At 41.6% G+C, this 72,089-nt stretch overlaps 2 protein-coding genes across 2 annotated transcripts; both read right to left on the bottom strand.

Annotated features, from left to right (window-relative positions):
• Window positions 1–12,173: 12,173 nt before the first annotated feature.
• LOC308279087 (nuclear RNA export factor 2-like) lies at window positions 12,174–21,889 on the bottom strand (the record flags this gene model as incomplete). Its single annotated transcript, XM_080719040.1, has 24 exons — window positions 12,174–12,218; window positions 12,347–12,407; window positions 13,362–13,544; window positions 14,055–14,127; window positions 14,675–14,717; window positions 14,813–14,928; window positions 15,044–15,102; window positions 15,224–15,331; window positions 15,472–15,527; window positions 15,615–15,730; window positions 15,904–15,915; window positions 16,412–16,572; window positions 17,909–18,018; window positions 18,197–18,304; window positions 18,432–18,520; window positions 18,685–18,754; window positions 18,861–18,941; window positions 19,281–19,385; window positions 19,496–19,579; window positions 19,872–20,022; window positions 20,239–20,294; window positions 20,336–20,422; window positions 21,443–21,565; window positions 21,845–21,889. 24 exons carry the CDS (start codon window positions 21,887–21,889, stop codon window positions 12,174–12,176), a joined length of 2,142 nt encoding a protein of 713 aa, XP_080575166.1.
• A 12,937-nt stretch (window positions 21,890–34,826) lies between these two features.
• LOC308279089 (melanoma antigen preferentially expressed in tumors-like) lies at window positions 34,827–37,754 on the bottom strand (the record flags this gene model as incomplete). Its single annotated transcript, XM_080719042.1, has 3 exons — window positions 34,827–35,340; window positions 36,400–37,002; window positions 37,465–37,754. 3 exons carry the CDS (start codon window positions 37,752–37,754, stop codon window positions 34,827–34,829), a joined length of 1,407 nt encoding a protein of 468 aa, XP_080575168.1.
• Window positions 37,755–72,089: the final 34,335 nt, after the last annotated feature.

Raw genomic sequence — 72,089 nt, forward strand, 5'->3', positions numbered from 1 at the left:
TCCCCTCGAGACCGAGTTTCTCAGAAAGATGGGCAAAGGCTTCGGTTGCAGTTCTGCAGCCACTTATCTGCAGCGATTTTTTCCCTTTTTATGAAATAAACTCCTTTAAGTTCCTGTTCACGGCGCAAAAAGTGGAGATTCCTCTCCAGGAAAAGATCTGACATGAACAAATGCTTCTTGTGCAATTGATACTTTATTACAAGAACCCAGGAAAATTTATATCCTTCACCAGTGAGATTAATAGTTAAAAAAAAGAAGTGTAATCACCACAAAACAATAGTGAAGGAAATGTAAACAAAGTAAAAAAAAAAAAACTAGTCCGGGCATTCAAGATTAGCTCCGATTAGCTCTGGATCCTGTGACCAAATCCAGCCCCCTGCCCTTGCAGACAGGCGCTCCAAAGGGCAAATTCCAGAAGACACAGGCATGCCCAGGGCTTGGAGAAGACAGCCTCTCATGGAATCTCCTTTAACTCTTTTTGGAACTTTCCGTTCCTAGGGCTTAGTCCATATGGCAGGCATGGGGAGATATGACAATCCAAGGGGATGCGATGGAGGTCTCCCGGGTTTTGTCTGCATTGCCATCTAAAGTCTGAAAGCTTAAACAAGCTCACAACACAGTTTAGCAGATAAACACCAAAAAGTAACATGAAGTTTTTAGATTTAGTTGTCAGATGTACTTTTCTAGCTGCTGAGCACTTTTCCTCAAATGACAGGATTATTAGAAGCCCATTCCTCTTGTAATAATCCGTTTTCCTATCACAAACCCTCTTCAACTTCCTTTTCTTTTCTGATTACCCTGATTCTCTCTTTCCCATTTGGGACAATCTTAGGATAAATTCTTCTTCATACAAAAATGCTTTCTTATTCTCACCATATTTCCTTTATTTCACACTTACACATTTATTATATCTGTCCTTTGTTCTGACATATTCATTTCTTAACCACGTGGCACCTCCCTGTCTTGGGCAGCGCACATACTGGGTGTAAAGGTCAAGAATCTTCCTGGCCTTCGGCTCTATTGTATTGGGCAGTATTGGCTGTTCATCAACTAGGCTGCTTTGATGTCACACACAAAGTTTATCTTCTCTGTATCTAGGCCGGATCACAAGGAGAGGGGGGGTAAACAGAGGCACCGGTTGCCTCCCTTGCAAGTTTTTAGGGCTAATGACTTCAGCTGACTCTTAAGGCTTTTACTATAGGTTAATGATTAGAATGAAGGTCAGAGATAGAGAGGAATTCTGCGTTTGTGATTGCTGTAGCTGGAATGCTTCCACAGCATCTGAATTCTGACTAGATTTACATCTTTGAGCAAAACTGAGGGCGTTTAGAGGCTTAGACAAATTACTAGAAAATTTATTTCCACGGACTCAGTTTCTCTCACAGATCTGATCTTACATCACCGGAGCAATTCGTGTGGAAAGTTAAAAGAATCATTACCAAAAGAATAGTAGTTATGAAAGAATATCTAAGAGTGGGGGAGTACTTTGGCCAGAGACAACATTTCCACTCGGGGCTCTGCTTCCTTTAAGCTTAGACAATTTCTTGTGTGGAAATATCTTCACGCAGATGCCGAGGAAAAGGAAGTAATGGCAGCACCCCAGAGGTACAAGGTCCTCATCCTTCCATAAAACTCAGTATTACCTTTGGTCTGAGTTTGGAGGCAAAGGTAGAGACTTCAATTAAATATTTAGATATCATTTTTGATCTTATAGCTGTGAATGCTATAAAATTTGGAAAAAAAACTAAAAGAAATAAAAAATTACCTATAAATTTCCCATAAAGAACTATAACTGCTTAGTTGTTCTTATTTATTTTTGAGGTACTAAGAATTGAACGTGGGAACATTCTCTTACCTACATCCCTAGTCCTATTTTATTTTTATATTGAAAAAGAGTCTCACTAAGTTACTAAAGAACTTAAGTTACTGCAGTTGGCCTCAAATCTGAGTTTCAGCCTTCCAAGTACTGAGATTATAGGTGCATGCCACCACACAGGACCTGAGCTATCACTATCAATATTTCAAAGCATTTCTGTCAAACATTCACTCAACTGTGAATACAAACACTCAGTTATGTTTGTGTGCAAATACATGTGTGCACATGGCCATACACTCAAACACATCAAGCTCTTATGCACAACCTCACACACATTTTTCTTTTATTTATCTATTTATTTTAATTTTTTATTGGTGCATTATATTCATACATCATATTGGGGTAAAACACTTGTGTGGACATACATGTACACATCACCAATTTAATTCCTACCCAATTCTCACCCCATTCCCTCCCCATCCCTCCTTCCCTTGCTTGCTTAATGGTTGACTTCGATATGTTTAAGTACATTGTGTGTTTTAGAGAATTTCCTTCTTCCCCCCTACCATCCCCTCATTTAGGTTGTCTTGTTTGCTCCTCTATAGGATTTCCTTTTTCATCTAGAGTTCCTCTTATGACCCATTTCTCCTTAGCTTTCATATATTAGGGAAAGCATCTGATTTCTTATTTTTTGTGACTGACTAATCTCACTTGGCATAATGTCCTCCAGTTCCATTCATTTCCCTGAAAATGATGTAATTGAGTTTTTTTTTTAATGACTGAGTAAAATTCCATTGTGTACATATCCCACAGATTTGTAATCCATTCATCTGTTGATGGTCATCTTGGTTGGTTCCATAGTTTGGCTATGGTGAATTGTGCAGCTATGAACATAGATACACATCCATTAGTTTGGTAGTTTGGTTTCCTTCCTTTTGGGTTGATACCCAGAAGTGGTATTGCTGGATCAAATGGGAGATTTATTCCCATTCTTCTGAGGATTCTCCATACTGTTTCCCAAAGTGGTTGCACTAATTTGCAATCCCACCAACAATGTCTTAGAGTTCCCACTTCTCTTCATCCTTGCCAGCATCTGTTGTTGTTTGTGTTTTGAATGATTGCCATTCTAGTTGGAGTTAGGTGAAATCTCAGGGTATTTTTGATTTGTATCTCTCTGATTGCCAGTAATGTTGAGCATTTTTTTCATGCACTTATTGGCCATTTGAATTTCTTCTTTCGTGAAGTGTCTATTTAGTTCGTTTGCCCATTTTGTTATTGGATGCTTTGTTTTCTTAGTGTTGAGTTTCTTGAGTTCTCTGTATGTTCTATATATTAATCTTCTATCGGAGGGGTAGGTGGCAAAAATCTTCTCCCATTCTGTTGGCTCTCGGTTGAGGTTCTTGACAGTTTCCTTTGCTGAACAGAAGCTCTTCAGTTTCATGCAATCCCACGTATTGATTCTCCTTTTAATTTCTTGTGCCTTTGGGGTCTTGTTGAGGAAGTGTTTATCTGTGCCTATGTGTTGCAGTGTTGGACCTATGTCTTCTTCAAGGAGCTTCAAGGTCTCTGGTTTGATTTCCAAGTCTTTGATCCATATTGAATTGACTTTTGTACAGGGTGAGAAAGTGAGATTGATTTCCAATTTTCTGCATATGGTTAACCAGTCCTGCCAACACCATTTGTTGAAGAGGCTATCTTTTCTCCAGTGCATGTTTTTGGCCCCTTTGTCAAAAATCAACTGCCTGAAAGTGTGTGAACCTGTTTCTGGGTCTTCTATTCTGTTCCATTGGTCTATGTATCTGTTTTGTTTTTTTTTTTTTTTTTGCCAGTACCATGCTGTTTTTATTACCATGGCTTTGTAGTATAGTTTAAAGTCAGTTATTGTGATTCCTCCTGCATGGTTTTTGTTGCTGAGAACTACCTTGGCTATTCTGGGCTTTTTGTTATCCAGATAAATTTAAGGACTGATTTTTCTATGTCTGTGAGGAATGATTTTGGTAGTTTAATGGGCACTGCATTAAATCTGTAGATCACTTTTGGAAGGATGGCCATTTTAATGATATTTATTCTGCAAATCCATGCACATGGAAGATCCTTCCATCTTCTAAGGTCTTCTTTGATTTCTTTTTTCAATGTTTTATAATTTTCTTTGTAGAGATCTTTTACCTCCGTGGTCAAGTTTATTCCTAAGTATTTTTTGTGGAAGATTCTGAGTGGAAGTGTTTTCTGAATTTCTTTTTCAGTGGATTTATGGTTGGTGTACAGGAAAGCTTCTGATTTTTTTAAGATTGATTTTGTATCCAGATACTTTGCTGAATTTTTTGACAGTTCTATAAGCCTTTTGGTTGAGTTTGTTGGGTTTTCTAAATATAGTATCATGTCATCTGCAAATAGTGAAAGCTTGAGTTCTTCTTTTCCTATTTGTACTCCTTTGATTTCCTTTTCTTGCCTTATTGCTCTGGCTAGAGTCTCTAGTTCTATATTGAAAATAAGTGGTGATAATGGACATCCTTGTCTCATTCCTGTTTTTAGGGGGAATTCTTGAAGTGTTTCCCCATTTAATATGATGTTGGCGGTGGGCTTATTGTAGATTGCCTTAATGATATTGAGATATGTTCCTTCTATTCCAATTCTCTGCAGTGTTTTTTTTTTATCATAAATGGATGTTGAATTTTGTCAAATGCTTTTTTGGTGTCTCTTGAAATGATCGTGTGATTTTTGTCCTTGGTTCTGTTTATATGGTGAATAACATGGATTGATTTTTTTTTTTTTTGGTGGTACTGGGGTTCCTGGAAGCCCTTCTACCTCCGGGCTACACTCCCAGACCTATTTTTTACATTTTTTTATTTGGAAACAGGGTCTCCTAAGCCAGCGCGGGCAGCTGGATTCAAACCTGTGCGATCCTCCTGTCTCTGCCTCCCAAGCGCAGGGATTACAAGCATGCGCCACCACGCCCGGCCAACATGGATTGATTTTTGTATGTTGAACCAGCCTTGCATCCCTGGGATGAACCCTACCTCATGGTGTATGATGTTCTTGATGTGGTTTTGAATGCGTGGTGCTTGTATTTTGTTTAATAGTGTAGCATCCAAGTTAATCAGAAATATAGGCCTGTAGTTTTCCTTCCTTGAACTGCCTTTTTTCGGTTGCAGTATTAGTGTGATTTTGGCTTCATAGAATGTATTTGGGAGAGTACCGGTTTTTTCTATTTCATGAAAGAGTTTGAGGAGTATTTGGGTTAGATTTCTATAAAGGTTTTATAGCATTCACTTGGGAAACCATCTGGTCCTGTGCTTTTCTTTGATGGTAAGCTCTTTATTGTTGTTTCAATCTCTTTGATTGTTATTGGTTGGTTTAAGTGTTCTATATCTTCTTGACTCAGTTTAAGAAGGTTGTATTTATATAGGAAGTTGTTGATTTCCTCCAGATTTTCCATTTTGTTGGAGTATAGTTTTTCAAAGTACTTTCTGATAATCCTCTGGATTTCTACACTGTCAGTAATAATGTCTCCTTTTTCATCCCTTATCTTCATAATTTGGGTTGATTCTCTATTTTTTTAGTTAGGTTGGCTAGTGGTTTATCTATCGTGTTAATTTTTTCAAAAAGCCAGATTTTGGTTTTGTTGATTTTCTGTATAGTTTTTAATTCTCTATTTCGTTAATTTCTGCTCTAATTTTAATAATTTCCTGTCTTCTACTGGCTTTGGGGTTAGAGTGTTCCTGCTTTTCAAGGGCTTTGAGGTGTGTCGTTAGGTTATTTATTTGAAGATTTTCTGTTTTTCTTACGTGAGCACTCAGTATTCCTCTTAATACTGCCTTCAATGTGTCCCAGAGGCTTTGATATGTTGTATCTTTATTTCATTTGTATCTAGAAATTTCTTGATTTCACCTCTTACATCTTCTATGACCCATTCTTCATTCAGAAGTGTGGTATTCAGTCTCCACATGTTTATGTTGTTTCTCTGGGTCTTATAGTTGATTTCTAGTTTCATTCCATTATGGTCTGAAATGACACAGGGAAGTATGTAACGTTTTTTAAATTTGCTAGTGCTCATTTTGTGTCCCAGGATGTGATCTATTTTGGAGAAAGTTCCGTGAACAGCTGAGAAAAATGTAAACTCCGCTATAGTTGGGTGAAATATTCTCTATGTGTCCAGCAGGTCCATTTGTTTAATGGTGTTCTTTAGTTCTGAGGCATCTTTACTGACCTTTTGTCTGGAAGAGTGGTCTAGTATTGTGAGAGGTGTGTTGAAGTCTCCCAGTACTATTGTGTTGGGATTTATGTGTGACTTCATGTCACAAAGAGTTTGATTTATGAAAGTAGCTGCACCTATGTTTGGGGCATAGATGTTGTTTATTGTTATTTCCTCTTGCTGGATTATTTCTTTTACCAGTAAAATATGACCTTCTTTGTCTCTTCTAATAAGTTTGGGTTCAAAGTCTAACTTGTCTGATATCATAGTTGTTACTCCTGCTTGCCTTTGAGTTCCATTGGCATAGATTACCTTGCTCTTGCCCTTTACCTTAAGTTTGTTCCTATCTTTACTTGTAAGGTGTGTTTCTTGTAAGCAGCAGATGGATGGATTCTGGTTTTTAATCCATGTTGCCACTTTATGTCTTTTTATTGGGGAGTTGAGGCCATTTACATTCAGTGTGATTATAGAGAGATAATTTTTAATTCCTAACATATAAGATTTTATTTCTGTTTGAGATACTGTTTATTCTTCTTTGCTTAGTTGTCTGCTAGAGGGAAAATCTTGCCGAAACCCAACTCAGTCCAATCGGGGCGCAAGTCCACTCGCGGTCGAGAATATCAGCAAAGATGGGGAAGGATAGAGTGAAATACTGCAGCCTCTTACCTGCAGCGATTCTTTCCCTTCTAGGAACTAAATTTCTTAAAGTTCCTAGTGACGGCGCTTTTGGAAAGAACCTGATATGGACAAGAGCCTTTTGAGCTAATGACACTTTATTACAAGAACCCCGAAAAATTTATACCCTTCACCAGTAAAGTTAATAATAAGAGAAAAGGAAGTGAATGCAATCACTGTGAAACAATAGTGAATGACATGTAAACAAAGGTAAAAAAACTAGTCTGGCTTTCAGCTGGCTTTTGGCTTTCAAGAGATTAACTCCGGATCTTCTCCCCGATCTTGCAGTCAAGCAGTTCCAAAGGGCGATGTTCCAGAAGAAATGGGCACGCCCAAGGCTTGGAGGTTTCTCGGGGAATGTTCTTTAACTTTCGTGGAACTTTCCATCTTTTGGGCTCAGTCCGTATGGCAAGTGTGGGGAGATGTGGTGATTCAGGTGGATGTGATAGAGTTTCTTCAGGTGTTGCCATCTTACCTTCTAAATCTGAAAGCTTAAGCAAACTCACAACACAGTTTGGCAGACAAACACCAAAAATACCATGTAGTTTTTGGATTTAGTTGTCAGATATACTTCCTTAGCTGTGAAACACTTTTCCCCAAATGATAGGCTTATTAGAAACCTATTCATCTTATAAATAATCCATATTCCTGTCCCAGACCCTTTGCAATATCCTTTCCTGGGCCACGTGGCACCCCTCCCATCTCGAGCAGGGCTCATACTGGGTGTAAAGGTCAAGAATCTTCCTAGCCTTCAGCTCCATTGTATTGGGCAGTATTAGTTGCTCATAAACTGGGTTGCTTTGATGTTACACCCAACGTTTGTCTTCCCATATCTGGGCAGGATCACAAATTGAAGTAAATGGAGGCATCGGGTCGCCTCCCCCTCTAGGTTAGTTAGTAATTAGGTTGAAGGTCAGAGATTGAGAGGAAATCTGCGTTTGTAATTACTGGCTGGAATTCTACCACTGCATCTAATCTCTAAGTTCTTTTACCATCTGAACAAAACCAAGGACATTTAGAGGTTTGGACAAATTACCAGAAATTTTATTTTCCACGGACTCAGTTTCTCTCACAGTCCTGATCTTATACCACCGGAGCAATTCATGTGGAGAGTTAAAAGAATACTAAAAGAATAATATTTATGAAAGGATATCTAAAAGTGGAGAGTACTTTCAGCCAGTGATCATACCTTCTCTCGGGGCTATTTCTCACTTTGAGATTCTGCCTATGGACTGCATGAATAATAATAATGCAGATGCCGAGAGGGCGTGGCTGTTGCTGGTATCTGCAAAATCTTGTTTCTTTGGTTCTGGTGTGTATTACCTATTTCTTCTTTGCAGTTAATCTCTTTGAGTATTTTCTCTAGTGCTGGTTTTGAAGACATAAATTCCTTCAGTTTCTGTTTGTCATGGAAGCTTCTTATTTCCCCATCTAATTTGATAGAAAGTTTTGCTGGTTAGGAAATTTTTGGCTAGAAGTTGTTTTCTTTCAGAGTTTGGAATATGTTACTCCACACCCTTCTGGCTCTCATGACTTGGTTTGGGAAGTCTGGAGTGATTCTAATTGGTTTGCCTCTGAATGTCACTTGGCCTTTTGTTTTTGTTGCCTTTAAGATTCTCTCCTTGGCTTCCACATTAGTCATTTTGATAATTATGTGGCGTGGGGATCCTCTTCTCTGATCCTGTCTAAAGGGAGTTCTATAAGTTTCCTGGACCTGTGTATCGACCTCTTGCTCTATGTTTGGAAACTTTTCTGATATCACTTCCTTGAAGAGATTGTTGATCCCTTTGGTTTCACCTTCTTTTCCCTCCTCTATTCCAATTATTCTTAGGCTAGCTCTGCTAAAATGGGCCCATATTTCTTCAATGTCAAATTCCTGCTGCTGGATTTTTTTTTCTAAATTAGAGACTATGTGTTCGTTTTTGGAGTGATTATCTTCTAGGAGCAAGATTCTATTCTCCATGTGGTCTAATCGGTTATTTATACTTTGAATTGAGGACTTTATTTCAATGATTGTATCCTTTATCTTTTTTTGGCTCTATCTGAATTCTTTTAGAAAGTCCTCTATTAATTCTACAGTTATTTTCCTGATTTGATCTTCTAGAAATCTCTGGATTTCAGTTTTATTAGGTTCTGATGTTGTGGGGTTGTGGGCATTCATTGCTCCATTGTTATTCCTCTTTCCCATGATTTCGGAAGTTTGTGTCTTCTCTGGGTTCTTTTCTGGGTCACTACAACTTTACTTAAGGTGCTATGGATCTCGAGTCAATGGTATCTCAGTCACCACTACTCCTTTACTGGGTTGTATCACAAAATCTCAGACCCACGGAGTCAATCGAGGCTGCTTTAGACCATGGGGGGGGTGGGGGTTTGCCAGGTTGGGCGTTCTCCCACAGGGAGTTGTGACTATGGTGTGATATCTCTGCCACCGCCACTCCCCCACTGGGTTGGACTGCAAAAATCTCAGACCCAGGGAGACTATCTGTGCAAGTCCCTGGGAGTGCAGTACTGGGATTTCTCCTTTAGGGGCCGCAATTTTACTTGTGGTTGTGAGTGCGCTGATGGAGCTGTAGTGGACTCGGTGAATTCGCTGTTGCCACCGCTGGCAATATGACAATGCTGCCACGCCCTTGGCCTTGAGGCTGGCGTATTTCTTCTCTGGTTTTGAGCTCTGCTCTGAGTCCCTGCATGGTGTGCTGAGCCTGGCCCTTGGGAGCTTTAGATGCTCCTTGCATTGAAAAAACTGCTGACTACCACCCGGCTGTTCAGCAGCTGCTCAACCCGGCTCGCTGTCCACCCCTCCTCTCTGGAGCCTGGTGGCTGGTTGAGTGTGTAAGGCTGGAGCTGTCCGCTGAACTCGCCACTGCCTCCAGCAGTAAGTCGCTGCTTCTGCATTCTCAGCCGTGAGGCCAGTGTATCTCCTCTCTGGATTTGAGCTCTGTTCTGAGTCTCCCTCCTCTCTGGAGCCAGGTGCTGTGAGGGAAGATGGAGCCCGCGCTGCTCCGTGCCACAGCTCCGGCCATGGCACTGAGGACTGGTTTCTTTCTGGTGTCTCGTTTTTTCAGTGCTCTTTGTCCCTTGTATTTACAGTTTTTATTTCTTTGCTGATGGTGATTTCTGGCTCTGAAAGGCGCTGGTTTTGTGTTAATAGAGATCGATTGTTAGCAGGACTCATAAGCGCTGCTTTTCTCCGTCGCCATCTTCCCGGAAGTTAGGACTGCTGATATAATGCTAATCTCAGCTGGCTGTGGTAGCACATGCACACTTGCAATCCCAGTACTTGGGAAGCAGAGACAGGAGCGTCCCAGGTTTGCAGCCAGCCTCAGCAACTTCGTGAGGGTCCCAGCAACTTAGTGAGACCCTGTTTACAAATTAAACATAGAATAAGTCTGGGGCTGTAGTCTGGAGTAGAAGGTCCTTGGGTTCCACCCCTAGTATAACAAAAATAAAAAATAAATATAATAAATGCTAATCTCATCTAAAATACCTTCACAGAAGCATTGAGTGTCTTAGAACACATATCTGAGTACTGCAGTTTACCCAAGATGACAAAATTAACCATCACCCGTGGATTCTGTGACACATTTAGATTTTAAGGTCCCATACCAGACATCTTTCCCAACCCACAGAAAGTGTGCCTTCCTACCATTACATCACTACCTTTCTTTGATGCAGGTTAGGGTATGAAGAACACCCAGACACATTCTCCCATGACCTTTTATTCCAGCTGGGGTGAGGAACAGAGTCTACCATCACCTACTCTGGCTGCAGGTGAGGAGTTCACAATCAGCTCTGGGGTTTCTGCAGCCTGTACAGGGCTCATAGGAGTCTGGGGCCACAAAGGGCAGCATGGAGGCAAATTCCGTGGTCACTGGGGAATAATGCTACCAAAGTCTTCGGAGCATCCAAATGGGCTGAATGAAGCTCAAATGGACAAAGAAAAGGAGCAGTTAGGAAGGTGGTGGGTGGGGTGGGGGGAAGCTACATGCAGGGACCCAGGGAAAAGAGTGGTGGGTCAGAAACAAGCCCTGGGACCAAAGCACTGGGTGGAGTTGGGCACACAGGAGCCAGAGTGCTCTGAGGAAAGGCTTGCCGGTTAGTGGGCAATGAGGGTTGAAGAGAGCCTCCCTTGCAAGGCCAGGCCTCCAGAGTGCCAGCACCATTTTTGGGGTCCTTCCCCACAGAGACTCCTGGGCTCTGATGGGTCATGAGGAACGAACCACCACCTACCCTCCTCTGTAAAGCCTGTAAGATGTGGCCTTGCAGGAGCTGTCCACAACCTGAACCTGGGTAAGTGACGAATGGCCGAGAAGTGACAGGTGGGAAATAACACGCTTAGACTTAGCCTCCTGTGAGTGCCTGGCTGAGCCTCCGTTTCACCTGGTTCCCAAGCACAGGGTGCCAGGGCGCAGGAAAACAAGCAGAGCCACTCGGGGTGAACCTTCCTGGTGGTGGCAGCCATCTGCTGGCTTCTGTCCCAAGCAGCCCTCCCACCCCACACGACACAAGATCAACACAGAAATTAGCAATGGCAAAATGGAAGAAAAGTCTCACTGTAGGTCCTGCAAAAACCTATTGCCTAAGGATGATTAGAAATGTTCTCAGGTCAGTATCTCTAAAGAAAATATAACAGATATGAAAAAGTATTCACATTACGATTTTACCCACATAAAATGTGCACGCATACATATACATGTGTGATGCAGAATGAACTTGTTGGGTAAAGTACTGAGAAGTATGTTCAAATACAAACTCAGAAATGTGGAAGCATACCCGGTGCCCACCATTCAACCTCAGAAATCCTGAAAAAAATACACCCTACCTTATCAGCTATACTTCCAAGAACTATCCCAAAGGAACATTTTCAAACATTTGTTTTTCTGGGATCATGGGCCTGAAGGGAACTGTGGTAACTGACAGGCAAGCAGATGAAGGAAGAGCCAGGATTCTGAGCTGGCTAGCAGAGGAGGGCGAGGATGCGAAGCCTGAGGCTGGAGAGAGAGAGGTAGCTATGCAGGAAGCCTGATGAACACCGCGCTTGCTCCACGTGCTGGAGGACAACCAGGGATGAACGGGGTGGGAGCGGCGTGTGCAGGGCCTCTCAGTCCTGGCCCTGGTGGCTCATGGCAGGGACAGGGGAAGAACAATCCAGACACATGTAACGTGTAAGGCCACTCTTTATTATAGAAACAAACAGCCATCTTGACCCGGGCGGGAAATAACACAGAAGGACGGCCTTTGGGTGGCTTATCATCTGACCTACAAGAGTGCAATGTGCAACGCCACTCTTTATCATGAAAACAAACAGCCATCTTGAGTGGGGGGAAATACACAGAACAACGGGCCTTGAGGGTGGTTCGTTGTGTGGCCTCCAAGGTAGCTTTGGCTTCGTGGTCTGCCAGGCCGCCAACCAGAGTCATGGGCACGACCCTGGCCCATGAACGAAGAGGAGCATGACATCCAGGGCTCCTCCCAGGGCGCAGGCTCCTTTCAGGGCATGGGTTTGAAGGCCTCCCTCGGGATCTTGCCCTCGGTCTGGAGATAAAGAAGCGGGGTGTCCAAAATGGCAGGTGCTCCCAGTTCCATCCCGGGGCCGCCCCGTCTCCACCTCCCCGCAGGCTCAGAGACACCCACCATCTACCTACTTGATTCCCAGGCCTCACCTGGAACCTAGTGAAGACCTGGCCGGCTTTGTTGTAGTCCCACTGGTTGTCCTCCAGACACCTGGGGTGGGGGAAGCACAGGTAAGTTGAGGCCGTACCACAGGACGCACACACTGACCACAAAATGCCACCTCTCCACCTGGGCTACTCTTTGGCTGGGACACATGCACCAGGATGGGCAGCACTGTAAAGACGAATAAAGACCTTGTGGAAGACAAAGCATCTGTGCCACCCGCATGCATGCTCACCAAAATTCAGAGCAGAGAAACGGGAGTGTGCCAAAGATTTAAGGAGCTCAGTGCAATAAAAGGCAGCTGGGGATGTAGCACAAAGGTAGAACGTACCTGGTGTCATCTTGTCATCCTAATGATACTTAGACTTCCAAACTATGTACATAGGATGCCCTTCCACTTTTTGAGTCTTCTTTCATTTTTTTCAGCCACGTTACGCATCTCTAATGGACTGGATTTAGAATGTTCCCCTAGACCTTACAGAAATAAGGCAGCCATCTTGGAGGCAGGGCTTGGTTGCTGAAGAAGCATCCCTGGGGTGTGGCCTTGGGGATTATGTAAGATTCCCCCCCCCCCCTCAGGCTTCCAGCCTCCACGATGAGACAGCAGACCCTAGCTCTCTTCCTCTCAGAGATAACCTGCTTCCTATTATTTTCAATAATTTCAATTTCGGACCATCCACTGCAAGCACACAGAAATACAAATGAGGTTTTTGTTTTTTTCCATAATACTGGCACCTTATTCAACTTGTATATTCATTTTAGTGGCTTGCTGGGATGAACTCTTTTGGATTTTTCCATATGGAAGGTAGAGTGGCATTTGAGTATCCTACTATTTTCAAGAAAAGCAACACACATCAGTATAAAAGTATGATACCTTCTTCAAGGGTCCACTTTTTTAGTTTGTGTAAACAAAATATCCACATATTATTTTCCCCCAAAAACCTCCTGTGGGTTTCCATTATTCACTCCCCCACCCCACTCACAAATCTTCCCAGCACTTACTTCTGAGACCACTCGAGTTTCATCCCAGACTGTGTGGAGAAAGCCTGCACCATCTTCCACTGCTCTTGGGAGAGGGTGGGCCCAGAGCTGGAACACAGCATGGGCGTGGCAGTGGAGAAGGTGCTCTGGATCTCAGCAGGGACGTTGTGCCTCAGGAGCAGCTGGTCATTCACGATGCATAGACTGGAAGAAAAACAGTCCCTGAAACAAATGGACAGGTACAGAACCCTGTACTGCCAACAACGGGGTCCTCCTTAACCACAGTCAATCAGCACCCAGATTCCTCCCATATCACTACTATACCTGCCTCCTGGATTTCTAGATGGTACTTATAGAGCCCACTTTTGGAGAACTTTCCTACCACCTCCACTAGATTTATAGTTTTCATCCCAATGCACTGAACCTATACAACAGCGCCAAGAACTGCATGCATTTACCCCCACATGCAGAGGGAGACACTGAGACACAGAGAGGTCAAAGTAATTGAACCAAGGACAGTTAAGTCAGTGTTGGGCTCAGGAAGGGAACTGGTATTCCAACTCTCTTGCTTTTTTCCTCCAGGCTAGACTGCTCCTTGGATCGACCCATTGCTCTTCCACCATACTGAAAACACCCCCAGGTCTGCACCACCACATTCCCACACCGCTGGCCCTGGACTGGGAAGATCACTCACACTTACCACACAACACGCACCTGGAACCGCTGCCGGGGGTAGCGATGAAGGTCCGCGTGAAGGTACGAACACATCCCTGACACTTTCCTTCCACTTCAATGACGAGAAGCAACAACAGCCCCTTAGAGCTGCACATGCTTTACACACTCACACAGCATTTCCCAGTGAGGGCCTTACAACTGAAAGGAGCCACACCCAAACAACTGCTCTCTTGGAGTCAGGAGGGGTTGGCTGAAACAGGGAGGGCAACCATGGGAATGATCCACTCCCGGTGATGGGTCACACATCACAAGTTGGTCCTGTGAAAGTCACCTGAAAAGCTGACATGATTCCTGTCCCACACAGGCCCAAGAGGGGAAACAGAGAGGTAAAAAACCTGGCCCAAGGTCACAGTCTAAGAAATTGAGAGGAAGGCCATCAAAGTCCACACTACTGTGTCCCTAACCCCTGCGCTGCAGGGAAGATAGGCACAGACCTAGTTGAGACCAGGACGGTCTGTGGGCAGAGTGGGGGCAGGAGAACACTGGGGGAAGAACAGGGAGGAAAGGCCCAGATTCGGGGAAGCAGGGAGAGTTCTGGGAGGGTGCCCCCCAGGGGGAGGGAGCAGTAGCAGATCTCGGGGGACTGTACCTATACGTACCTTCCTTGAACACCCCATTGACAGAAAAGCAGAGCATTTTCTCCTGAAAGGGAAGAATGCAGGAGCTCAGGATCCTGGATAACTTCCTACACACCTCCAGCTTTCTGGCCCAGCCCCCGGGAGGAGGCAGGAGCTCACCGACTGGAACCACATGTCCACCACAAAACAGGTGAAGTCATGCTCGGTTTTGGGCAGCCCAACCAGAGAGTCCACAATGTCACGTTTTGTGTGCTTCAGCAGCTGCACGCACAAGTCTGTAGAGGGCAGAAGCGAAGATGGGTGGGCTGCCGCGCCCCGGCCCTTGTCCCCTGTGATTGTCCCGTTCTCACCCCTCCTTGCCCTTCCCAGTCTTCCCCATCACACACTTACAGGGATCCTTGAGCTGCGTCATATTCCTGTTGTATTTCAAGTACTCACACAGGCTGCTCCTAGGAGAAAAAGAGGAACAGGAGGAGGTGGTGGTCCAGCCAGCGCGGGCGTTTCTGGGAGCTGCCCGTGTCTGCTGTGAGCCACGCTACCCCAGATCAGAGTCTGAGCTGGGATACTCACGGGGCTGGGTCCCTGGGGTTGAAGGTAACGGTCAGGGAGAAGCAGGCCTCGTTGTGGTAAGCACTGAGGAGACACCGTCGATCTCCATAGTCGTAGATCAAGAAGTACCTGTGGGGGAACAAAGGGGACAGGCTATCTCTGTGGTTCGGGCCCCAAATGAGACCTGAGAACTCCTCTGAGCAGACCAGTGCCAAGAAAGCCCAGCCAGTCCCAACTCTCCCCTTCCTCAAGGTCCCAGGGGAACTTACTCCTGCAGGAATTGCAGGACCATGCTCTTTGGAGTCTCAGACCCTTTAAATCTTTCCTGGAATAAAAAGACATTTTAGACTATGTGGTTGATAGGACCTCCCCAGAAACACCTCAAAAATCTACCTTGTTCCTTCTTCCTCACCTCGCACGGCTTTCTTACCTCAGGATTAGCCATGTCGATGACAACTGGTGGGGACAATTCCTGGCCATCCTGGGGAAGGGAAAAAGTAGTCAGCAGTGCAGAGCCGAGAGGCGGCACTGGATGACCAAGGCGATGAACAGGCCCAAGGGCGAACGTGGGTCAGAGGTCAGGTGTGAAATGGGCCTGGAAATATCATGGGTGAGGTTAAAGTGGGAATCTGCTTTATGGGCTCCAGGAAATCTCCCCTAATTTAGGCAACCTTTGGATACTCATATGTTCACCCACTTACGGACATCTTTTCCTGTGAGAACACAAATGCACATTTCAGAAGTCCATGTCCTCTAAAACGGATGAGGGTCTCATGCAAACATGTACTCTGGCAAGACCCAAAAGGTCTAGGTGTGGGTGGGGAGTCCGGGTGTGTGACCAAGAGGAGGCAACGGTGAGGCAGGTACTTACCAAACGTAACAACTGGGGGAAATAATCATGGATGGCACTGTCGAAAACCAAAAATCAAATGCACTGATTTTATTATTTTATTGTGGTACTGGGGATTAAACTCAGGGGGCGGAGGCAGTCTACCTCTGAGCTATGACCACAGCCCTATTTTATTTTGAAAGAGGATCTCATTACGTTGTGCGGGGCCTGGCAAAGTTGCTGAGGCTGTCCTCCAAACTGCAATCCTTCTGTCTCAGTCTCCCAAGTACTGAGCATCACGCCTCGCTCAAATGCAGTGACTTTAGAGTTCCGGGATGCTCAGCCTCTTCCTATTCTCCTACCCTATGAGTACCTCCCACCCACATTGCTCTGACCCCTCTTCTCCGGGGCTACGACAAGCCACGTTGGGGGTCCAGGCTCCGGGGCTTTCCCCTGAGACCCCATGGAAGGCTCTGCAAAGAGCAGGGAACGGAGTGGGAGCCCAGGGAGGGCTCCGCTGCCTGGACGGCTGTCTAGCATTCTGCGGAAAGGGGGGACGGGAGGTGACTGACTATGTGGCTTGGCCAGGACAAGGCCAGGTCATCCGCTTGTCCCACCCTCAGGAAGCTGGGCCAGGGAGGTGAGCCAGGATGCCTGGCTCAGAAAGCCGGGAGGGAGGGGCGGGCAGGGGAGGCCATAGAGAGAGTGGGTGGGTAGGTAGGAAAGGAAGAAATATAGAAGACACAGGAGAGGAGAGACAAAGGAGAAACAAGATGAAGGCCAAAGGAAGGGAAGTCACTCAGCGGGGTGGTAGAGTCGGGGTAAGAGAGAAGAAAGCAGCTCCTCCAGGTCCCCCCCGCAAGCCCACAGGCTGCCGCCCATTCGTCTTCCTGTCCCTGGCTGGCCCTGCAGCCCCAGGCAGGCAGGAAAACAGGGAACCCACTGGCCCAGCTCACTGACTGAAGTGGGTCCTTTGCTACATGTGTGAGCCCAGTGTCTGCCCCCCAGGGCCGGGTCCTGCCCCAACCCCACAAGGGATGGAGTCTGGGCGGGCCCCACCTCATGCTCACCAGTTTCTGCCCAGAGGCTCTGTGCACCTGTGCTTGCACGGGAAATCCTACTTTGTCTTGGGCCACCCATGGCTCCTCTGAGCGACTAGGTAGGATGAGGAGGGGTGTGTGTGTGTGTGTGTGTGTGTGTGTGTGTGTGTGTGTAGGGGATTGGAAGTGTCCCCCAAGAAGCCTGTCCTCTTCTGCTTCCTCGACCTCCTCTGCCCTCTGCCTTCCCCTCCTGCCTGGGGGAGGGGGGCAGCCCCTCTGCTCAGTGATCTCAGCCTTTGACCCAGGGAAGCCGGGCCATTCCTCCAAAGGGTATACAGCTCTCATCCATAGTCCAGAGCAAGGGATGTCCTGGTAGCAGTCATACCCGGCCCCTCAGCACTGGGAGGGTGGCCTCCAAATCAGCCTTGGACAAGCGGGGAAGGGGGGCTCTGGAACAAGGGAAGAAGTGCTCCTCTCAAGACAGGGGAGGGAAGCCAGCCCCATCTTGGGGAAGGCATGGGAGGGTGTGCCGCTGGAGGAGGCCAGGCACAGAGAGGTGGAAAACACAGGCAAGACCTGGTGAAAAAGAGGAGGAGGAGGAGGAGGAGGAGGAGGAGGAGGAGGAGGAGGAGGAGGAATAGGAAAAGAGCCCTGAGAGCTAGGGAGTGAGCTGAGGGACACAGATGGAGGAGAAGGCGGGGCTTGTGGGCCTCCCTGAGGACCAGGAGTGCTTGCTGCTGCTGCTGCTGCTGCTGCTGCTGCTGCTGCTGCTGCTGCTCAGGTGGCCAGGAGCCAAGGTCCTCTGCGAGGCAGCCGGGCATTCCCGGACGCCCCTACCTGATGTATGCAGACTTGTCCGGGAAGGTGTCACACAAGGGGTTCCCTTCCAGCCACAGCTCTTCCAGCTTCAGCTCTCTCACCTTGTCCAACTCCCTCGCTGACCTCAGCTGGGAAAGATGGGGACAGGACTAAGAAAAGGGCTCCAGGGAAAGAGAGACCCCAAGACCCTGCGCCCCAGCCCCACCCTCACTCACCCACAGGCACCACTGCCCAACTCTCGCCACTACCCCGGTGAGCACTACCACCCACCCTCTCCCCAGATTTCCTGTGGCTACCTTTACACACCTCATTTTTGGCGAGATTCAGGATCTTGACTTGGGGGGCCTTCTCTATAATGTCAGACAGGCCGTCCAGCTGGTAGAGTCTGTTGCTTCCCAAGTTCAAGGACAACAGCTTTTGCAGAGAAGAAATAGGGCAAAGGTTACTATCTAGGGTCTGGGGGACCAGTGTGCCCTGCAGGCCATCCCTGCCAGGCCCCAGCCTTAACACCCAGTACCCAGTCCTAGACATAAGACCTCACCTCAGGGAAATCCCTTTCAATGACCTGCAGGGTGGCAACCATGCAGTTTCTTCGATTCAGGATCATGTCAATATCATGGCCCACCAAGTCTTCAGAAAGGCAAGAGAAGGGAATCAGAAGGCTGAGAGGCGTCCGGCTGGACCAGCACCTGCACCGCGCTCTCCCCAGACTGACATCCCTACATTTCCCTCCCACGGGGACCCCATCTACGCCCTCACCTGGCCTGGCCTAGAATTGCCCAGGGCAGCCATACCTGGGTCAAAGCGCAGCTTCTGGAGGTCAAGCGATTTCTGGGAGGCATCGTAACGTTTGCTTATGACCAGCTGCAGAGACAGAGAAGGAGAGAGCGGCTCTGAGGCTTTGCCGGTGGTGATGACAGGTGGGGGTTGGGGAGACATGGGCACACAGTGTCCCTTGGTTCTGCATTACCTTTAGTTGCTCTATTTGTTGTGCTGTGAACTTATTTTGCACAGAGTAAGGTACAACAGAAGGACTGACCAATACAGATATCTGTGGGAAGGAGAGGCAAGATAAGGACCAAGACCTGCATGTGTGCATGCGTGTGTGCCCCTGAGTGTGAACGTCGTACTAGGGACTGACCCGGGGGCATTCTAACTCTGAGCTACACCCCTAGCCCTTTTTACTTTTCATTTTAAAAAAGGGTCTTGCTGAATTGCTGAGGTTGGCCTCAAAGCCGCGATCCCTCCATATCAGCCTGCCAAGTACCGCGAGGCCTGGCAAGCACCAGGACCTCTTACCCCAAATACAATAGCCAGCCACTGGCCCATCCTCCCCCCGACCCAGGACTACGTGCCCAGAATGCTCCCCCCCCCCCCCGCCAGCATGCACCTTTCGGTTCCCCTCATCACAAATCTTGTGGTTGACATCCTTCAATGCGAAGGCAGCGCTGGCATCCTGGACAAAGAACCGGGCCTGGTTTTTGACATAGTGGAACTAGAGGCAGCGAAGGCAGAAGGAGCGGTGTCAGATGCCAATGGCCTCTGCTGAGCCAGGCCTCCCCCCTGCCCTGGGCCCACTCAGCTGCCTTCGCCATCCTCGCTTACATCGACCGGGGTGAAGGGGACACTGCAGAGGTCCTGAATCGAGTTCATCAGCCACGTCTTCTCATACCTTCTCCCGTATGGAATCTAAGGGCAAAAAAGAAAGAATAGGACAAAAGAGAGGCAACACGGAATTAGGATGGAGGACAGACTCAGGCACATCACCTTTCCTGATCTTCTACCGAGCTTTAAAGGACTTCTCAAGGGACCACTGACACGATTTCTTTTGCTTGTCCAAATAGAGATTTCTACCCCCCCCCCACCTTTCAATCCATTCAGAAACCTCACACCACATAGCCAACTCATGGGGTTTAGGTCATCTTCCGTTTGTTATAGTCCAGATTATTGTATGTGATGCAGACCCTGCCAAGACACTCACTGTGACCTTGAACCAGTTCCCGAAGGTTCCGTTTTGTGCATCCTCCCCCATTTCTCTCTCTTGAGGATTCGTCTCTCTGCAGACAGTAATGTGGATTTGGCGTACATTATGCCACTTCCCTCTCTTCTTGTGTCGGCTGGAATAAGGAGTGCTGGTGAAGGGACAGAAGGATGGTGTCCGTTAAGTGCCAAGAAAGTCTTCTATATGCCCTCCCTCCCTGACGCCCCGATGCCAGGGGCACACCGAGGACTGCTCAACCAGTATTCCACATCTTCCGTTCTTCAGTTTTCCAGTGAGAGAAGGAAAGGAAAGCCACAGAGAGCTTCCGGGCTCTGCTACCCGCCATCTAGGCAGCCCGGTCACTTACTATCTCACTTGCGGATCCTCATGGACATCCCTCATCTCCACATTTTCATCCTCCTCCTGGGGGTGTGAAGGCAAAGGCCCATACCCCGTAGGCTCACAATGAAGGTTCTTCCTGCCAAAATTACCCCGGGAAAAACTCCCCCCTCTCGGTCTTCCTCGAAAACCTCTGCAGACAGGACTGCATTCTGAAATTGGGGACAAAAACACAGGTTTAAAGACACATCGATGGTCCACTTACCACGGACCGTGGTCAAGGGCTGACAGGGCCCGCAAAGGCCCGCTTGTCCCAAGGGACCATTTGCACAAACCAATCTCAGGCAGCAAACTCCTCTGCGAGCCGGGCGTGGTGGTGCACGCTTATACCCCCAGCACTTTCAAGAGGCTGAGACAGGAGGATCGCAGGTTGGCGGCCAGCCTCGGCTACTTAGTGAGGCCCTCCACCACTTAGTGAGACCCGGTTTCAAAATAAGGAATAAAAAATAGGGCTGGGGGTGGAGCTCGGAGGTAGAGGCCCCTGGATTCCATCCCCAGAACTGCAATAAACGAATACATTTTAAAAATAAATAAAACCCCACAAACTTCTCTGCCTGTCCAGGCAAGGGAGCCTTATCTCGCAGGTGGCCCAACTCCGGGAGACAGCTGGGAAGAGGGAGCAACAGGATTGAACCTTTGAAAAAGTGCATCTGGATTGAAAAAGGACACGGGTGTGTCTGCCCAGGGCTAGACACCAGCCACACTTGCCTTCTCTCGGGCTTCTCTGATCTACCCTAATGCCAGTTGGGACCAACATCACGGCCTCCTGAACTGCCGCTCTACTTCCACACTTGCTCTCGGCAATGCTCGGCTTCAACTAACCAGACTGAGCTTTCTATTTGCCCAGCCCATTGCAGTACTTCCAGCCCAGGACACGATTCTTCCTAAACTCAGCCCTGCTGCAACAAGGGTCTGAAGGATCATCTAGGGTGACGAGCCTCAAGCACAATTTCCAGACGTTTGGAGATTCTCCTGTTACCTCTTTGCCATTCGTTTCTAGTTCAACTCCATATGGGCAGCGAATGAGCTCTGCGTGGTGTGAGGTGGTGCCGCCGCCGCCACCACCTCCTCCCCCTCCTCCTTCATTTGTGGAGGCTTACTGGATGGCATAGAAGATGCGCCATCTTTGTGAATGATACAAGGCATTTGAAGAAGATGTGCCTGTGCCCTACATACAAAGCATGGCAAGAGTCCAAGTCATCTTGGAGAGCTGCCATGCCCTGAGAAAGAACATCACTGGGGACAGGTGTCAAAGTGAGCCCGCTGACAGGTGCAGCCACAGTATCAGCAAGGCCCTGCGTTGGGAAGCACAGGGGAAAGAGAGCCTGTGATAAAAGGCCACAGAGGGTCCCGACGGACAGAGAGGCAGACAACGCAGGCGAACGTCCGTCCACGTACTAAACGGCATCTCGGCCCAGTCCCTGGCTCGCGGCCGTGCTGCCGGAATCAAAGGCACTGTTAACAGGAGCCTCTGCCGCAGCTACTCACTGCCCCTCACCAGCCAGTCGGGGGCCCCCTCAGGCTCCACACAGAACCGCCAGTGAGCATCCCTAGGCCCTTGCGCGTGTGCCCACGGAACTTCCTGTGTCCTTCTGGAATTCTGCCTTTGTGGTCGCCATGCTGCCGAGTGCCCAGCAACAGCGCCCCTGCTGTGGGGAGGGGAAGCAGAAGGTGGGAGGAAACTCCCGCTTGCCCGGTGGCAACCAGCACTCCACCAGTGATGAGAAGACTGACCAGGTCTCTCTTGACCCCCTCATGGAAATCCCACGGGGACCGTGCATCGGCACTCCCTTTTCAGATCCCGAGTTCTAAGCTCACAGGCCCTGGGAACAGTTCCCAGGTTTCCTCAGCCCAGCCAGCGGCGGGACGGGGACTGTCCTCACCTATTGGCCTTCCTCCTTCCTCCACATCGAGTGAATGCTCTCCCAGCGACTGAACGCACCCTTTCTACCTTAATGGTGAACTCCTGGGTCTCAAGGACAGATTTCTAGGTCAGGACACAGGTGAGATTTTGTGCTAGTCACCGCTGCGGGGGTGGGGACCAGGTGTCCTGGACCAGGTGGCGATAACTTTAGCTTTTGTGGGGCTGGGGATTAAGCCCAGGGGCATTCTAACTTCAAGCTACAGCCACCCCCAACTCTGATTTATGTTTTTATTTGAAAACAAGGTCTTGCTGAGAGCCTGCTAAATGGCCGAGTCTGGCCTGGAACCTACGATCCAAATCCTCCGGTCTCAGCCTCCCAAGTACTGCGATTATAAGCAGGCACCACCACTCTCGGCCTGGAACTAGCTTTCTTGGAAGAGACAGGGGAAATCTGTTTGGGGCACAGGATTTGCAGTTTAGAAATGACTTTGGGCTGGCTTTGTCTGACACACAGTTGGAGCCTAATTAATAGCTGTTAAATGAATGCACGTTATGTGGATTTGGGCTCACCTATGAAACCACATCTGAGAATACGTCCGTTTCAACCATTCCTACTTACATTGATTTTTTTTTTTAATCCCAGACAAATCTGGGAGGCAAAACCATTTCACAACCTGCTTACAAATCTAGCACATGCATTGAGTATTTATTATGCAAAATTAGCATTTGCATCAGTGTATCCTTAGAAACAGAACTATTTACCTCCCTGCAGACTAAATTATAACACTGCAGGTTCAATGATGTCTGGGTAGGAGGCTTGACAAACAGTGGTGGCGCAACCTAGGAGAGGCTTTCCCTGAATCTAGCTGACATGGCTTTTTGGACACACACTGTGTGTAGGAAGAATGTTTGGGACCCACGGTTATGTCTCTGGCCATTCAGTCTTGGGGAAGACCTGAAGAACCACCCTTGTCTCAAGAGATGTTATAGCGTTGAGAGTGGGTGAGATTATGCATGTGGGCACACAAGCATGGATTAAAGTTTTGTATAATATACTTTTATAGATATAGTACAGATGTATTCCAAATTACATTGGTAACGACACTGCAACACAGCACGGTGCTTCACTGCATATTGTCTTTCCATTTGTTATGTATCGTATATGTCAAAATGTGTTCCTTGTTCCGAGTGTGCTTTTTTTCCCTTTAATATTGGCGGGGTGTTTGTTTTTGTTTTTGTGGTACTGAGAATCGAACCCAGGGGCATTCTATCTCTGAGCTACACCCTCAGCCCTATTTTTTTTTATTCTTTATTTTGAAACAGGGCCACACTAAGTTGCGGGTGGGGGGGCTCACTAAGAAGCTGAGAGCCTCACTCAGTAGCTGAGGCTGGCTTTGAACTTGTGTGATCCTCCTGTCTCAGCCTCTCAAGCGTGGGCATTACAAGCGTGAGCCGCCACACCCGGCGAGCACAAAGGCTAAGGCTTTAAAGCAGCAGAAGTTTTAGTCAGAACAGGGTTTCTCACACATATTCTCAATGCCCATAACTCAAAGGCTCTGTGGACTAACACCCTGTTCCCATAGAAGTTACAGAAACTACCTTTCCCCCTGAGATTCATGGCACATATCAGCATATTGTCTTAAAAGTATATTGTGCAGTATAGAAGCTTATTTACCTTCATTTTTGTAAGTTCCACAGTTCTTTAAGGTAGAGAACATTGTTGTTTTCGCTGTCTCGTAGCCTTAGTATTTTTCAGAACAAACTTGAAAATGCAGAAATGAGAAACATAAAGGAGACTATTGAAAAATATAAGTGATAATATTCTTTAACCATCTGCCAAGCGATATTTAAAACCCCACAGAGGGACGCACAATCCCTCTATCGGCTCAACTTTCCTCAGCCCATACCACTGCCTTGTGTAGAAATATATCTATCATTTTTCCTGGGTATTTTCCTTAAATTTTACTGAGTATTTTCCTTAAATCCTTTCACTATAATTTTCCACATGAAGGAAAGGAGGGCAGTTTCAAGAAGGAGTCTGAGAAGCAATGCTTAGAAAACTGGGGAAGCGGGTTACGCGCCGGGTGTGGTGGCTCGCGCTTGTAATCCCAGCGCTTGGGAGGCTGAGACAAGAGGATCGCACAGGTTTGAAGCCAGCCTCAGCTAGTTAGTGAGGCTCTCAGCAACTTAGTGAGACCCTGTTTCCAAATAAAATATTTTTAAAAATGAAAAAAAAAATAAAAAAATGTCGCTATACTGCTTTAAGACCTTTTGGGATCTAAGAACAAAAATGCATCACTTTACTTTAAAACATACTGTGTGAAAGGAATGGACTTCAAATCAAGTGTTTTAAGTAAATTCTGGATCTATACACCATGACTACTTTGGCATGATAAAACTGGAGTGTCAACCTCTCGTGGAGGGGGGCGCAGGGTCTTTCCCTCAGAGAACTACTGGGAAATGTTGTCCCCATCCTGTCTGTCTGCCTCCGTCCCTCCTAAAGTTACTTATTCCTTAAGCACATGTTCACAATATCTCAGGGACAACATCCTACGTAACAATGAGAATCCTGAAGTAATTAAAGAGCAGACACAAATTAAGGCTGAATCTGGAAATGTCCGTAAAAACTGAACTCTAGGGCACCTCTGGCGTCCCTTTCTGTAAACAGCATGGTCAGAGGGCGCTGCCCTGCACAGCCAGAGAACCAAGCAGTGGGACTCACACGGTAGAGTTCTAGCCAAGGCAAAGGGGTGGTGGTCGTATCAGCTTCCAGTCACCTGAACTGGAGACGTGACCGACCGACGAGCCCCAAAAACCCGCCACCTCCCACTCCACGCCTCCGGCCCCAGAGCTTCCCTTGTTCGCTTCAGTCTCTACAACCAACAGCTCCCGTTATGTCCAGGATCCGCCCAAGATATGCTCACTTTCTCTCTCACACTCCCTCTCTCTCACACAAGTGCCCACACGTGCCGCGAACTGGCTTTCTCTGCTCAGCAGAGCGAAGTTTGGCAAGGGTCAGAGAGCTCCTTCCGGACCTGCTCCTCCGCGCCTCGCGCCTCGCGCCTCGCGCCTCGCGCCTCGCGCCTCGCGCCTCGCGCCTCGCGCCTCGCGCCTCGCGCCTCGCGCCTCGCGCCTCGCGCCTCGCGCCTCGCGCCTCGCGCCCTCTGCTGGTTCGGGCTACCACCTGGCTATCCTAGGAAGCCCGACTTTCTGAATAAACTACTACTACCACTACGCGCTGCCCAGCTCCTACCAGAAAACCGTCCACCGCAACAGGGTACAAATGGCTGGGATCTGAGGAAAAGCCTTTCGCGTTCTAGCCGCCTGAGGCGGCCACCGGCACTTCCGGGTGGCTCCTCAGAAGGGCAGGGGCAGGAACCGCCCACACATTTAAAGAGCAGATCCTGGTACTTGACCTTAGGGAGGAGTCACGTAGCTGCGGACTACGTGACCCGCGGGATTCACGTGACTGAGTGGGCGGGACAACCACCACCCTCCAGTAGAAAGAGACTTGTAGGGTAGCTCCTGCGTTGCCGTGGCTACGGGGTCATCACCTGCCTCCTGCTGGAAGGAGCCGCTAGGCTGCCTACCTGTGGGTCTGCAGCGCTTAGTAGGCCGTCATCTTCACGTGACAGAGAGGGCTGAGCTGGATAGTGTGCGGGGCGGCGGCGACGGCGGGGGTGGGGTGGGGTGGGAGGACTGCCGTAGGATGTAGCTAAGTGACCGTAGCGTCCATATGACCCTAAACACTTAAGTAGGGCACCTACCTGACATCAAGGGCTGAGGTTTCCGCATGCTACATCCGTAGCCAGCAATTGCCATAGGAAGGAAGACAGATGTAGCTTCAGGAGCCCGCTATGCTCCAGGGAGCGGAACAGCTGGGCTTACCGTAGGACCACACAGACACAAGAGACATCACAGAACCTCAGTCATTAAGAACAGATGGCCAGCTGGACGTGGCGGCACTTGCTTGTAATTCCAGTACTTGGAAGTTTGAGACAGGAGGATCTCAAGTTTGAGGACAGCCTCAGCAATATAGTGAGACTCTTCAAAACCTAAGGAGATCCTTTTTCAAAAACAATAAAGACTTCGGGTGCGGCTCAGTGGTATAATAACCCTGGGTTCAATTCCCAGTACTACAAAACAAACAAACAAACAAAAAGTGATAGCAAAATTGTGGTGGTGCATGCCTCTAACCCCAGTAATTGGGATCAAGGCCATATTCAGCAACTTTGCAAGACCATCAACAAACAACTCAGTTAAAACCCGTTTCGAGCTGAGCTTGGTGTTGTACACTTGTAATCCCCACGCTTGGGAGGCTGAGACAGGAGGATCACACAGGTTCGAAGCCAACCTAAGCTACTTAGGCTCTCAGCAACTTAGTGAGACCCTGTTTCCAAATAAAATATAAAATAGGTCCGAGAGTATAGCCCAGAGGTAGAAAGCCCCCGGGTTCCATCCCCAGTACCACCAAAAAAAAAAAAAAAAAAAAAAAGAAAGAAAAAAAGAAAAATTCAAAAACTAAATAAAATAAAATAAAATGGGCTCAGAATGTAGCTCAGAGATTGAATGCCCCTAGATCCAATCCACAGTAACACATACATACAACCTAAACCAAATATAAATTTCTACATACATTTATACAAATATATATTTCATATATCATGGTGGGAACAGTACCAGCAGGTCTGGGCATAACTCCTTAATATAGTGTCTACATTATGAGAGGATCCAGATAATCTCTATGAGATCATCTTCATGACATTAGGGTTCTTAGGATCTGCATGTTTCTAGAGAGTTCTGAAAAAGAGGCCTAAAGATCTGAGATTGCTCAAATCATTGGGCTGGTCTGTGATAGTGGTGCCCTCAGGTGACCATCCCTAGCACACCAATTGCCGTTTCAGTTCACCTAACCCTCTTTAATATATTTTTATGTTTTCTAATAAACCATGTTGCTCAATACATAACAGATTAATATATAGGGATAAAGTGGTTCTGACCTAAACCAGGATCTTAGAAAACTATTTTAAATGTCTAAGCAGTGAGAATCAGGATCATTGACTTAATTGCCTATGAGTCTAAAGAATAAAAAGCAAACCTCATAAATTTTAGATTTAAAGTTGATACAGAAAATTGTACTGATCACTATGTTATATGTACTTCAAAAGATTAATGCAGCCAGGCGTGGTGGTACACACGTTGAATCCCAGCATTCAGGAGGCTGAGACTGGAAGATCACAGTTCGTGGACAGCCTCAGCTACTTAATGAGGCCCTCTGCAACTTAGTGCGACCCTGTCTCAAAATAAAGTATAAAAAAAAATATGGCAGGGGGTGTAGCTCCGAGGTTGAATGCCCTTGGGTTCCAGCCCCAGACCCAAAATTAAAAAAAAAGATTAATGCATTTTATTTATTTACTATTTATTTATTTATTTATTTATTTATTTATTTATTTATGCAACTTGGGTTGGAGCCCAGGGGCATTCTACCTCTGAACTACATCCCCAGCCTTAATTTTGTATTCTTTATTTTGAAACAGGGTTTCCCTGTGTTGCAAAGGGCTTAAGTAGCTGAGGCTGCCCTTAAACCAATATCCTCCTATCTCAGCCTCCAAATGCTGGGATTACAAGAGTGCACCACACCCGATTTAGATTAATGCACTTAAAGAGGTAACTTTAGCTGGGCATGGTGGTGCATGTTTATAATCCCAGGATTTGGGAGGCTGAGACAGGAGGATCATGGTTCGCAGCCAGCCTCAGCTACTTAGTGAGGCCCTCCACAACTTAGTGAGACCCTGTTTCAAAATAAAAAATAAAAATAGGGCTGGGGGTGTAACTCAGAGGTAGAATGCCCCTGGGTTCCGTCCTCAGTACTGCAAAAGAGAGAGAGAGAGAGAGAGAGAGAGAGAGAGAGAGAGAGAGAGAGAGAGAGAGCAATTTATGGAGTAGTATGACAGACTCTTACAGATAAGGAAACTAAAGAGAAGAGGTATTATATTAAATGCCTATGAGGTCACAGACATTGCAGGCAATATGCCAACCACCTAAGGCAGTGTACTTCAGACTATATTGCCATCACCCACCAAGTTCATAAAGGAAATTAATGTTTTACTAATTAAAGAACTGGAATCCTACCCTAACACTGGAAAATTGAGATTGTTGAAGTTCTCTTTGAAATTCCAAATAAAAATTTCAAATACTATCAAGAATTAGCAAGTCAGTGTTGAATTTAATTAAATACCTCAGGGGATTCTTTTAATGTTTACATATAAACCTAACATAATGTGTATAATATGCTTATAAAATAGAGTACATAATGTGTATAACATGTTTATAGTATATAATGCCAGGTATTTGTTGAAAACATTTCCTTCTTTGAAGAAATAAACACTGTAAAGTGAAGTATTAGAAACCTATTTATACTTTATACCTGGCTCTGACCTCATTTACAACACTTAGAAAAATGTGTGGAATCATGGCAGTCATAAAGAAGTCAAATAACAATAAGTGTTGGTGAGGATGTGGGAAAATAGAAACTCTTCCGTAATGTTGGTGGGGTTGCAAACTAGTTCAGCTGCTATGAGGATCAGTGTGGAGAATCCTTAGAAGACTGGGAATAGATCCACCATTTGCTTTGGCTAGACCACTCCTGTGTATCTTTCCAAAGAGGTTGAAACCAGAGAACTACAGTAGTATATGCATACCCATAATCATAGCAGCACATTTCACAATAACCAAATTATGGAACCAGCACAGTTGTCCATCAACAGACTAATGGATTACAAAATTAGGGGAAATACACGCAATGGAATCATACTCAGCAATAAAGGACAAAATTATGTCATTGCAAGACAATGAAAGGACTTGGAGAACATCATGTGAAGGGTCATATGTTTTATCTAATATGTGCAAGCTAGGGAATAGTTGGGACACAAAAGTGACTCCAGATCATGGAGAAAAAACCTCAGTGGAGCCAAGGAGAAGGTCTAAAGGAAGGGGAGGAGGAAGATTGAAGTTCATTAATGGAAATACTACCATTGGCTACGTGTATATGCGTGAATATACTAACATCAGTCTCAGTATTCTCTATTGGGATTGGGGGATGTGGGGAGTTGGGGGGGCACCAAGTGCTCTGTGCATGAATGTCATTGTCAACATGCTTTACATTATGATGTGAGACTATAATGCATCAATAAAAGCATATTAAATCAAAAAGAAATGTGGGAGATCTAAATTAATTAGTTGTGAATGTATTTGCATTATTTCTATGTCTCCCCAGAAATGATAAAGGAGAATGCAAATAGCTATTACAGGGTTTTATTCTTTGAAAAAAGAAGGAAAAACATCATTTAAAGTGCTTATAAAATTTTAAAAATTACCAAAAGAAGAACCAAAAAATATTTAAGCATTTTACCTAGCTCTAGCCTCAATTACAGCAATCAGAACTGTGGTACATCAGAATATATTTGATTTTACTATTTTTAAATACTTGTATGAGTACATTGTAACTTTACATTATAGTGAGGTTAAAAGTGATGCAGACATACAGACATATAATACATGATTTATTTCCTTCTGCATACCACCTACTTCTACCTCCTCTCTTCTTGTATATACATGTTAGTGAGATTGATAGTGATGCCTTCATATATAGATATGGCGTTATTCAAAGTGTCTTCTTCCTGCAGCCTTCTCTTCCCCTTCTCACCTTTTTTGCCTTAGTCTCCTTCCACTATTCTGCTGGTCTCTCCTCCTTTATCTGAAGTCCTCTTTGTTTCCTCTTTTCTTTCTAGCTTCCACAGGAAAAATAGGACCCTTGACTTTCTGGGACTGGTAGATCTTCCTTACCATAATCTTCTCTTCCATCCATTTTCCATTTTCCTTCAAATGACATAATTTTGGTTTTCTGCATAGCTGAGTAAGAAAATGTGTAAAATGCACACAATGGATTTCATTGTATTTATATATTTTTTTCTGTGTCTCCCCTGAAATGCCAAAGGATAAGTTTAATTCCTATTGCAGGGTTTTTTCATTGCAATTTCACAAATTATTCTTTTGATTATGTGTAAGACACTATCTTTTTATATACAAAATAAGGTGTGTGCAGTGTTTTGGCTCCAGTAAGCAATGCTATACAAACATTGGAATTATTTTGCTAGGCTTCTACAATGTGGCATAATTACTTAAATACATAAGCCACAGGCAACAATACACCAAAATTTTCACCAGTTAAAGTTGAATGTGTTAGTGAGTACAACAGAAAGTGTAAAGTGTTTCCCATTGGCAATATATTGTTCTCACCACTGTCTTTAAAGACTACCAGTGAGTGCAGTTCTAGTAGTTATATTTGTGTTCAGCAAAAGAATAATATAGGAGCTGAGGATATATCGTTAATTTTGATTCATATCAGAGAAGTATATAGGCAGGGATGAAGGATTCATGATTTTTATGCAGCAGTAGCTTACCCTCTCTATAGGCTTGCACTAATCAGGCTATCTCTGATCTCCCATACTACTCCCAATCTATCTCGCAAGTATGGGTCCAAGGGGGGAAAAAGAAACATTTGACAGTTAATGTAAATGTTCCTTGTGTCTGGTGCTCCAGAGATTGTATGCAGTCACAGTAGCTTATAATTGATATTCAGCAATTAATTCATTAAGATATTTGGATACTTCTTTTAACTCACTTGTATGGTGGCTAGTGCTTCTTCTATTGTTATGCCACAAGTTTATGTATCCAGTCTTTTTTTCCTGGGAGGCCTGACACTCCTTGGAAGTCAGTCTACTACATAGCCCTCTAATGACCTTAGCTTTTTGGAGGGTTAAAGTGAATTTGTGATTATGTCGTTTATTTGGCTTTTTTTCCTTGATATATGATTAAGGCTATTTTCTGCTGTTTTAGCCAGCATTCCCACTGCTGTGACCCAAATATCTGACATTCACAACTTTAGAGAAAGGAAAATGTATTTGTTGATGAGAATGTATTTGTTGATGAGATGCAGAGATTTCAATCTGTGTTAAGCTGGCTTCCAAGCAGGAACTGGGTCTGCAGGTCCTCAGAGAGTAATGACAGAGAGCAGAAAGGAGGAGAGAGCCTGTTATCAGCCCATGGCAGCAAGGAGCAAAAGAAGCATGAAACTACAGTAGTCGGATAGAAAACACTGTCCCTGTTCGTTTTCCCAGAGACCCTTTTCCAGCAACCAAGTCCTGCCTCCAACTTGGCTGTTGTGTCTACTACATGAGTTCTTCTGGACATTTTAAGTTAGAGCTACACCAGCTTACTATAGTTTAGGTGACAGTGGAATACTTTACTCTGAAGTGTCCTTATCCTTAAGACTCTCTTGTTCTACTCATTATTCTAATAGGAAGAACATCTGAACTTAATTTTAAAAATATATTTTATTTAGCATGAAATGCCAAAAACAATATAATTGTAACATGGAAGTAATAGAAATAAATTATCCATTAGTTTTATATTTCAATAAGTCTTTGAAGTTCTGTAAATGATCATTTCAAAATATAAGGAATATGAAAAGAATGAGCAAATTATTAATATTACATTTTTTCTTTCCTAAGTCTTTGAGATGGTGTTATCAAGAAAATACTACATGTAAGCTGGGTGTGGTGGTGCACGCTTGTAATCCCAGGATTTGGGAGGCTGAGACCGGAAGATCACGGTTCGTGGACAGCCTCAGCTACTTAGTGAGGCCCTCTGCAACTCAGTGAAACCCGGTTTCAAAATAAAGAATAAAAAATAGGGCAGGGGGTGTAGCCCAGAGGTCGAATGCCCCTGGGTTCCATCCCCAGACCCGAAAAAAAAAAGAAAATACACTGTTTATTTAAACATGTTTTTCTAATTTGGGAATGCAATTTGGTACTGCTAAAATGGAAAAATAACAAATTATTACCTGTTCTGTTAATTAACTTTTTACATTCTTTTCTCCAAGTTTTTAAAATATAGTGTACTGTGCTATCATTTCAATATGTAAGCAATAATAACAAAATTGCTATAATTGTACTATGTTATCATTTCAAAATGGAAACAAATATAAACATATTAATTACTTTTCCATTCTTTCTTACTAAGTCTTTCAAAATTCAGTGTGCTTTCATTTCAACAGGAAAACACTCTGTGCAAATTATTAGTCATTTTTAATTATTTTAGTAAGTCATTGAAATGCAGTGGGATTGGCATTGGAATTTTAACAAAGTAATAAGAACGAATTATGCATTCCTTCACTAACATTCTTTGATCGTTATCACTTCAATGTGTCAACTCTAAGTAAATAGTATATAGCTATTCTATATCCTTGGTTTCTCACTATGTCTTGGATATACAATGTGCCTTTCACACTACTTTACATCACATTTTGCTGTGGACAAGTTTCTAGTGCTCAGCAGTAGGTGGATATGGCTAGTATGTACCATAGTGAACTGGGCAAATCTAGCGGAAGAGAAGCAAGAGTAGATACGTACGGAGTAATTTATAACATGAAGAAAATGTACACAATACATTAAGAGAAAGCAACTGATGTTCAAGGATGGGAAGTAGAAAAATAAGGGAAATAAGAGAACATGTCTCTGAGGAGGTAACATTTAAACATGATCCTTTAAAAAAACTTGTATGGACATACATGTACATATCACCCATTTAGCCCCTACCCACTATTTCTAAATGTGACACTTTTACCCAATATTTTTAAGAAAAAAGATAACAAATAAGAAATAAAGCTTTTTTAGAGCATACACATTCATAATAAAGTAAATAAGAGAAGAAAATATTTTGAACTAAGCTAAACACAGAGTTTTATACTATCAAAATTACTAAATATAATAAATTAAATATAATAAATCTCAGAATTTTAGGATCTGATATTCAATGAAAGAAGCTTAAGTGCCAACATTTCTTCTCCTAATTCATTTACATGGATGGCAAAACAAGAGCGTGTAGAAACTGGTGGGTATTTGAATACAGGTTGCTATTGTCTGTGAGGTCTGGGGATATTCAGATTTCTGCGAACCACAGCCACTGTGTAGCAAAGCTGCTTTCAAAATAAACCCTTTACATCCCACACCAACTCAAGGACCTTAACTTTCAGAAGTATATTCAAGTATATATACTCGATATATATACTCCATATATGTGAGATATATGATCTCACAAAGTCAGGGGTCTGTTTTCTTTCTTATGTGGATAAATGAGGAGAAAGACAAGTGGAACAGTAGAGGGCGGGAGGCAGGTGGAGAGGGTGAAGAGATGGCTCGAGGAAGGAAGCATCAAATAATGTTATGTCCATTTTTTAAGGTATCATTACCAATCCCACTAACATGTATGGTGAGCAAGGTGGAGAGAAAAGGTTGGGATCCAGAGGCAAATACACCAAGTGCTCTGTGTGTGTGTAAATCTGTGTCATTTTGAAGCTCACTATGATGCATAATTACAATGCACCAATAAAAATATAAAAAATTATTTTTTTAAAAATTATTTAAATGTAGATACAATCTTTAAGTTATTTTTACCTAAGGACATTATTTAAAGTTCACTAAATTCTTAAATAGTTTAACATCTATTCCTCTAAACAAAAACTGAGAGTAAAAGACATCTTATTCCAAAACAAAAAAAAACAAAAAACAAAAAACATGATCCTTAATGTTGAACTATACAACAGCATAGAGACCAGTTTGGATTGAACAGAGCATGTAAAGGGAAAAGTGTAAACAAAATCTGAGTTCTAGGAAGGTTAAACAATTTTAGAAAAACCAATCATGGTGGTCATGCCTGTAATTGCAGTACTTGTGAGGTTGGAATAGGAGGACCCTTGGTTTAAGGCTGATCTGGGCAACTTAATGAGACCCTGTTTCAAAAGGAAAAAAAACAACCCCCCTCCAAAAAAAAGTTTGGGGATATAGCTCACTAGTACAGAGTGCCTGCTTTCAATCCCTAGCATCAATCATACACTCAACACAACTTTCCAAAGCATCCTAAGATAATGGGGACATATAAAAAAAAAACCCTCTATATCCTGAGTGACTTGGGGTAGGGACCTAGTTTTATTTGCCTTTACATTTTTATATCTGTCATAGTATCTAACTAATAACAGATCCTTGGTGAATGTATGTAAAAAAAAAAGAATAACTGGGCCCCAGAGTCTGAGACCTAGAAAAGGAGGTAGCAACAATGGTTAAAGACACCAGTAGGTAGTGGGCAGTTTGTTTTTTTTTTCCTTTAAATTGCAGATCATTTTTATAAGCAACCTAAGGCAACCCTTTTGAATATAAGTTTAAAGTACTATAAAGGGATAAAATTATTGGCTTTCATAACTATCACCTCCTCCACAAAAGCATCCAGGAAAGATTTCAACTGTCCTGGCTTGTGTCGAGTGCCCATAATAAGGAAAACAACCAGTGTGGACAGGGAAATGGTAAACCATGACTGGGTAGGTCCACATCACATACCCAACACTGAGGTCAATTAATAAAAGAAAAATGTAGAGGACACTAGGTATGAGACTTATGGGACTTCTCAAATCCTCTATTTTCTTAGAGTTCTTTTATAGAGATCAGTTACACAACTAAGTTTTTAACACCAGTTCATAGAATTTTACATATGTATTTCTAGAACTTAAGCTTCAAGCAAGAATACAGTGCTTTAAAGACTGCATATCAATGTTTAAAGAACTCTCTGTATTGTGAAAATCACTCAAGACAAGTGGTCCAGTTCATGTCATTACGCTGTACTGACTGCAACATTACCTTCAATTGTGCTTGCACTTCAGCAAGCTTCTGTTGGTCTAAACTACCGTGAAACTGCCATTGTTCATAGCAATGAACAGGGACAGGGTAAATCACATGCTTCAGCTCAGTCAGAGCTATTAACTGCTGAAGAAGATTCATGAGCATAGGCATTGTTATGGGGTTGAAGGCAAAGCTAAGGATTCGAAGTCGGGAACAGTGGCTTAGGGCTGGAATGACAGACAAGATAATAGAATCTGTCATAAGGCAGCTATTTATCTCTAGATGCTGCAGAGTGCCTGAGACCTTCTCCAGAAGAATCTGGAAGGGCTCAGAAACATCCCAAGATATCTGGTTGTTGCTGAGATTCAACACCCTTAAGTGGGAGGCCTGAGGGCTCTGGGACAGGACAGTGAAATCTCTGTGAGAAAGTCCACAGAAAGACAGGTACAGTGAATCCAATTGAGATGGCAGGACTCTGTAGAGAGAAGAAACAAAGGTATTTATGAAGAATGAGGACTGGGCCAGAGCAAGGTATCCTAAATTACAGGCAGTATGACTCTTGAAGAAAACTACTATATATATAACAATGGAACAATGGTTAATGATATGGGATTTAGGGTCAGGCTAAATAGATTTGTGACCCTGAGAAAGTTGCTTTTCCACTCTGGAATATGGTTTTTTAATCTCTAGCATGTGTACAATAGCAATTATTATACAGGGTTGTGGGAAAGATAAAGTTAAATACTTAACAACAATTAGTTGTGAATATAGTTCATTATTAAGTGGGGATGAGTCTGGTCGAGGAGCCAAATAAAGGTTCCCTTTGATCAATCTCTAAATGACAATTTCTCCATTCAGGGACTAGGTCTTGGGGAAAACACAGGAGTAAATGATCTGCCAATATTAACTATTGTGGTCAGTTAATGAGTATGAATATCAGTGCTATGCCATAAAATGCTCCTCCAGGGTCAGGCATGATGGCACTTGCCTGTTATCCCAGTACTTTGGGAGGATGAGATAGGAAGATCCCAGGTTTGAGGCCAGCCTCAGTAACTTAGCAGGATCCTCAGCAATTTAGCAAGGCCCTCTGTTTAATATTTTTTAAATATTTTTAAGGGTTGGATATGTAGCTCAAAGATAAAATGCCCCTGCATCCAATTCCTAGTATCAATTAGTCAATAAATCAATAAATAAAAAGTAAACATTCCTTCATCTGACTGCCTATCCTTCTTCTCTAGAAGTTTGGAAACTAAAAGAGAAGTTCTGTGTCTTTTCCAATATATTTCTGGACTCATCATAGTGTCTGCATGTGGTTGACTGGCTGGGTAGATGATTGAATGACCACAGATTACATTTCTAGTCCTGTCTTTCTCCTCATTGTGAGGAAAGTATTCTTAGCTTGGCAGATTTCAAACTCCCAGAAGTATACATGTTGAGTAGAAGAAGTTGGTTCTAAGGAGCTTAGGAATATCCCTCAATGGCTGTTCTCCTATCTTAACAGCAGGGCATTCAGGGTAACTTTACAGCTCCTCACCTGAGCAGTCTGTGCAGCTGATCCGTGAGGCAGAAGAAAGACAGGCTGAGCTCCTGGAGGTTGTTCATCCACCCAAGATGAGTGAGAAAAGATCTGAAGTTTTTCCCCTTACAAGACTTAAAAGGGATTTTAGACAGACTAATGTTGTCCAGGTGGATCATCTGAGCCAAAAGGGAGGTAACTTCACTCAGATAAGCCTGATCCACACCCAGGTGATCAATGCATACCAGATCCAGAAGCTTCAAGATGTTTTTGTACTCAGACATTTTATCAATTTGCAAATCTCTACAGCAGAGGTGCAAGGACCCAAAACTCTGCTCAACTTTACTATGAAGGAAAGAAACAAATTTTCTTGTTTTCAAGGTACCATCAAGGGAAAGGTCCACTAATAATTCCATTGGTTTCCTAGAGGACTGAGGCTCAGATTCTGAATTTGCACTTTTGAGACATCTAACACTATGCTTGGCTTCTTCTAGTTTCTGGATAGAGTGCTGTGAGTAAACACAAGACTGAAAACAGAAAGGAAATGTGGTTCTTATCTCAGAGCATGTGGTCTTGCAGTCTGCATCCTGCCTTAAATCTAGGATTCTCAGTTTTGGCCCCCTGTAAGGAAAAGATATAGTATATCTTAAGAGGTAGCAGATTTTAATATAACTCCATAGTACCAATGATGAGAAGCAAAAAAGTCCTTTATCCCTAATCTTTTACTCCATATACCATCTGACATCAAGTCATTCCCATGCAACTTCATTCATTCATCTTTTACTGTTTTCTCCACTCTATTCTCCTCTGATCATCCCCAGCCCCAATGTTTATGTCCTCTCTCCATGTAATAATACCCATTATATAAATCTATCAATCATATTCTCAATTACTTCTATTCCATAATTAGCTCTATAAGACATTAGTCTTTAAAGTGATCCACAGTATTTGACCAACAGCCTAATAGAGATCTTTAGCATTCACCATTAACTATCTTTTGGATATGAATAGGCCCTTCTCCTGCCCTGAACACTAGCATACCCCCCTGCTGGCTTACAAAATCTCTATTATACACGACCTTACCAAGCAAAAGACTTCTGTGCAGGAAGGATCTGAAGACCATCAACCATTGCTTCCAGGATTCCATAGCGTGGCTCCTGTACCTTAAGTGTCCCAATATGGAGACAGCGAAAGGGCCAAATCCCCACCATTGCCTTCAGTATCTTCTTATGCTCACCCAAGAAGGCAGCAATGGACAATGGAACAAAAAGGTCTCTTGGGAGCTCCTCAAGAGCATGGATAGCTGCAGTCTCACAACTCACAAGACACTTTGCAGCAAGTTCTAGCAGTGTGGCTGGGGCCTTTTGGTCCATCTTCATAAACCTGCATCAGGAAAGAGAAACATTTAGAAATACTGAAAAGGCATCCCAAGTCTTTAGTTTGTCACTGCATTAGTCAGGTTTCCACCACTGTGACAAAACATCTGTGAAAAACAACTTAAAAGAAAAGTTTATTTGGGCTCATGGTTTCAGAAGTTTCAGTCCATAGTCACAGGGCCCCATTATTTTGGGGCCTACGACAAGGCTGAATATCATGTGGGGAGTGTATGGTGGAGCAAAGCTGCTCACCTCATGACAGCTGAGAATCAAAATGAGAATGGTACCATTCACCATTACCCCTAGTGATCCCATTAGCAAAAATTTTGCTTTCTGTTCCTGCAATCTTATTCTCTGCTGGCCTAGAAGTCCTAGTTCTAAGGGGAATGTTTCTACCAGGACACATAGCAATGATCTCATTGAACTGAAAGTTAAAACTTCCCCCTACCCACTTTGGGATCCTCATGCCTCCAAGTCAACAGGTTAAAAAGGGAGGTCCAGTGTGGGTGGGGATGATTGATCCAGACTCCCAAAGGGAAATTGGACTATTCTACAGTGGAAGTAAGAATATTCTGTAGTGCAGGAGATCTCATAGGATGTCTCTTAGTATTACCATGCCCTGTTACCAAGGACAGTGGGAAGCTACAACAGCCCAGTACAGGTATGATGGCAAATGGCCGAGACCCTTCAGGAATAAAATTGTGAGTCACACTTCCAGGTTAATAATGAAGACTTACAAATGTGCTTGCTGAAGGCACAGGGAATACATAATGGGTAACAGAAGGTAGTTATAAATACCAGCTATGTAAGCAATTAGAGAAATGAGCTCAGTGTGAGTTTTCTCCTCCATGAGATGGAAATAAAGCAACAGGTGTGTAACCACTTGAATACATAAGTGGTGGTGAATGACAACTAGTGAATGTCAATTCTCTGCTGAATTTACAGCAGAGAAAATGAGGTTGAAATCCAGAAACTAGGACTTCAGACAAAGGGGGAGAAACCTTAGTGGAGTGAAGGAGGGGACCTAACTGGGAGAGATGGGAGGGGGAGGAAGACTTGAAGAGGGAAATACCTCAGTGGACAAGATGAACATACACACACTTATCAAAACCATTCACTGTTCTGAGCACCAGGAGGTGGGAAGGGTGAGGGAGTAGGGTGGGAACTGAGGGAGGGCACAACAAGTAACTGTGTGCATGTATCACTCTACCACCCTGAACTTCATCACAATGCATAATTACAATGCACCGATAAAAATAGAGAAGAAAATTCACTGAATCTCTCAGCAAACTCCAAGAGTAATATACACAAGATCCATCTTGAGAAGAATCCTACTATTGGAGACTATACTGTTCTGGGGGTCAGGAAATCCAGCATAATTATATCATATGCATGGCCAATATCCTGCTTTAACCCACTGCAGGGAAAAGCACAGCCTGCTTTTCACCCCTAACTAGTTTGAACAGAGCTAAGAGGAATTTCCATAAGTTGTGATTGTAACCTACTACTCTTCCATACCTGACAGATTCCAACCCTGGAAGACTCCAAGTGAAGATAAGCTCAGCAGTGCCCATGACCAGTTGCCCTTGCTTGCATTTCCAAGCACTTCAGCTAGGGAGGATTTTTTTACTTCCCCCATTTTTCTTTTTTTGAGGGTGACTTTTTAATTACTGTATTATAGTCTTAGTGGGGTGCAAGATGGAAGAGGCATACATACACACATCACTGATTTATCCCTTCTTCACTTGCCACCCCATTCCCTCTCTCCTCCCTCCTTTTCATGTTTGCCTTCAAAGTGTCCCACAGATTTTGGTAAGTTGTTTCTCTATTTTCATTTAATTCCATAAATTTCTTTATTTCTCTCCTAATTTCTGATCTTACTCAAGAGTTTATCATTCAGTCTCCATGTATTTAAATAGTTTCTTTTGGGTTACCTGTTGTTGATTTCTACTTTCATTCCATTATGGTCTGAAAAGATGCAGGGAATTATATTACATCTTTTGAATTTGCTGGTGCTTTCTTTGTGCCCCAGAATTTGATGAAATGGACAAGGTGCCATGGGTTGCTGAGAAGGATGTGTATTCTCTTTTTCCTGGTTGAAATATTCTGTATATGTCTATTAAGTCCATTTGGTTTATAGTTTTCATTAGTTCTGAAGAGTCATTACTCATCTTTTGCTTTGAAGGTCTATCCAGTGGCGTGAGAGCTGTATTGAAGTCTCCCACTATTATTGTATTTGGGTCTAGTTGAGATATTATGTCCAAGAATGTTTTACAAATGTGGCTGCACCCACAATTGGGGCATAAACATTTACTATCATTATATCTTCTTCGTGGATTGTTTTTTTTTTAATAAAAGGAAGTGCCCTTCTTTGTCTCTTCTGATGTGTTTTAGCTTAAAGTCTGTTTTGTTGGATATCAGTGTTGCTACTCCTGCCCGTTTTAGGTCCCCTTGGCATGATATATCTTTTTCCATCCTTTCAGTCTGTGAATGTCTTTTGCTGTAAGGTGTGTTTCTTGCAAACAGCATATATTTGGATTATATTTTTTAATCCACATTGCCAGTCTGTGTCTTTTGATTGGAGAGTTAAGTCCTTTGACATTCAGTGTTATTATTGAAATGTGTTTTTTGTTTCCTGTCATTTTGTGTTCTATCTTCTGTTGGATATAGTATTATTTCTTCATACTTAGATGCCCTGCTGATCAACTTCATCTCTTCTCTGGTTCTGGAGTCTGCTTCTTTTTTCTTCTTTATGGTTTATTTCTTTAAGTATTTTCTCTAGTGTTGGCTTAGAATTCATGAATTTTTTGAGGTTATGCTTATCTTGAAACACTTTTGTTTCTCCATAAATGTTGAATAATAGTTTTGCTGGATATAGCAGTTTTGGTTGGAAGTTGTTTTCTTCCAGAGTCTGGATCACATCATATCAGTCTCTCCTGGCCTTCATGACTTGGGATGTGTAGTCTGGGGTGATTCTTATTGTTTTGCCTCTATATGTTACCCGTCATTTTGTTCACACTGCTTTTAAGATTCTTTCCTTGACGTCTATGCTGGTCATTTTGATTATTATATGATGTGGGGATGTTCTTCTTTGATCTTTTTTTTAATTAATTAATTTATTTTTTAATTTTTAATTGGTGCACTGTATTCATACATCAGAGTGGGATACATACTTTTGTAGACATACATGCACACATTGCCCAGTCAGCCCCCACCCGATCCCCACCCCATTCTCTCCCTATCCCTCCCTCCCATGCTTGGCTTAGTGATTGACATCTAGTATTATAGCAATTTATCAAAAATTAAAAATGATAATCTCACATAACAGTTTCATTTGTCTGATACCAAGCTTTTGATGACTTAAAGATAACATTTCAATATTTCTTTTTGCTTTCTTTCTTACCAGAGAATCTATTTTTTCTATTTCTTAGGTGAAACTATCATATATTTATATATTTATTTTTCAGAAAAAAAATCTATCCTAATATGGAATATGGACTCTAGGTACCCACAACGATCTTGAAAAAGAACAAAGCTAGAAGATGTATATTTTCTGATTTCAAACCATATAAAGCTACAATAATTGAAACAGTGTAGTACTATTCTAAAGGCAGATATATAAACCATTGGAGTTAAATAAAAGCCTAGAGCTAAATTCTTCCCTATATTGTCAAATTATTTTTGACAAGATTTCCACGAACATTTGGTGGAGGAAATAATAATCTTTTAACTAAATATTGTTGAAAAATAATAATTACATGGAAAATAATAAAATTGGACCCTTACCTAATCCCATATACAAATATTAACTCAAAATAGATAAAAGACCTAAATATAAATCTTAAGACTATAAACTTTTAGGAGAAAATCTGGGTCATAAAACCTCACAACATTGAAATTGGCAGTGATTTCTTGGATATGATTTCAATGGCACAGGCAACAGAAGAGTATACAAACTCCCTAAAAATAAAAAAAACATATTTTATATACAAAGACAATGTAAACAGAGTTAACAGTTACTAATAGATGTCTTAGTGGTGTTCTGTATGTCTCCTGAATGTGAAGATCCAAGTCTCTCCATATTTGGAAAATTCTCCGAAATTATTTCTTTGAAGAGATTACAGATGCCCTTGGTCTGTACTTCTATCCCTTCTTCAGTGCCTTTTATCCATAAGTTAGGATGCTTCATATTGTCCCATAGTTGCTGGATGTTTAGGTTTTGTTGCTGTACTGACTTCTGTATGCTGTTGACTGTGTTTTCGGTTTTGAATGAACTGTCTTCTAACAGTGATATTCTACTTTCCATTTCATCTAATTTTCCAGAATTTCTTTCTATTGCTGTCTTCCATTTATTGACTCTTTCATTTCATTCCACACCTCTTTCTGATTCTTCCTTCATGTTTCAATTTCCTCTTTCATTTTCTGTAGACTTGTTTTAAAGCCTTTCATCATATTGTAGATCAATATTCTGAACTCCCCTTTTTGCATTTCTTGTAGGTCAGTATTTGTGATTTCTGTTGTCTCTTCATTATTCCTGGTTCTCGTATTTTCAGTGTTCTCAGTCATGTTTTTCTGATTTCTACCCATTGTTTGTGAGTATTATGTTTAATCCAATCTTAGTATTAGGAGTTTAGAGGTATCAGCAGGTCAGCAGTGCTTTTCCAATGTTGAGGGTTGGGTGATGGGGGAGGAGCCGGGGTGATGGGTATAGGAGTCGGATTAGGTAGAGGACATGTTTAGGTTGAGAAAGAATTTATGTATGATAAGGTAATATCTTGCTGAGAATGAGAGAGAGAGTTAATTAGTAGGACTCTTGTAGTTAGTAGAGTAAGTATGGAGATATTAAATACTTTGAATATTAAACAAGGAGGTATAGTATGGGAAAATTTTGAGGGGAAACAGTAGATAGGTTTGTGTGGGGACATTTGTAAGAAGGGTGGGGGAAGGAGCAAACAAACATAAATAAAGTATCAACACAGATACCAAGACTATTATGTAATCAAAGAAAAAACCAACCAAAAGAGGAAAAAGAAAAAAGAAAAGAAAGAGGAAGAAAGAGGAAAAAAGGACAAGAATAAAATAAAAAGAACAAGCGACTGTGTGAAAACAGAAAACAAAGCAAACAATCAAATATATATAAAAAAACAAATAAAAGTAAAAGAAGGCTGGGGAAAAACAAAACAGCAACAACAATAACAAAACAAAAGCAATAAAAAACAAAACAACAACAGCAAAAAAAAAAAAAACCAATCCTACTTATTTACGAATATGGGGTCGGGTCCATATAATATTTGAATGTCTGATTGCTGTGGTAGCTTTCAGAATATAATCCAATGTCTCTTAGTTTGCTTTGTACTCTTATTTTCAGTTTCTTAAGCCACTCTCTGGGTGTTTGGACACCTTTCTTTCCTTTGACAGCTTTGGGTTTAGGTGTCAGGATGTCTAGTGTCACTGTTAATAAATTCTGTACAATTCCCAGGTTCTGTGTATTTCCAGCCTGTAGTCAGCGCCTCTGCAATTACCACCCTAGACTCTGGCCTGTGCTTCCCTACAGCAGGGTGGAGGATGTCCAAAGTTGACTTGGAACCTCCCCTTGAGGCCCTGTACAGGTATTGCTTCTTGTTCACTTTTCCTGTGCCTCTGGAAATTCTAACTGGGCTGGCCCATGGGGTCCCAAGATGCACCCTGGGTAAAGGGTTGCTGTAGGGTCCCAGGGCACACACAATTACTGCCAGAATGCTGCCAGGTCCCAGGGTGCAGGCTGGGTGTGCGGCTATTACTGGACCCCAGCGTGAGTGGGCACAGATGCCTAGTGCCTGGTCCTGGGCCTGGCCAGTGTGCACAGGGCTGCGCTCTAGACTAGAACTGAGTCTCCAGCTGTGGGGCGGGTGCAGACAGCCAGCGGTGGGTCAGGGGTGCGGGGCAGGCACACATGGTCCGGAGGTGCAGGAGTAGCGCAGGGTCCAGCACTGGTCTCTGGCTCAGGCAGGGCTCACGACAGCAGCACTAGGGCCCAGGTCGTGCGGCGGGCATACACAATGGTGCTGCACCCAGTGCGTGGGCTGGGGGCCTGAGTATATCTCACGGGCACAGAGCTATGGCCACCCAGGAAACAGGCAGTGCCTGCAAGGTAAGTGCCCGGGCTCCGGCAGGGCACGCGGGCTAGGCACACAAGGTGAGCGCAGAGTCTAGGGGTGTGGGTGGCACAGGCAACTAGCAGGGGTCCTGCAGTGCAGGCAGGGTGCACGAGAACAATGCTGGGTCCTGGGGCGGGGGACAGGCACCCAGGACCAGTGCTGGATCTGGTGCACACGCTAAGACCCGCAGCTTCTCTGGGTGCACTCAGATACCTGGCTTCCTTGATCCAGGTGTCTGAAGGACTCACTGTGCCACTGTGGTCCCGTCTTTGGTGAGCTCACAGGCTTCTGGCTCGGGCACCGCTCACTGCTTAAGATGAGGCTCTATGTCTGTTTTCAAACTCTTGAATTATTTTGCCACAGTGGTGTCAGTCAGGACCAGGGAATGCAGTTTGGGCCGGCAAACCACGCTGGGGCCGGCAAACGGCCAGGTTGTGTCTGCAGCAGGTGCGAACTTGCTTCTTCTTCAAACTTTCTTCTTCTTCTTCTTCTTCTTCTTCTTCTTCTTCTTCTTCTTCTTCTTCTTCCTTTTTTTTTTTTTTTTGCAGTGGGTCTTGAGTTCAGGGTTTCTGGATTCCTTCCGCCGAGGTACCTGGATCTGTTTTGGTTCCTGAGATATATTTATTTTGTTGGTTAAGACATTGCCTTCTAAGTAGTTGAACTTTATTTCAGCTACTGAGAAGTGCTGTGTCCCTCAGTCGCCATTTTGAATCTCCCATTAAAAAGAATTTAAAAATCAAATTTAAAACAAAGTTTCTGCTGTTTCTCAACTACCCAGTCATTTTGTTATAGCATCTTGAACGGACTAAGACCATGTCCTTGGATACAGGAATGTGTCCAATGAGATAAAATCAAACTACTAAAAAGGAAAAGAATCACATTCATTTGAGGCTTATTAGGACTACAATCTGAGAGAAGGCTCAAAAATGTGCACTGAGGCTTTACAAGATGGTTGTTTTATAGCACAAACAGCAAGAAAACATGTCCATTACAACTCCTTTCCCAAGAATTGTGACAGGTGCAACAAGTACCTGGGTGAGTATATGCTGACAGCTCAGTTCAAAAGTTCAGTTGTGTGTGTGCCTGAAACCTGGTTCAACAGGGCCTCATCCAGAGTCCATTTTAAGTATCTCAAAACAATATAATTCCATATTTCCCCTGACAAATACAACATTAAAAAGATGTTAGTAGGACTTCCGGGAAGATGGTGACCGAGAAAAGCGGGGCTTAAGAGTCCCGCTAACAACCAATCTCCATTACCACAAAAAGAGCGCCTTTCATAGCCAGAAAACACCATCACCAGAAAAACAAAAAAACCACCAGGCTCCAGAGAGAAAGCGACTGAGAAGAGAGCTCAGGGCCACAGAGGAGACACACGCGCCCCAGGACGCGGCAGCAGCGCCATACTGCCGGCGGCAGCGGCGAACTCAACGGACGGCTACAGCAAGCCGAGGTGAGCCACTGCGGAACAGCCAGGCAGGATTTCTCCACGCAGAGAGCATTTAAAGCTCCCAGTGACCGAGCTCAGCACATGCTGCAGGGATTCAGAGTGGAAATCAAAACCAGAGAAGAAAAAATACGCCAGCCTCATGGCCGAGGGCGTGGCAGAGGCGCCATATTGCCACCGACGGCGGCAGCAGCAGTGAATTCACCGAGTCCAGTACAGCTACATCTACGTACTCAAGAACAGTGAGTCAAATTGCGGGCCACAGAGGAGAAATCCCAGTATTGTGCCTCCTGGGACTTGACCCAGTGAGGGAGTGGTGGTGGCAGAGATATCACACCATAGGAGAGCGTGCAACCTGGCACCCCCCATAGTTTAAAGCAGCCTCTATCGACTCCCTGGGTCGGAGACTCTGTGATACAACCCAGTAAAGGAGTAGTGGGGTCTGAGATAATACAGACTCGAGATCCAGAGCACCTTAAGTGAAGCCATAGTGACTGACCCAAGGGAAGAACCCAGAGAAGGCACAAACCTCCGAAATCATGGGAAAGAGGAATAACACTGGAGTAATGAATGTGCACAACCCCACAACATAAGAACCTGATACAACAGAAAATCAGAGATTTCTAGAAGATCAAATCAGGAAAATAACTGTAGAAATAATAGAGGTGCTTCGAAAAGAACTCAGAGAGAGCCAAAAAGAGATAAAGGATGCAATTAATGAAGTAAAGGCCTCAATTCAAAGCACAAACAACCGATTAGACCACATGGAGAACAGAATCTCGCTCTTAGAAGATGAGCAATCCAAAAATGAATGCATAGTTTCTAATCTAGAAAAAGATATCCAACAGCAGGAATCTGATATTGAAGAAATATGGGCCCATCTTAAGAGAGCTAACCTAAGAATAATTGAAATAGAGGAGGGAAAAGAAAGTGATACCAAAGGGATCAACAATCTCTTCAAGGAAGTAATAGCAGAAAATTTTCCAAATATAGAGCAAGAGGTTGATACACAGATCCAGGAAACTTATAGAACTCCCTTTAGACAGGATCGGAGAAGAGGATCCTCACGCCATATAATTGTCAAAATGACCAATGTGGAAGCCAAGCAGAGAATCTTAAAGGCAACAAAAACAAAGGGCCAAGTGACATTCAGAGGCAAACCAATTAGAATCACTCCAGACTTCCCAAACCAAGTCATGAGAGCCAGAAGGGCTTGGAGTAACATATTCCAAACTCTGAAAGAAAACAACTTCCAGCCAAAAATTTCCTATCCAGCAAAACTTTCTATCAAATTAGATGGAGAAATAAGAAGCTTCCATGACAAACAGAAACTGAAGGAATTTATGTCTTCAAAACCAGCGCTAGAGAAAATACTCAAAGAGATTAACTACAAAGAAGAAATAGGTAACACTCACCAGAACCAGAGAAACAAGAGTTTCCATCCAACAGACAACTAAGATTGGTTATCTGTGGAGATTCATTATTTATGTTAGTCTTTTACCTATCTCTAAATTGTATTGTTTGCCTTTATTGTGGTTAATTTTTAGGATTTCTAGTTGGAATATTAATATACCTTCAGATATAGCATTTGGAAATATTTTATCCCATTCTATTAGTAACTTTTAACTCTGTTTACATTGTCTTTGGATATACAATATTTTCTTTTATTTTTTGGGGAGTTTGTATATTCTTCTGTTGCCTGTGCCATTGAAATCATATCCAAGAAATCACTGCCAATTTCAATGTTGTGAGGTTTTATGACCCAGATTTTCTCCTAAATGTTTATAGTCTTAAGATTTATATTTAGGTCTTTTATCTAGTTTGAGTTAATACTTGTATGTGGGATTAGGTAAGGGTCCAATTTTATTCTTTTCCATGTAATTATTATTTTTCAACAATATTTAGTTAAAAGATTATTATTTCCACCACCAAATCTTCGTGGAAACCTTGTCAAAAATAACTTGACAATATAGGGAAGAAGTTAGCTCTAGGCTTGTATTTAACTCCAATGGTCTATATATCTGCCTTTAGAACTGTACTACACTGTTTCAATTATTGTAGCTTTATATGGTTTGAAATCAGAAAATATATATCTTCTAGCTTTGTTCTTTTTCAAGATCGTTTGGGGTATCTAGAATTCATATTCCATATTAGGATAGATTTTTTTTTCTGAAAAATAAATATATAAATATATGATAGTTTCACCTAAAAAAACAGAAAAAAATATGCTCTGGTAAGAAAGAAAGCAAAAAGAAATACTGAAATGTTATCTTTAAATCATCAAACGCTTGGTATCAGACAAATGAAACTGGTATGTGAGATTATCATTTTTAATTTTGGATAAATTGCTATAATACTAGATGTCAACCACTAAGCCAAGCATGGGAAGGAGGGATGGGGAGAGAATGGGGTGGGGATCGGGTGGGGGCTGACTGGGCGATGTGTGCTGGTATGTCTACAAAAGTTTATATCCCACTATGATGTATGAATACAGTGCACCAATAAAATAAAATTTAAAAAAAAAGATGTTAGTAGACTGGGCATGGTGGTGCAGGCTTGTAATCCCAGTACTTGGAAGGCTGGAACAGGAGAATTGTGCAAGTTCAAAGCCAGCCTCAGCAACTTAGTGAGACCCTCTTTCCAAGTAAAAATATAAAAAATAAGTAGCTGCAGCTGGCCATGAACCTGCAATCCTCCTGTCTCAGCCTCCCAAGTACTGGGATTACAAGCATGCGCCACCACGCCTGGCTATATTCTAACGTTTAGATTAATTCTCATGCTGTATTTATTATGAACAAAGGGGAAACAGTATAGTTATGTTGGAAAAATATATTTGACATCACTTTAACCAACTAATTAAGGTAAACATGGCCAGAAATATAACATACGGCTATTATGGCCCCCCTGATGTTATGCATGGAAAAGGAAACAAAATCACTTTTGGGGTAATATAGTATAAGACCTATAATATGTTCCTTGACTCTGGGCAAAATTGGAGGGACTTTGGCCTAATCACAAGTTTTCCTCCATATTATGTTTCTGTAGGAGAAGTTCCACTAACTCAAGGCTTTTTCCCATGGACCATAGCACAGTGCCTGCTTATCCCTTTGTAGTGGGTTTCAATACCCTACTAGGTCTCAGAATTATTTAAACAAGCCAAGTATCTTCCTGTGAACCAAGGAGTATTCTTCTTGTTCCCAAGATGGCTCCCATAGCCTCTGCATCTTCACTCTCATCCAGAGTGTGATGCTGTGGGACTTTTCCTGGCATGCAGTTCCCCTCTTCTAGGCTGTGAGTAAATGCTAATAAACTATGGATTTCTTCTGTCTTCTGTCAGGTGCCATATATTTGGCCACCCTCGTACTATAGGAAAGTCACTCCCTCACCATTTGGGTCAAGGGGAAAAGAATAAAAAGGTACTCTTGTTACAGATGCATAACTTCAATAAGAAAGTATCAGACAAACTCAAATTGAGAGGCATTTTTAAAAATACCTAACTGGTATCTTCAAATGTGTCAGAGTTGTGGAAGATTGATAAAGACTCTTGAACTTTCACCTGGAGGTGAAGAAAAATGACCAAATGCAAGGAGGTATCCTGAAGAGAGTCCTGGAATAGAAAAAAGAGGCATTAATGTGATAACTGGTGAAATTCAAATATAGTACTGCATCAATGTTAATCTCCTAATTTTTGATAATTTTTATGGTTATATAAGATGTCAACACTAGGAAAATCTGGGTAAAGCCCTTTTAAACAATTTTTTGCAAGTGTATAACTTTTTAAAAATAAAAATTGAAAAAGATAAGCCAGAAGTAGTGACATGTGTCTGTAATCCCAGTATGTGAGAAGCTGAAACAGGAGGATGGCAGGTTCCAGGCTAGCCTCAGCAACTGAGCAAGATCCTGTTTCAAAATGCAAAACTAAAAGAAGGGCTGAGAGTGTAACTGAGAGGTGGAATTCCCCTGGGTTCAGTCCCCAGTCAGAGAGAGAGAGAGAGAGAGAGAGAGAGAGAGAGAGAGAGAGAGAAAGGACAGGCATGATGGCACATGCCTGTAATTCTAGTACTGGGGGACTAAGACAGAAAGATTCCAGGTTTGAGGTCAGCTTCAGCTATTTAGTGAGACCCTCAACAACTTAGTAAGAAAGTGTTTAAAAATAAAAAATAAAATAGGGCTGGGTATATAGCTCTGTATTCAGTTGGGAAGGGGGGAAAAGGAGGAAGGACACCCATAGAAACAGGTGGGAGGGTTCAGTTACATGCCTTCAGCACCTGCTAAAATCTTCCTTGGTGAAAAGTAAGCCAAAATGTGGCTGCTGGTGGCCTGGGTGGTGTCTGGCCAGGAGATTCTACCATAGCAGGTCTCAGTGCACACTGAATGGCCACTTGATGACAAAATGCTGCCACACATTAGTGTCCCTGATTCTCTGCTATATTAAAATAAAAGAACTCAGTCCAGCATGGTGGTGCATGCTTGGTATCTCAGCACTTGAGAGGCTAAAAGAGGGAGCTAGTAGGTAAGACCAGCCTCAGCAATTTAGCAGTACCATCAGCAATCTAGCAAGACTATTTTAACATAAAAAATATAAGCTGGGCATGGTGGCTCATGCTTGTGATCCAACTACTTGGAAGACTGAGACAGGAGAATTGTAGGTTCATGGCCAGCCTCAGCTACTTAGTGAGGCCCTCTGCAACTTAGTGAGACCCTGTTTCCAAATAAAGAATTAAAGGCCGGGTGTGGTGGCGCATGCTTGTAATCCCCACACTTGGGAGGCTGAGACAGGAGAATTGCACAGGTTTGAAACCACCTTCAGCTACTTAGGCTCTCAGCAACTTAGTGAGACTCTGCTTCCAAATAAAATATAAAATAGGTCTGGGAGTGTAGCCTGGATGTAGAAAGCCCCTGGGTTTCACCCCTAGTATCACAGAAAGAAAGAAAGAAAGAAAGAAAGAAAGAAAGAAAGAAAGAATTAAAAATAGGGCTGGAAGTGTAACTCAGAGGAAGAATTCCTTCAATCTCCCATATCACAACAAATAAATAAATAAATAAATAAATAAATAAACCAACCACTGGAGATGTAGCTTGGATGTTGATTGCCCCCTGTACAACAGTACAGTTGTACAATACCCAATAAAACAAAATAACAACAAAAAACCTACTGAGTCCCAGAAAGGTGAGAGACTGAAGCAGGAGAATCTCTTGAACCTAGTAATTCAAGACTAGCCAGCCAAGCCAAGCCTGAAAGAGGTAGGGAGAACTAAGGAACTCCAGGAGGGCGGGAAGGAAGAACTATGAAACACAAGGAACCTGAGTCCCGACCAAATGATACACTTGAAGGTGCCTCAGGTTCAATTCCCAGTACTCACAAGTATTCATCACTGAGCCACATCCCCAGCCTGAGTCGTAACCAAAGGAGTTTGAATTACTGTGCATCAAAGACAGTGGAGCTCTTACCCTGAGAGTTGATAAAGGCAGTGAAAAGTAGTAAATTTCTATCCACTAACAGCAATATACTATTCGTTGCAAGGAACCTAATCTTTGTTTAAATATCCAACTTTTCTCCCACACTCCTGATTACAATCAAACTTTTTTTCTTTTCCATGGTATTTGTCACCTTTTAGAACACAATGTATTTTACCAATATGGTATTTTAAATTTTTATTTTCTATCTCCCACAGTAGAAAAAATACAAATTCTATGAGGGCAGGAATCTTTGTCTATTGCTTATTAATAGTACCCTAAGTACCTATAACAGTGCCTGGTTCAGTATGCACTTGAATGCTTATAGAAGGAATAAATGAATTTTTCTTGGGACACACAAGTCTCTTGTTCCTCTATCATTAACTCACCAAACATATCCCTATGTCATCATGTGTTTTCCTGTAATAGTCTTCCTTTCCTTAATTTGCATTTCTAGTCACCTGATGGAATTTTTTCTTCATGATAATTAGCATGTGATTCTGGTATCTTTGTTTTGCTGTTTTTTTTTTTTAAGATTCCTTTCTTTTGCTTTCTTTCTAATTACAGATCAAGTTTTCTTTACTCAACTTTAAAATGAACATAGTAATACATTCAATATTATAAAACTATTGATGGGGTTAATTCAGATAATGCATATAGAAGACTTAGAAGAATGCTTAACAGCATTAAAAATGAATAGTTAGTGGGAAGATGGCAACGGAGAAAAGTGGCATTTAAGAGTTCCACTAACAATCGATCTTTATTACAACAAAATCAGCGCCTTTCATAGCCAAAAAAACCATCAGCAGAGAAATGAAAACTGTAAATACAAGGGACAGAGAAAAAGAGGGCTAGAAGAACAACTAGACACAAGAAAAGAAACAAGCCCACAGTGCCGCGGCCAGAGCCACGGCGCGGAGCCATGCCAGCACCATCTTCCCTTGTAGCACCAGACTCCAGAGAGGAGGGGGCAACAGCACCATACTACCAGCGGCAGCAGTGAGTACACCAGACGGATCCAGACCAGTGCACTCAACAAGCCTCCAGGCTCCAGAGAAGAGGAGTGGACAGCGAGCTGAGGTGAGCAGCTGAGGAACAGCCAGGTGGTAGTCAGCAGTTTTTTCAATGCAAGGAGCATCTAAAGCTCCCAAGGGCCAGGCTCAGCACACCCTGCAGGGACTCAGAGCAGAGCTCAAAACCAGAGAAGAAATACGCTAGGCTCACGGCCCAGGGCATGGCAGCAGTGTCATATTGCCAGTGGCAGAAGCAGCGAGTTCACCGAGTACGCAACAGCTACAGATCAACACACTCAACAACCGTGAGTCAAATTGTGGCCCCTAGAGGAGAAATCCCAGTACTGCACCCCCAGAGACTTGTGCAGCTTTGATAGTCTCCCTGGGTCTGAGATTTGTGCAGTCCAACCCAGTGGGGGAGTGGAGGAGGCAGAGATAACACACCATAGTCGCAGCTCCTGGTGGGATAATGCCCAGCTTGGCACTCCCATAGCCTCATGCAGCCTCGATTGACTCCGTGGGTCTGAGACGTTGCAAAACAACCTAGTAAAGGAGTAGTAGTGACTGAGATACCACAGATTCGAGATCCATAACACCTTAAGTGAAGTCATAGTGACACAGGGAAGGACCCAGAGAAGGCACAAACTTCTGAAATCATGGGAAAGAGGAATAACAATGAAGCAATGAATGCCCACAACCCCACAACATCAGAACCTGATAAAACAGAAATTCAGAGATTTCTAGAAGATCAAATCAGGAAAATAACTGTAGAAATAATACAGGACCTTCAAAAAGAATTCAGAGAGGCTAAAAGAGAAAAAGGATACAATCATTGAAGTAAAGGCCTCAATCCAAAGTATAAAAAACCGATTAGACCACATGGAGAATAGAATCTCGCTCTTAGAAGATGATCACTCCAAAAATGAACGCATAGTCTCTAATTTAGAAAACAAAATCCGGCAGCAGGAATCTGACATTGAAGAAATATGGGCCCATTTTAAGAGAGCTAGCCTAAGAATAATTGGAAGAGAGGAGGGAAAAGAAGGTGAAACCAAAGGGATCAACAATCTCTTCAAGGAAGTGATAGCAGAAAAATTTCCAAACATAGAGCAAGAGGTTGATACACAGGTCCAGGAAACTTATAGAACTCCCTTTAGACAGGATCGGAGAAGAGGATCCCCACACCACATAATTGTCAAAATGACTAATGTGGAAGCCAAGGAGAGAATCTTAAAGGCAACAAAAACAAAAGGCCACGTGACATAAAGAGGCAATCCAATTAGAATCACTCCAGACTTCCCAAACCAAGTCATGAAAGTCAGAAGGGTGTGGAATAACATATTCCAAACTCTGAAAGAAAACAACTTCCAGCCAAAAATTTCCTAACCAGCAAAACTATCTATCCAATTAGATGGGGAAATAAGAAGCTTCCATGACAAAGAGAAACTGAAGGAATTTGTCTTCAAATCCAGCACTAGAGAAAATAAGGAGATTAATTGCAATGAAGACATAGCTAATACACGCCAGAACCAAAGAAACGGGATTTTCCCTCCAGCAGACAACTAAGCAAAGAAGAATAAACAGTACCTCAAACATAAATAAAATCTTAACATGTTAGGAATTAAAAATTATCTCTATAAACACACTGAATGTAAACGGCCTCAACTCTCCAATAAAAAGACATAAAGTGGCAACATGGATTAAAAACCAGAATCCATCCATCTGCTGCTTATGAGAAACACACCTTACAAGTAAAGATAGGAACAAACTCAAGGTAAAGGGCTGGAGCAAGGTAATCCATGCCAATGGAACTTGAAGGCAAGCAGGAGTAGCAACTATGATATCAGACAAGTTAGACTTCAAACCCAAACTTATTAGAAGAGTCAAAGAAGGTCATATTTTACTGGTAAAAGGAATAATCCAGCAAGAGGAAATAACAATAATCAACATCTATTCCCCAAACATAGGTGCAGCTACTTTCATAAATCAAACTCTTTATGACATGAAGTCACACATAAATCCCAACACAATAATACTGGGAGACTTCAACACACCTCTCACAACACTAGACTGATCTTCCAGACAAAGGGTCAGTAAAGATGCCTTAGAACTAAAGAACACCATTAAACAAATTGACCTGTTGGACACATATAGAATACTTCACCAAACTACAGCAGACTTTACATTTTTCTCTGCTGCTCATGGAACCTTCTCCAAAATAGATCACATCCTGGGACACAAAATGAGCACTAGCAAATATAAAAAATGTTACATACTTCCCTGTATCATTTCAGTCCATAATGAAATGAAACTAGAAACCAACAATAAGAAGACCCAGAGAAACAAAATAAACATGTAGAGACTTAGCATCACACTTCTGAATGAAGAATGGGTCATAGAAGATATAAGAGGTGAAGTCAAGAAATTTCTAGAAAGAGGACTTCCTGGAAGATGGCAATGGAGAAAAGCGGGGCTTATGAGCCCTGCTAACAACCAATCTCTATTACCACAAAATCAGCACCTTTCATAGCCAGAAAACACCATCAGCAGAGAAACAAAAAAGGTAAATACCAGGGACAGAGAAAAAGAAGGCTGACAAAACGAGACACCAGAAAGAAACCAGACCACATTGCTGCGGCTGGAGCCGCGGCACGGAGCTGCGGGCGCCATCTTCCCTTGCAGCACCAGGCCTTAGAGAGGAGGGAGACTCAGAACGGAGCTCAGAGCCAGAGAGGAGACACGCTGGCCTCACGCTTGAGGACGTGGCAGCAGCGCCTTACTGCCGGCGGCAGCAGCAACTTCACTGGATGGCTCCAGAGGAACGCACTCAACAGCCCACCAGGCTCCAGAGAGGAGCGGTGGACAGTGAGCCAAGGTGAGCCGTTGCAGATCAGCCGGACAGGATTCGGCAGATATTTTGGTGCAGGGAGTGTCTAAGCTCCCAGGGGCTGGATCAGCACACTCTGCAGGGACTCAGAGAAGAGCTCAAAAACAGAGAAGAAATACGCCAGCCTCACGGCCGAGGGCATGGCAGCGGTGCCATATTGCCACCAGTGGCAGCAGCAGCGAATTCACTGAGTCCACTACAGCTCCATCAGTGCACTCAACAACAGTGAGTCAAATTGCGGCCCCTAGAGGAGAAATCCCAGTACTGACTCCCAGGGACTTGACCCAGTGGGGGAGTGACAGTGGCAGAGATATCACACTATATTCACAACTCCATGCGGGAGAATGCCCAGCCTAGCACTCCCCATGGTCTAAAGCAGCCTCGATTGACTCCCTGGGTCTGAGACTTTGCAATACAACCCAGTAAAGGAGTAGTGGTGACTGAAATACCACAGACTCGAGATCCAGAGCACCTTAAGTGAAGTCGTAGTGACCCAGGGAAGAACCCAGAGAAGGCACAAACTTCTGAAATCATGGGAAAGAGAATAACAATGGAGCAGTGAATGCCCACAACCCCACAACATCAGAACCTAATAAAACAGAAACTCAGAGATTTCTAGAAGATCAAATCAGGAAAAGCTTCCATGACAAACAGAAACTGAAGGAATTTATGTCTTCAAAATCCATGCTAGAGAAAATACTCAAAGAGATTAACTACAAAGAAGAAATAGAAAACACATACCAGAACCAGAGAAACAAGATTTTCCATTCAACAGACAACTAAGATTGGTTATCTGTGGAGATTCATTATTTATGTTAATCTTTTACCTATTTCTAAATTGTATTGTTTGCTTTTATTGTTACTAATTTTTAGGATTTCTAGTTGGAATATTAATATACCTTCAGATATAGCATTTGGAAATATTTTATCCCATTCTATCAGTAACTTTTAACTCTGTCTACATTGTCTTTGGATATACAATATTTTTTTATGCTTTAGGGAGTTTGTTTACACTTCTGTTGTAAATATACATCTTCTAGCTTTGTTCTTTTTCGAGATCATTTTGTGTATCTAAAGTCCATATTTCATATCAGGATAGATTTTCTCTGAAAAATAAATAAATAAATGCATGATAGTTTCACCTAAAAAAAATGAAGAAAAATATTCTCTGGTAAGAAAGAGAGCAAAAAGAAATATTGAAATGTCATCTTTAAGTCATCAAAAGCTTGGTATCAGACAAATGAAACTGTTATGTGAGATTAACATTGTTAATTTTAGATAAATTGCTATAATATTAGATGTCACCCACTAAGCCAAGCATGGGAAGGAGGTATGGGGAGGGAACGGGGTGGAGATCGGGTAGGGGCTAACTGGGCACTGTGTGCATGTATGTCTACAAAAGTTTATTTTTATACCATTATGATGCATGAATACAGTGCACCAATAAAAAAAAGAATTTCTAGAAACAAATGAAAATAAAGATACAACATATCAAAACCTCTGGGAAACTTTGAAGGCAGTATTAAGCGAAAAATTGATAGCACTGAGTGCTCACATAGGAAAAAGAGAAAATCTTCAAATAAATAACATAAAAACACACCTCAAATCCTTGAAAAGCAGGAACACTAACCCCAAAGCCAGTAAAAGACAGGAAATTATTAAAATTAGAGCAGAAATTAACGAAATAGAGAGTAAAATAGCAATACAGAAAATAAACCAAAACCTGGTTTCTTGAAAAACTTAACAAGATTGATAAACCACTAGCCAACCTAACAAAAAAAGAGAGAATCAACCCAAATTATGAACATAAGAGATGAAAAAGGAGACATTACTACTGACAGTGTAGAAATCCAGAGGATTATCAGAAACTACTTTTTAAAACTATATTCCAACAAAATGGAAAATCTGGAGGAAATCAACAACTTCCTAGATAAATACAACCTTCCTAAACTGAGTCAAGAAGATATAGAACACTTAAACCAACCAATAACAATCAAAGAGATTGAAACAGCAATAAAGAGCTTACCATCAAAGAAAAGCCCAGGACCAGATGGTTTCCCAAGTGAATTCTATAAAACCTTCATAGAAGAGTGAACCCCAATACTTCTCAAACTATTTCGCGAAATAGAAAAAAACAGGACTCTTCCAAATACATTCTATGAAACCAACATCACACTAATAACCAAACCAAATAAAGACAGTTCAAGGAAGGAAAACTACAGGCCTATATCTCTGATGAACTTGGATGCAAAACTATTAAACAAAATACTAGGACCATGCATTCAAAACCACATAAAGAAATTCATACACCATGACCAGGTAGGGTTCATCCTAGGGATGCAAGACTGGTTAATCATACAAAAATCAATCCATGTAATTCATCACATAAACAGAATCAAAGACAAAAATCTCATGATCATTTCAATAGATGTGGGAAAAGCATTTTGAAAAATTTATTTTTATTGGTGCACTGTAATCATACATCACATTGGAATACAAGACTTGAGAACATATACAAGTACACATCATCCAATTAGACTCATCCACTCCCCATCCCATTCCCTCCCCCTCCCTCGATCCCATGCTTGTTTGATGATTAACTTTGATACATTTGTTTATGTACCTCCTGAGTTTTAAAGAGGCTCCATCCCCCCCTATTCCATACCCTCTGATTGGTCACCTTAATTGCTTCAATATAGGGCCCTTTCTATAACTCGACCTCTTCCTGTTGCCCCTTTCCTCCTAGTTATTGCTGATTAGGGGAAGCATCTGGTTTTTATTTTCTGCAATATTTCTCTGTGCATGCCATGTTCCAAGTACCGATCCCACGCTTGACGGCCCCAGTAGTGGCCTGGCTACCCGGTGGACTGATCCAGACCTTGCTGGCTCAAGCAGCGGCCTTGCCTCATGGGAGGCCCCGATTTTGGTCTCGCTGGCCCCGACACCGGCCTAACCCCTCAGCTGGCTCCGATCCCGGCCTCGGTGGCCCCAGCACCAGCCTAGCCCCAAGGCAGGTTCCGATCCAGGCTTCAGAGGCCTCAGTAGCGGCCTTGCCTCACGAAAGGCTCCAATGTCGGCCGCTGGCCCTGGCACCAGCCTAACTCCTTGACAGGCTCCGATCTCGGCTTCAGAGGCCCCAGCTCCGGCCTTGCCTCACGGCAGTCTCTGATCCCAGCCTTGCTGGCCCTGCACCGGCCTAACCCCTCAGCAGGATCCAATCCCGGCCTTGGAGGCCCCAGCACTGGCCTTGCCTCATGGCAGGCTCCAATCCCAGCCTCGCTGGCCTTGGCACCGGCCTAACCCCTCGGCAGGCTCCAATCCCGGCCTCGGAGGCCTCAGTAGTGGCCTTGCCTCATTGAAGGCTCTGATGTCGGCCGATGGCCCCAACACTGGCCTAACCCCTCGGCAGGCTCTGATCCCAGCCTCGGAGGCCCCAGCAACCGGCCTTTCCTCACGACAGGCTCCGATGCATTTGATAAAATCCAACATTCATATTATAAAAACAATGCAGAGAATTGGAATAGAAGGAACATATCTCAACATTATTAAGGCAATCTACAATAAGCCCACCACCAACATCATATTAAATGGGGAAACACTTCAAGAATTCCCCCTAAAAACAGGAACGAGACAAGGATGTCCATTATCACCACTTATTTTCAATATAGAACTAGAGACTCTAGCCAGAGCAATAAGGCAAGAAAAGGAAATCAAAGGAGTACAAATAGGAAAAGAAGAACTCAAGCTTTCACTATTTGCAGATGACATGATACTATATTTAGAAAACCCAACAAACTCAACCAAAAGGCTTATAGAACTGTCAAAAAATTCAGCAAAGTATCTGGATACAAAATCAATCTTAAAAAATCAGAAGCTTTCCTGTACATCAACCATAAATCCACTGAAAAAGAAATTCAGAAAACACTTCCACTCAGGATCTCCCACACACACACACAAAAAATACTTAGGAATAAACTTGACCAAGGAGGTAAAAGATTTCTGCAAAGAAAATTATAAAACATTGAAAAAAGAAATCAAAGAAGACTTTAGAAGATGGAAGGATCTTCCATGTTCATGGATTGGCAGAATAAATATTAAAATGGCCATCCTTCTAAAAGTGATCTACAGATTTAACGCAGTGCCCATTAAACTACCAAGATCATTCCTCACAGACATAGAAAAATCAGTGATTAAATTTATCTGGATAACAAAAAGCCCAGAATAGCCAAGTTAGTTCTCAGCAACAAAAACCATGCAGGAGGAATCACAATACCTGAATTTAAACTATACTACAAAGCCATTGTAATAAAAACAGCATGGTAATGGCAAAAAAAAACAGATACATAGACCAATGGAGCAGAAAAGAAGACCCAGAAACAAGTCCACACACTTTCAGCCAATTGATTTTTGACAAAGGGGCCAAAAACATACATTGGAGAAAATATAGCCTTTTCACCAAATGGTGTTAGCAGAACTGGTTAACCATATGCAGAAAATTGGAAATCAATCCTACTTTCTCACCCTGTACAAAAGTCAATTCAAGATGGATCAAAGACATGGAAATCAAACTAGAGACCTTGAAGCTCCTTGAAGGGGGCATATATCCAACACTGCAACACATGGGCACAGATAAACACTTTCTCAACAAGACCCCAAAGGCACAAGAAATTAAAAGGAGAATTAATACGTGGGATTGCATGAAACTGAAGAGCTTCTATTCAGCAATGGAAACTGTCAAGAATCTCAATCGAGAGACAACAGAATGGGAGAAGTATTTTGCCACTACACCTCTGATAGAGGACTAATATCTAGAATATACAGAGAACTCAAGAAACTCAACACTAAGAAAACAAAACATCCAATAACAAATTGGGCAAGCGAACTAAATAGATAATTCACGAAAGAAAAAATTCAAATGGCCAATAAATGCATGAAAAAATGCTCAACATCATTAGCAGTCAGAGAGATGCAAATCAAAACTACCCTGAGATTTCACCTAACTCCAACTAGAATGGCAATCATTCAAATCACAAACAATAACAAATGCTGGTGAGGATGTGGAGAAATGGGAACTATAAAACATTGTTGTTGGATTGCAAATTAGTGCAACCACTTTTGAAAACAGTATGGAGAATCCTCAGAAGAATGGGAACAAAACTACCATTTGATCCAGCAATACCATTTCTGGGTATCTACCCAAAAGGAAGGAAACCAAACTACCAAACTAATGCATGTGTATCTATGTTCATAGCTGCACAATTCAATTCCAAACTATGGAACCAGCCAAGATGTCCATCAACAGATGAATGGATTACAAAACTGTGGAATATGTACTCAATGGAATTTTACTCAGCTATTAAAAAAACTCAATTACATTATTTTCAGGGAAATGGATGGAACTGGAGGACATTATGCTAAGTGGTATTAGCCAGTCACAAAAAATAAGAAATCAGGTGCTTTCCCTAATATGTGAGAGCTAGGGAGAAATGGGTTATAGGCAGAACTCTAGATGAAAAAGGAAATCCTATAGAGGAGCAAACAAGACAACCTGAAGGAGTAGAAAGGAGGGAAGAAGAAGGAAATTCTCTAAAACACACAATGTACTTAAACATATTGAAGTGAACCACTAATCCAAGCAAGGTAAGGAGGGACATGAGGTAAGGGGGTGGGAATTGGGTAGGGGTTAAATCAGTGATGTGTACATGTATGTACACACAAGTTTTTACCCCAATATGATGTATGAATATAAAGCACCAATAAAAAAATAAAAAAATTAATAGCTATAAGAATATTCAGCCTGGCATGGTGGTACACACCTGGAACCCCAGTATTTGGGCATCTGAGAAGGGGAGAATAGGAATAAACTCATGGGCAGCTGCAATTTTCTTAGAGAAAGAATTCAGTTGCTAATAAAAAGAAATTGAAAACAAAACAAAAAGAGGATTGCAGATTAGAGTCAAGCTTGGGCAATTTAGTGAGACTGTAAGCATGTAAGCAACTTAGGAATACCCTCTCTGTTTCAAAAGAAAAAGAAAGAAAGAATAAAAGAAAGAGAGAAAGGAGAGAGAGAGAGAGAGAGAGAGAGAGAGAGAGAGAGAGAGAGAGAGAGAGAGAGAGCCTGTCTTGAAATGTAACTCTGGGGTCGACTGTCCTGAGTTTAATCCCCAGTACCAAAAAATACAAAATTATCATTGATTGAAAGTTATCAGATTTGAGGGTCAGAAGGTCTGAAGTTCTTCCTACACTTTATTTCTTGAAGATATTTTTTATTTCCTAGAAGTCACATTAAAGCATAAATTGCACTGTGCTATAGATTGTGCTGCAGTCAAAAGGAATACGTCCTCTCAGAACAGTTATATGGACAATATAAATCTTTAATTCATCATGAACCCAGTTTTACCTTTTAAATGTGTGATGTTTGGGAACTGAAATGCTTAGGATATCCAAGAAAATTCCTAAAGAATTTCAAGAAGGGATAAATAGAAAGCTCATTTTCTCTCCCTCAAACACAGAACATTAGAACACAATTCTGAACAGGAAAAAATTCTGAAAGATCACAGTTCACTTGTGGACTGAGGGAGACCAGGCATGGTAGGATGAGAAATATTTTTAAAGTGGGGTTTTAGGGTAATCTTTTCTTTTTTTCTTATACCCCGTAAATGTTTTTTTTAAAGTAGTCATAATTTGGGGCAGTATTGGGGATTGAATATAGGAGCATTCTACCTCTGAGCTATACCCCCAGATCTATTTTATTTTATTTTTTTGTAACAGGGTCTTGCAAGGTTGCTGAAAATCTTGCTAAATTGCTGAGGCTGTTCTCCAACCTGCCATCTTCCTGTCTCAGCTTCCCAAGTACTGGGATTGCAGCTATGCTCCACCATGTCTGGCTAATTTTTTAATATACAAAGGATATAATTCCTGGAATTTTGGAATTTTTATGTTTTAAATATCTTTTTTCTAAACCTCCATGTTACAAATATAATCAGTTTATGTAAAATGGTCAACTGATTACTCAATTGGAAAGCTAATCTTTGTTTAAAGAACAATGTCTAATCTAATTCGAATTGCCTTTTGTAAAATAAAGTATGATTTTATTTTTCCCTTTAAATAAATGTGTAAATTACTTTCCAAGGCATTTTTCATCTGAATTTTAAGATTCAGAAGATTGGTAGGTTGACAGTAAGATCCACAAAAAGCTAAACATACCAAACCTACTTTTCTGCCATAAAACTGTATCGCAGGATCTATACAATTTCAGTCAGAGATAATTGAGATGTTTCTTCCACTTGAGAAGTGCTTCACAGATTCAGGATGAATGAGATGCATATCTTTCTCCTGTTAATATGATATTTTAGCTATTTATTTTGAAATAATTGTAAACTCACATGCAGATGTAAGAAATGATACATAGAGATCCAATGTATACTTTACCCACATTCTCCCCCAGTGAAAGCATATTGCAAAATTATAGTGTAACAACATAACCAGGATATTGGCACTAATACTATATATTGGCTATATTTACACATTTCCAGTTTCATTTGGGAGTGTGCATGTATGTGTGATTAGTTCTGTGGAGTTTTACCATATGTGCAGATCCATAGCTGCCACAATAGACAAGATACTAAACACTTCTGTCACCAAAATGATTCTTTAAATAGTGCCATTTTATAACTACATCCATCTGTATCCCAGAATAATTTCCCATTACTAAATCCTGGAAACTATTAAACTATCTCCACTTCTATTTTTAAATTTCAAAAATATTATGCAAGTAGAATAATAAAGTATGTAAGTGGGGTTGGCTTTTCTTTTAATTTCAACATAATCCCTTGAATTCAATCCAACTTTTTGTATGTGTCAAGAGTTTGTTACTAATTTAGTAGTATTTCATAGTTAGAATGCACCAGTTTGTTTAAACTTTCATCTATTCAAGGACATTTGTGATATTTCTTGTTGTTGAGTATTTCAGATAAAGCACTGTGGAAAATAATGTAGAAGTTTCTGTGTGAAATTAAACTTCTGATTGATTCTAGGGTATAAATGCCTACCAATAGAGTTTTGGTTGGTACAGTAAGTGTACATTTAAAATTTTAAGAAATTGCCATACTGTTTTTTGAAGTGATTGAACAATTTTACATTCTCTTCAGCAATCTGAGTAATCTAGTTTTCCCACATCTTTGCCAACATTTGATGTTATTCCTATTTTTGATTTTAGGTGTTTTTAATATGTGCATGGTGATATCTCACTATGATATTACTTTGCATTTCTCTGATATCCAATAATAGTAAAGATATTATCATGTGCTTATTTGGCTCTTGAAATTTTGGTGATAAAAATTTACATATACATTGTAACTATACATAAGGAATTCATTGTGATATATTCATACATGCACATAACATAATTTAGTCAATTTTTTCCTCCAGACCTCCTTATTCCCTTTCTTCCTCTCTTTCCCTGATAATCTTCTACTTTACTAGTCTTTCTATTTTCATGAGATCTATTTTTTATTCTTCTCTTCTCTCAAGCTTCCACATATGAGAAAACATAAGTGTGGCGTGTATCACTCAGCCTGATGTTCTTCAGTTTCATCTATTTACCAGCAAATAATACAATGTTGTTAAACTTTGTGGCTGAGTAAAACTTCATTGTGCATATAGGTCACGGTTTCTTTATCCATTCTAATGTTGATGGATGCCTAGGCTGGTTCTGTAACTTGGCTATTAAGAATTGTGTTGCTTGAAACATGGGAATGCATGTATAGCTACAGTATTCTACCTCTCATTTTTTTGGATAAATACCAAGGAGTGGTATATCTGAGTTAGAAAATAAGAACATGCTTATAGCATTTTCAAGAAATCTCCATACTGATTTCCATGGTGGTTGTATGGAACCATGTATTGTATTTGCAGCCCCACCAACATAGTATAAATGTTTTTTTTTCTTCTGTATCTTCTCCAGTATTTATTTGTGTTCTTATTAATTTCCACTCTAATGTGGGTGGAAAAAATCTCAATGTAGTTTTGATTTGCATTTTCCCAGTTGTTAAAGATGTTGAAAATTTCTTCATGTATTTGTTCTTTACTTATATTTCTTCTTTTGATAAATGTCTGCTTAGTTCATTTGCCCATTTATTTATGGGATTTTTTGGTTTTTTTTTGATGTTTTATGCATTCTGGATATTTATCCTCTGTCAGAAGAGTAACTGACAAATATTCTTTCATTCTGTAGGCTCTTTCTTCACTCTTGTTTTGCTGTTCAGAAGCTTTTCAATTTGATGTCATCCCATTTATTGATTCTTTCTCTTATTTCCTGAGGGATAGTGGTCTTATTGTGGAAGTTGTCTCTCTTGCCTATATGATGGAGTACTGACTCAATCTATCATTCACAGTTTTTGGTCTAATTCTGGCTTTTTTATAATTCTTGAGTTGACTTTTGTGCAGGGTTAGAGATAAGGACAAAGTTTCATCCTTCTACATATGGATATACAGTTTTCCCATACCATTTGTTAAAAGGCTGTCTTTAATATAAGTTTTTTGTTTTTGTTTTTTTTTTAGTACTGGGGATGGAACCCAGGGGCATTGTATCTCCAAGGTACACCCCCAACCCTATTTTTTATTCTTTATTTTTGAAACAGGGTCTTACTGAGTTGCAGAGGGCTTCACTAAGTAGCAGAGGCTGTCCTCAGTGATCCTCCAGTCTCCACCTCCTGAATGCTGGGATTACAAGCATGTGCCACAAAAGGCTATCTTTAACATAAGTTTTTGGCACTTTGACAAAGAAGAAATGACTGTATCTGTTTAGGTTTATCTCTGCTCTTCTATTCCATTGGTTCACATGTCTGTTTGTATGCAAATACTATGCTGTTTTTCTTACTATAGCATTGTAGTATAATTTGAGATGGGGTATTGTGGTGCCATCAGCTTTGCTCCTCTTGCTCAGAATTGCTTTGCCTATTCTGCATCTTCTGTTCTTCCCTGTGAGTTGTAGGACTGTTTTATCTAGTTATACAAAGAATGCCATCGGTGGTTTTATAGGGATTGCATTAAAACTATAGACCTCTTTTGGAAATATGGCCATTTTAACAGTTAATTCTCCCTAGTCAAGAACATGGAGGATCTTTCCATCTTCTAATGTCTTCTTCAACTTATTTCTTCAGTGTTCTATAATTTTCATTGTAGAAGTCTTTTCTCTCCTCAGATTTATACCTACATTTATTTTTTGAGGCTATTTTGACTGGAAAATTATTCCTGATTTCTCTTTCAGTGGATTTATTATTGGTATATAGAAAAGTCATTCATATTTGTATGTTAATTTTGAATCATGTTACCTTACTGAAATTCTTTATCAGCTGCTGGTAGTTTTTTGTCTTCTATTTATAGGATATCATTTGCAAATAACAATAATGACTTTTTTTGTCCTATTTATATCCGTTCTTTTTTTTTCAAGCCAGGCATGGTGGTGCATACCTGTCGTCCCAGTACTTGGGAGGCTGACACAGGAGGATTTCAGGTTCAACAATTTAGAAGGATCATCAGCAAGTAATTGAGATCCTATTTCAAAATGAACATAAAATAGGGCTAGCAGTATAACTTGGAGATCGAATGCCCCTGGATTCAGCTTCCAATACCAAAAAACAAACTTCTTTTCACTTGTCTAATTATTTGGGCTAAAATTTCAAGTACTTTATTTAATAGCAGTGGTGGGACTGGACATCCTTATCCAATTCCTAATTGTGTGTGTGTGTGTGTGTGTGTGTGTGTGTGTGTGTGTGTGGTACTGGGGGGTAAAACCCAGGGGCTTATCTACCTCCAGGCTATACTCCCAGACCCATTTTATATTTATTTGGAAACAGGGTCTCACTAAGTTGCTGAGAGCCTCACTAAGTAGCCGAGGCTGGCTTCAAAACTGTGTGATCCTCCTCTTTTAGCCTCCCAAGCGCTGGGATTACAAGCGTGCACCACCACACCCAGCCCATTCCTAATTTTTAGAGGAAGTGTTTTTCAGTTGTTCCCTGTCAAGTATCATGTTGGCTTTGGGTTTGTTGTATATAACTTTTATGACATGGAAATAAGTTTCTTCTATCCCAAATTTATTTAGATTTTTAACAAGAATGGGTGTCGAATTTTGTTGAATGCTTTCTCTGCATCTGGGGAGATGATCATATTATTTTTGCCCATAAATCGAAGAAAAAACAATTGATCATGTTTTTGATGAATGATGATAGCACTCATTGATTTATGTATGTTGAAACAACTTTATATCCCTGGAATGAAGCTAGCTGGGCATAGTGTACAATTTTCTTAGTGTGTTTTGAATGCAAACTACAATTTTTATTACGGATTTTGCATTTATGTTTATCAAGGATATTGGCCTATAGTTTTCTTTCGTTTTTTGTGTCCTGACCTGGTTTGGTTTCAGTGATTTCAAAAAGTGAGTTTGGAAGTACCCTGCCTCTTTCTATTTCATGGAATAGTTGGAGGAACACTGGCATTCTTTTTTTTTAAATAGTCTAGTAGAATTCAGCTGAGAATCTATGTGGTCCTGAAATTTTCTTTGTTAGAAGGGTTTTTATTACTTCTTCAAGTTTGTTGCTTATTTCTGGTCCATTTAGATTTTCTGTATCCCTTTGGTTTAAACCATGTAGATTGTATGTGCCTAGAAATTTAACAATTTCTTCAAGATCTTTCAATTTTTTGGATTATAAGTTTTCAAAACAGTCTAAAATGATCATCTGAATTTCCTTGTTATCTATTGTGATATTTTTTGGTCCCTACTTTTATTAATTTGGGTCTTCTCTCTTTTAGTTAGTTTGGCTAAGGGTTATACAGACTTGATTATTTTCTTAAAAAAGCAAATTTTTACATTTATTCCTTATATTATTATTCTATATTCCATTAATTTCTTCTCTGATTTTAATTATTCCCTGCATTTTAATGCTTCCAGAATTAATTTGTCCTTGTTTTTCTAGGGTGTTTAAATACATCATTAAACTATTTGTTTGGTGTCATTCCTTTTTTAAAAAAAATGTGGGCATTCAATGCTATAAACTTTCCTCTTAGAATCACCTTCATAGTATCTCAGAAATTTTGGTGTGCTGTATCTCTTTTTGGAGTGAGGTAACTGGGGATTGAACCAGAAGCATTCTACCACTGAGCCACACCCCCAAGTATATTTTATATTTCATTTTGAAACAGTCTTGATAAGTTGCTGAGGGTTTTGCTAAATTGTTGAGGCTGGCCCTGAACCTATAATCCTACTATTTCAGGATTCCAAGAACTGAGATTATAGGTGAGCACTAACACACCTGGCTGCTACATATCTATTCTCATTTTACTGTAGGAAATTAAAAATTTCTCTCCTCATTTATGATCCATTTATCAATCAAAATTATATTACAAAATCTCCATGTACTTATGTAATTTCTAAAGTTTTCCTTGATGTTGATTTCTAAATTGATTCCTTGAAAAGATTCAAGGGATTACATAACATTTTTTTGTATTTGCTAAGACTTGCTTTGTAGCCTAGAATATGGTTTATTTTGGAGATGGTTCCATGAGCATCAAAGGAGGTGAATTACGCTCTTGATGGAGAAAAGAATCTATAGGTGTATTCTATTGAAGTCCATTCGATTTACATTTTTTAGTTTTAAAGAGTCTTTACTGAATTTTTCTTTGGATTGTCTGTTGGTGAGGAAAATGTATTAAATATCTCAGTATTATTGTACTGGGGTCTATCTGGGTCTCAGTATCAGGTAGTATTCATTTTATGTAAGTAATTGCATCAATATTTGGGTCATAAGTGCAAGTTTTACAAATAAATCATTTGCTTGTATGAAAAATTAGGGAAATACATTGTTTGAAACTTATTAACTTACAATTTTGTTCTTATATTACCTGTTTAGATGCTATTTACCATCCTAAATATTAAAGAACATTTTAAATATTGTTTCACCCTTGCATGAGATATAAAAATGTTCATATATGTATATATTCTTCTTAAAGAATACGTTAGAGACTCATTCACATTCTACATTAAATATAGCTATATTACTTTGAGGGGGAAGAAGGAAACTCTCTAAAGCACACAATGTACTTAAACATATCGAAGTCAACCACTAAGCCAAGCATGGGAAGGAGGGATGGGGAGGGAATGGGGTGACGATTGGGTGCGGGATAACTGGGTGGTGTGTGCATGTATGTCTACACTCGTTTTTTTTGTTTGCTTGTTTGTTTTGTTTTGTTTTTGCGGGTCTGGGAATGGAACCCAGGGGCATTTGACCTCTGAGCTACACTCCCTGCCCTACTTTTTAAATTCTTTATCTTGAAACAGGGTCTCACTAAGTTGTGGAGGGCCTCACTAAGTAGTAGCTGAGGCTGTCCGTGAACTGTGATCCTCCAGTCTCAGCCTCCCGAATGCTGGGATTATAAGCATGGGCCACCACACCCAGCTTTACACAAGTTTTTTTTTTTACCCCATTATGATGTACGAATACAATGCACCAATAAAAAATTTAAAAAACAATAAAGACAATGAAGTTACATTAAAATGAGTAGTAAAATGTTTACTAACCTGAATATATTTTTGCTATTCTGCCGATATCTTCAGGCAAATCAAAAAAACAAGTAGCAGGACAGTATATGGTATATGAATCCATTCAAATAGATGCATGGATAAATTATGAATATGAGAATAAAGAATATTTAATAAGAGTGTGCAAGAAACTTTGAAGACAAAAAAGTATTTTTTAACAGAGTGTCATATGAAATCAATGGCTTCAATTTTTTTTCTGGGTACTGGTAATTGAACCCAGGAGTTTCTGAGCTATACCCCCAATTCAATTTTATTTTTTTTTTGTTTTGAAACAGGGTCTCACTAGGTTGTTCAGAGTCTCATTAAGTTGCTGAGGCTGTCCTTGAACCTGTGATTCTCCAGGCTCAGCCTCCCGTGTACTGGGATTTCAGGTATGTGCCACCATTTCCAGCCTACATCAAATATTTTTAAATGACAGTTTAGTCTTGAACTGATTCCCAAATGGTTTAGAAAAAAGTAACGTGAACCAGGCACAGTGGCACACACCTGTAATCCTGGTACTTGGGAGGCTGAGACAGGAGGATTAATGGTTCGAGACCAGTGTGCAATAACTTAGTGAGACTATGTTTTTATAGAAAATAAATGGTCTAGGGGTATATCTCAGAGGTAGTATGTCCCTGGCTTCTATTCCCAGTGTCTCTGTTTCTGTCTCTTTCTTTCTCTCTTTTACACACACACACACACACACACACACACACACACACACACACGGTATATAATATGTGCTTTTATATGACAACTTATGTTAAACAAATATAGCACAATATTAATAACTGGGGAGTATAGTGACTGGCATATAGGAGTTCTTTGTTCTCAAAAGCATTCTGAGTTTGAAATCATTTCATAATAATTTTTAAAAGATCACTTACAAAACAAAAGGAAATTTCTTTCTTCATATTGTTTTGATTACCTATGACAAAGTTCATAAGTTTGGCATCAAGAAACTTCTTAAATGCAGATTTCCAGACCTGAATCCAATATGCTAAACTGAAATCTTCAGATAATGAGTCTAGGAATCTTAACGCAGATGTCTGTTATGATGTGGTAGATTCAGAAAACACTACTTAGTGACCTTAGCAAATTTTTCAAGACTGATGTCTACGATCATTATAAACATCCATACTCATAGTCAGCAATAACAGTTCTATGAACTTAAAACCCTGAGTTTAGTACCAAAATTCTGTGTACAAAGAAGTTCAATCAACATTGTTTATGGCTGTGAAAACTACAAAGAGCTCAACCGTCTGTAAATATGTGATTGAATGGTGTGTGTTATCTTTGTTTCAAAGAGAAACGTTTCAATTGATTTCGAGTAAAATGTGAAGAGTTTGTGGTGCAGAAATCAAGCTGTTATTATCCTATCTGTATTTTCTAATTTTATGAGAACCTTTTACGCACCTTGGGAGATTGCTCAGCCTGGACTTAGGACAACCTTGAAGTGCCAGAGATTTTTACCTCCCCAGGGTAAGATCTACCAAGAAGTTACTTCAGTCTGAATAAGTACTCTAGGTTCCCATCAGGAATGGGATAATTCTAAAGAAGAATTCCCTTAGACTTAGAGGGTCCCTAGCAGAATTGAATCTGTTGCCTTTTGGTCATGTCAGTCTTTGATGCTATATTTTTAAAGAACTTTCCCATTCTATGATAATATGTAAATAATATTTTTTAATTTATTTTATTGGTGCACTGTATTCATACATCAAAGTGGGATACAAACTTTTGTAGACATACATGAACACATCGCCCAGTCAGCCCCCACCTGATCCCCACCCCATTCCCTCCCCATCCCTCCTTCCCATGCTTGGCTTAGTAGTTGACGTCTAGTATTATAGAAAATTATCCAAAATTAAAAAAATGATAATCTCACATAACAGTTTCATTTGTCTGATACCAAGATTTGATGACTTAAAGATAACATTTCAATATTTCTTTTTGCTTTCTTTCTTACCAGAGAATATTTTTTCTATTTTTTTAAGTGAAGCTATCATATATTTATATATTTATTTTTCAGAAAAAAATCTATCCTAATATGGAATATGGATTCTAGATACCCAAAACGATCTTGAAAAAGAACAAAGATAGAAGATATATATTTTCTGATTTCAAACCATATAAAGCTACAATAATTGAAAGAGTGTAGTACTGTTCTAAAGGCAGATATATAAACCATTGGAGTTAAATACAAGCCTAGAGCTAAATTCTTCCCTATATTATCAAGTTATTTTTGACAAGGTTTCCATGAATCTTTGGTGGTCGAAATAATAATCTTTTAACTAAATATTGTTGAAAAATAATACTTACATGGAAAAGAATAAAATTGGATCCTTACCTAATCCCATATACAAGTATTAACTCAAAATAGATAAAAGACCTAAATATAAATCTTAAGACTATAAACTTTTAGAAGAAAATCTGGGTCATAAAAACTCACAACATTGAAATTGGCAGTGATTTCTTGGATATGATTTCAATGGCACAGGCAACAGAAGAGTATACAAACTCCCTAAAAAATAAAAAATGTTGTATATCCAAAGACAATGTAAACAGAGTTAAAAGTTACTAATAGAATTGGATAAAATATTTCCAAATGTTATATCTGAAGGTATATTAATATTCCCACTAGAAATCCTAAAAATTAACAACAATAAAGGCAAACAATACAATTTAGAGATAGGTAAAAGACTAACATAAATAATGAATCTCCACAGATAACCAATCTTAGTTGTTTGTTGGATGGAAAATCTTGTTTCTCTGGTTCTGGTGTGTGTTACCTATTTCTTCTTTGTAGTTAATCTCTTTGAGTATTTTCTCTAGCGCTGGTTTTGAAGACATAAATTCCTTCAGTTTCTGTTTGTCATGGAAGCTTCTTATTTCTCCATCTAATTTGATAGAAAGTTTTGCTGGGTAGGAAATTTTTGGCTGTAAGTTGTTTTCTTTCAGAGTTTGGAATATGTTACTCCAAGCCCTTCTGTCTCTCATGACCTGGTTTGGGAAGTCTGAAGTGATTCTAATTGGGTTGCCTCTGAATGTCACTTGGCCCTTTGTTTTTGTTGCCTTTAAGATTCTCTGCTTGGCTTCCACAGTGGTCATTTTGACAATTATGTGGCGTGGGGATTCTCTTCTCCGAACCTGTCTAAAGGGAGTTCTATAAGTTTCCTGGATCTGTGTATCAACCTCTTGCTCTATGTTTGGAAAATTGTCTGCTTTTACTTCCTTGAAGAGATTGTTGATCCCTTTGGTATCACTTTCTTTTCCCTCCTCTATTCCAATTATTCTTAGGTTAGCTCTCTTAAAATGGGCCCATATTTCTTCAATGTCATATTCCTCCTGTTGGATATTTTTTTCTAGATTAGAAACTATGCGTTCATTTTTGGATTGATCATCTTCTAAGAGCGAGATTCTGTTCTCCATGTGGTCTAATTGGTTGTTTGTGCTTTGAATTGAGGCCTTTACTTCATTAATTGCATCCTTTATCTCTTTTTGGCTCTCTCTCAGTTCTTTTCGAAGCACCTCTATTATTTCTACAGTTATTTTCCTGATTTGATCTTCTAGAAATCTCTGAATTTCTGTTTTATTAGGTTCTGATGTTGTGGGGTTGTGGGCATTCATTGCTCCAGTGTTATTCCTCTTTCCCATGATGTCGGAAGTTTGTGCCTTCTCTGGGTTCTTCCCTTGGGTCACTATGACTTCACTTAAGGTGCTCTGGATCTCGAGTCTGTAGTATCTCTGACCCCACTACTCCTTTACTGGGTTGTATCACAGAGTCTCTGACCCAGGGAGTCGATAGAGGCTGC

Source organism: Muscardinus avellanarius (genome assembly GCF_963383645.1).
Source record: "Muscardinus avellanarius genome assembly, chromosome: X".
Lineage (NCBI taxonomy): Eukaryota > Metazoa > Chordata > Mammalia > Rodentia > Gliridae > Muscardinus > Muscardinus avellanarius.